Source organism: Erythranthe guttata, chromosome 3 (genome assembly GCF_056151865.1).
Source record: "Erythranthe guttata isolate IM_541 chromosome 3, IM_541, whole genome shotgun sequence".
NCBI lineage: Eukaryota > Viridiplantae > Streptophyta > Magnoliopsida > Lamiales > Phrymaceae > Erythranthe > Erythranthe guttata.
Window position 1 is genome coordinate 517221 of NC_142535.1, and position 60597 is coordinate 577817.

The 60597-nt window shown below is 33.6% G+C and overlaps 4 protein-coding genes and 1 long non-coding RNA gene across 8 annotated transcripts; 2 read left to right on the plus strand and 3 right to left on the minus strand.

Moving 5' to 3' along the window:
* Window positions 1–6721: 6721 nt before the first annotated feature.
* On the plus strand, window positions 6722–9093 carry LOC148771446 (uncharacterized). Of its 3 annotated transcripts, none has more exons than XR_016030171.1 (4): window positions 6722–7002; window positions 7240–7441; window positions 8497–8736; window positions 8808–9093. It is a non-coding gene; the product is annotated as an uncharacterized LOC148771446 (long non-coding RNA). The 3 variants fall into 3 exon arrangements; XR_016030170.1 differs by having other exon boundaries at window positions 6724–7002; window positions 7275–7441; XR_016030172.1 differs by having other exon boundaries at window positions 6729–7002; window positions 7275–7441; window positions 8607–8736.
* Window positions 9094–11973: 2880 nt separating this feature from the next.
* Window positions 11974–13963, minus strand: GALS1 (glycosyltransferase family protein (DUF23)). Its single transcript, XM_012977360.2, has 2 exons — window positions 12629–13963; window positions 11974–12536 (listed from the first exon to the last, which is right to left on the minus strand). Exons 1-2 carry the CDS (start codon window positions 13753–13755, stop codon window positions 12167–12169), a joined length of 1497 nt encoding a protein of 498 aa, XP_012832814.2. The 5' UTR covers window positions 13756–13963; the 3' UTR covers window positions 11974–12166.
* Window positions 13964–23795: 9832 nt separating this feature from the next.
* LOC105953640 (Cysteine/Histidine-rich C1 domain family protein) lies at window positions 23796–24958 on the plus strand. The gene is made up of 2 exons (XM_012977314.2): window positions 23796–24216; window positions 24389–24958. Exons 1-2 carry the CDS (start codon window positions 23886–23888, stop codon window positions 24868–24870), a joined length of 813 nt encoding a protein of 270 aa, XP_012832768.2. The 5' UTR covers window positions 23796–23885; the 3' UTR covers window positions 24871–24958.
* Window positions 24959–25298: 340 nt separating this feature from the next.
* Window positions 25299–31422, minus strand: LOC105953677 (squamosa promoter-binding-like protein 14). 2 transcript variants are annotated; one of them, XM_012977357.2, is made up of 11 exons: window positions 30908–31422; window positions 29821–30531; window positions 29084–29280; window positions 28155–28897; window positions 27999–28073; window positions 27603–27710; window positions 27395–27512; window positions 27164–27299; window positions 26950–27076; window positions 26293–26862; window positions 25299–26055 (listed from the first exon to the last, which is right to left on the minus strand). In XM_012977357.2, exons 2-11 carry the CDS (start codon window positions 30459–30461, stop codon window positions 25621–25623), a joined length of 3150 nt encoding a protein of 1049 aa, XP_012832811.2. In that variant the 5' UTR covers window positions 30462–30531; window positions 30908–31422; the 3' UTR covers window positions 25299–25620. The 2 variants fall into 2 exon arrangements, with proteins under 2 accessions (XP_012832811.2, XP_012832812.2); XM_012977358.2 differs by having other exon boundaries at window positions 29821–30517; window positions 30908–31288.
* A 10478-nt stretch (window positions 31423–41900) lies between these two features.
* Window positions 41901–55335, minus strand: LOC105953674 (uncharacterized). Its single transcript, XM_088815988.1, has 14 exons — window positions 55005–55335; window positions 50697–52974; window positions 50456–50614; window positions 49305–49484; window positions 48970–49164; window positions 47962–48060; window positions 47277–47879; window positions 46827–47190; window positions 45220–45308; window positions 43471–44841; window positions 43218–43370; window positions 42889–42987; window positions 42527–42793; window positions 41901–42452 (listed from the first exon to the last, which is right to left on the minus strand). Exons 2-14 carry the CDS (start codon window positions 52938–52940, stop codon window positions 42099–42101), a joined length of 6177 nt encoding a protein of 2058 aa, XP_088672114.1. The 5' UTR covers window positions 52941–52974; window positions 55005–55335; the 3' UTR covers window positions 41901–42098.
* Window positions 55336–60597: the final 5262 nt, after the last annotated feature.

Genomic DNA, 60597 nt, shown 5'->3' on the forward strand with positions numbered 1-60597 from the left:
AAAAAAAGAGAGAGAGAGAGACGGGATTTTTGTTTATGTGCCGGTTAAATTTGATTTTTGTTGCAACCGGATCTTTTGGGCCTACTACTCACATTTCCACGTTTCGTATGAAGTTTGGCAAAGTCTGTAGCCTTTGTTATTTAATGCTGGATTTGATTTCATTATCCTTTGATTTTCGCATTGCAATTATCGTGTGGTATTGAGTTGTGAGTTTGTGACTTTGTGTGCACGTTATGTATAGTGATTCTTCTCACTTACTTCCAAGATTCTCTCTTCGTTTTGATCTTTTTGTTAAGTGTTTGAACAGCTTGCTTGAATCATCAAGATCATTAGTCCATGTTGAGTTATCTCTGCATGGTGATTGCCCAGAAAGGGGGAGAAAAGAACAGGAGAAAAGAACAGTAACGATGGCATGAACACAGGGGGAGTTCCGACAACTGTTGCGACAGTTGCTGGAACAGTGCAGGAATGCAAGAGGGTTCAGACAACTGTTGAAACAGTGCATGAGACAGTTGCTGGGCAGAAATATAGGACAAATAATAAGCATTGTGAAGAGAAGTTGTTTCTGCTACTGCATATCCTTTTTATCTCGTGCTTATCTGAACGAATTATCTGCTTTTATTTTGGAACTATGGTTTATTTACAGTTTACACTATCTGGTGAACTGTTTGATAAACTGTTGCAACAGTTTATATGTGCAGATGTTATTTTGAATTTGCTAACCCTTGTTCATGCATGTATCATATAGTTAGGGGGAGTAAATGTTCTGACCAATCAATGCCAAAGGGGGAGAGTGTTAGAATCTCGGTGGGATTCTAAGTCCACAACACCAAGTGGAATTCTATGGAGATGTGTATTAATATGAGGAACATATTTTCCTTAGTTATCTCATTAGATAATTTGAGAAGAAATAAATTATCTCTCCATATTAATCACCTGAACGTGTCTATCCAAAATAGAAGGAATTCCATCTTTTTATTATTATTGTGGTAATTGTCATTAATTGGTTTCCTTGTTTTATTTTCAGAGCTTCACAAGAATATAAAAGGAGGAGCTAATGCCGACGTTATTTGCTGAGTCTCTTATCACGTGGATAATTTACCACTTTGTCATCCACCGCCTTCCATGTCTATCAAGCCGAGTAAGCAAAGGGGAAGAATGAATGCATTTACAAGAGGAGCTGCCTAAGGATCATTCACAGAGGGAGATACACATGCAGGGGGAGCTGACTCCGTTGTGAACCACCTGCCAAAGCCACTACTGTGGGAACAGTTGCTGAAACTGTGGCACTTACTGTTGCAGCAGTTGATGCCACTCTTGTTGTTGAAAAGAGTTGATGATGATCTTTCGTTTTATTTGCTTCGGTCTAATCATCTGATTGTTTTATTTTCAGGTTTTTTACTCAGCGGGACAAAATAATTATAATCAATAAACGACAAAGGGGGAGATTGTTAGAATCCTATGGATTCTAATTGTACGAGAATTAATAAAACTTGTGCCACAAGTTTTCATATACCCTGAGCTAAAGAAGGGAAGAGTCCTTGTAGCTTTTAATTCTTTTAATTTGTCATTAATTGATTTATAATAGGAATTATTCTTCTAAAGAGTTTCCTTGTTTTGAAAATATTATTTCCTACGTAATTAAGAGTTTCCTAACCCTAATGGACTCTTTTTTCCTTGTAGGATTCTTATAACATGTAGAAGTATAAATACAGCAATACGGCGCCTCAGATCTCACGTCTTCCTAGAGAGAAAAATTTACGCAGAATATTTTCTTTACTCTCGTTTTTATTGGCGTCGTTTTGGAGAGAAGCCGATCTCTCTTTTCTTGGTTGCTGTAGCACGCCTTTTGTTGGAGAAGAAAAATTATATTTTTCCGCTCTTATTTTTGCTGCTCACGGAGCGTCTTGTTAATCGAGAGAAGATTTCAGAGAAATATTTTTTTCTCTCTCGTTTTTATTGCTCCATCGTGATACGTGATTTTCATAGAAAATATACCGGCTTCAAGGCTTGTGGTGAAGACACAGATTCAAGGAGTATCACCAGTTTGCTTCTTCTATATAAAAAGAAGATCGGTTCTTCGGGAGAGGGGCTCAGAAGATCTCGGGAGGAGATCGATCCGCCGACTGAGGGATTCAGCGTTGAAGGGAGTTCAACCGTGCGGAGCAAGGGACGTGCTGCAAATTGAAGATTTATAATTCAGCGTAGTATACAAGAACGGCGTCAACAAAGAGGGAGTCTTTGTATTTTGATTAAGTCCTATTATTGTATTCGTAAAACTAAAAATTAGTAAATTTTATTTGCAGGTCCCCGTGGATGTAGGGTACAGTTGTATCCGAACCACATTAAATTTGTGTCTCGTTTATTTCTGTTTTTACAAACTGTTTCACGAACTGTTGCAACTCTTCACGCAACAGTAACGAAAAACTGAATCTGACACAAATAATTTATATATGCACGAAATAAATTCTAACAATTTTTATATGTTCATTAATCTGCTGTTGGCTACTTAAATGTCACATATCAACTAGTGGTACATACGAAGATCAAATGTATTTTGTGGGGTGCATTTGAGGAGATATATACTTGATATGTCTAATTGGGCCAGCCCAATGGGCCTACAATCTCTTTACCTATTGGGCCACGAGCCTAATATCTAAAATTATTATCACCGAGACCCAATCACCTTCAAATAAGGTTTGGGCCCAACAATCTCATCTAAGCTATAAATAAAGATTTGAACTCATTCCTCAAGGTACGTCCTATTAACTGAGCAATACTACAATGTATATTCTCTGGACTATTTCTATGATCAGCACGTCTGACTTGAGCGTCGGAGGGGTTTCCGCCGGATCAACCCCCGGCTTAGTTCATGTGTTCTATGATCGCAGGTACCTCAGGATCATCAAGTTGTCAACCTACTGATCTGCTTTGCTCTCCCAGTTCATTTTCTACACTACCCCAGGTGATCTAAGTATTTAGCATCATCATTTTGGCGCCGTCGACTGTGGGAACGATGCAAACCAGATCACGTAGCCAACAAGATCCTCCTGAGGCGTCAGCTCGGAGAGAAAATGACACAGCTAACGACCTCCCATCTCGTGGAGGCTCTGGCTTGCCACCTCCTCCACATCCCATGGATCCGCATCGCGAGGTTCAGGTGATCCCCCACGGGACCCACCACTCGCCGATCCACCACTCCCTGCTCATCGAATGGTTCAAATAACCGAGGATGCGTTCCAACGCATGATAGCAGAAGCTTCAACTCGCGCTGCCACAGAGGCCGTGACCCAATATTATCGCCACGATGGGAGCAAACGCTCCCAACGCGATACCAACACCTGCTCCACATGTGGAGCCACCTATGGCACCACCGCCATCGACTCCCAGGGGGCTTACATCTGCCCCCAAAATATTTCACTCGCCAAGGGTTATCGACTCCCTGGGGGCTTACATCTGCCCCCAAAATATTTCGTTCGCCAAGGGTTATCGACTCCCTGGGGGCTTACATCTGCCCCCAAAATATCTCGCTCGCCAAGGGTTATCGACTACCTGGGGGTATACAGTGCCCCCAAAACATTTCGCTCGCCAAGGGTTATCGACTCCCTGGGGGCTTACATCTGCCCCCAAAATATTTCGTTCGCCAAGGGCTATCGACTCCCTGGGGGTTTATAGTGCCCCCAAAATATTTTGTTCGCCATGGGTCATCGACTCTCAGGGGGCCTACTTCCGCCCCCCCTCGAACGGTTCAGATAACCGAAGAGGACCTTCAGCGTATGATCGCTGAAACTTCAACAATATCAACTTCTATTTGCTCCTCTAACGGTTCTGATAACCGATGAGGACGTGTTCTCACTGAAGCAACGACACAACCGTGTGCATCCACCTCAGACCATAAGTCTCGAGCGCCTCACCCTACAGTGAGTAGTTAACCCATCCCAAGGTTGGGCATCACCCTTACCTTTCAACCCCAAGTGGGTTCACATCACATCTCAAGAGACGAGTATAATCTCCCTACTCAAAAAATAGAACATCCCAAGGGGTGAACATCAACCACCAAAATAAAAAAAGGGGGTAAAATCGCGCACACGAGACCCAAGAAAAAGAAGAAGATGAAGAAAAAAGAAAAAAAGAAAATCAAAGAAGAAGAAAAAAGAAGAAGAAAAAAGAGAAGAAGAAAGAAAAAGAAAAAAGAAGATGAAAAAATACAAGAACAAGAAGAAGAAAAAAGAGAATCAAAGAAGAAGATGAAAAAATAGAAGAAAAAAGAAAGAAGATGAAAAAAAAAAGAGAGAAAAAGAAGAAGACTTAGAAGAAGAAAGAAAAAAGGAAGAAGAAAAACCAAAAACAATAAAAATAAAAATAAAAAAGAGGAGGAGAGGGCACGCGCGCGCTGACGCGCGCAAGTGTCAGCGTCAGAGAAAGCAGAAAAAAAAAAAAGGGCAGAGAGGCGCGCGTAGAGAACACGCGCGCGCGTGCACAGCACGCTCGCGTCAGCAGAAAGAAAGAAAAAAAAAAACACAGAGGCGCGCGTGCACAGCACGCGCGCGTGGCGAACACGCGCCTGCCGCGCGCGCGTGCACAGCACGCGCGCGTCAGAAGAGAAAGACAAAAAAAAATAAAAAAATATGTCACGCGCGCGCGCCTCCCAAGGCCTTTTGGAGCGCGCGCTCCCATCTAATTGGACTCAGCTTTCACCGCCCTCCACCAAATTGCGCGTAGATTTTGACTCGCTTCACCAAATCGCACGAGAATTTCAACGCGCTCCACCAAATTCCGCGAGCTATTTACCGCACCTACCAAATTGCGTTCGCTATCAAATGAAAAATAAAAATAAAAAAATTATTTCTCCACGCCATGCCAACGATTAACGCAAGACTACAGCACCGATCTACTCTCAATACGATCCGGTAGCCCTTTCGACTTGGCTCCCACATCGTCTCGAGAGTGGGGGGCTTGCGAGACAACTTCCACGAGGAGCCAACTCGCTCAATACTACCACCCGCAGCGAGACAACTCCCACGAGGAGCCAACTCCCTCGGGTCTACGAAACGACAGCGAGATAACTCCCACGAGGAGACCACTCGCTCCCTCCTACAACCCGCAGCGAGACAACTCCCACGAGGAGCCAACTCCCTCGGGTCTACGAAACCAAAGCGAGATAACTCCCTCGAGGAGACCACTCGCTCTGTCCTACAACCCGTTGCGAGGCAATTCCCACGAGGAGCCAACTCGCTCGGTACCACAACCCGCAGCGAGATAACTCCCACGATGAGCCAACTCGCTCGGTACCACAACCCGCAGCGAGACAACTCCCACGATGAGCCAACTCGCTCGATACCACAACCCGCAGCGAGGCAACTCCCACGAGGAGACAACTCGCTCGGCACTACGAGCCTAGTGCAAGGCAACTCCCACGAGGAACTACCTCGCTCGGTAATAAGACTCGATGCGAGACAACTCCAACAAGGAGACAACTCTCACAGAGCGACCTGAATCCGCATGCTCCCCAGTCGCGCGTCCAATGCTCCTACAACTTCGCTGCGAGACAACTCCCATGAGGAGACAACTCGCCCGAAATTCACTATCTAATCGCAAGCTCAAGTTAGCACGATTACAACCCTAGAAACACTTAGAGATATTATGAGATATATAGCCTGGCCAGCTTGATTACTCAAATTTATCTACTTGTTTTCGATGGGTCCTTCATTAAAACGTGGCCACGGTCCAAACATACTTACGACCCACGAGGTCTAACAAGGGGCACGATCCCCATAAAAAAAATCTTGAGAGTCTGATCCCCTCTTCAAGTACATCACGCACAAGGCTATATGTAAACACATACAAGCAACGCGTCAAAACATTGACAATGTCGATAAATAACAACTCCCACGAGGAGATAACTCGATCAATTCTATTACCCCAGAGACAACTCCCACGAGGAGATTAATTGATCCGTGCTACTACATTATCGCGAGACAACTCCCACGAGGAGATAACTCGATCAATTCTATTACCCCAGAGACAACTCCCACGAGGAGATCAATTGATCCGTGCTACTACATTATCGCACTAGGCCAAAATGCAAGACTGGCGACGTTTTTTTTAGCGACGGTTTTATGTTCGTAGCATGTTTGCGACGTTTATGAGTTAAAATCGTCGCTTTTCGTGGAAAACCCCGGTTTTGTTAAAAACCCTAGCGACGATTTAAATAATCGTCTCTAGCACGCGACGCAACATATGAAAACGTCGCACGTATTAAAAAAAAAAAAAAAAAAAAAAATTTAGCGACGAAATAGGACTTTCGTCGCAAGGTTTACATATTTTGCAATTTTATATTTGAAAACTCGCGACGAAACAGTATAATACGTCGCCATAGTTCTTTTAAAAAAAGAAAAATAATATACGTTGCGACGGTTATGTTGAAACGTCGCTAGTAATGCCCAATTATTTAATAATAATTAATATATGGCGACGGAATTTGAAAAAACGTCGCCATGATTTTATTAAAAAAAATATTTATATCTTTGTGTGCGACGGATCTGGGAAACCGTCGCAATAGATATTTTCAATTGTGTTTTTTCCTGAATTTGGTGGCGACGTAAACCTGTATACGTCGCTAGGGTTCCTTTTAAAAAAATATTATCGTGCGACTTTAATTTAGAAACGTCGCAAATTTTAGATTAATTATTCTGCACAGACCCTAATTCGTTCACTTTGCTGCTCTCTCTCTTCTCTCTCTAAAATTTCTCTCTCTCTCTCTCTCCTTCTCCGATCAGCCCACCACCGCCTGCTGTCCGCCGCCCGCTGCCCGCCGTTCCCCGTCAGCCCACCGGCGTTAGCCCTCCTCCGTGAACCCTAATCGTCGCCGATCCCGTAAGCCCTCCGCCGCAGAAGTCTCCCGCCAGCCCTTGCCGCCGTCGCCGTCAGCCCTCTCCGTCGCTGCCAGACCTCTACCGCCAGCCGTCCTCCGTCCGCCCTCTTCCGTCCAGAATTATATTGGTAATTTTGTTTGCTGCTAAGTTTATATTGAAGGTTTTTTTTTCTTTTTTTTTTTTTTTTTTTTTTGTCAAAATATATCCTTAATTACCTCAAAGCTAAGTGTGCTTCCTCAGTTGATAAATATATTCGTAAACGAACATTTAGAAAAATCCGTTATTTTTAAGGTTTCGGATTGAGTGGTGGGTATTACTTTCTTCTTCTTCCTCCGAACCCTAATTCCCCTCTTTTTTTCTTCAGGAATAGCGAGTTTGATTCCATTTTCTAATTGGCAGGTGCCTACACTTACGTTTCTGAGCTATGGAAGAAGAAGCAATCCGATGTGATGCGGTTTTTGCTTAGGGTTCGCTGTTGGGAGTACCGTCAGCTTCCCGCTGTTGTACGTGTCACCCACCCCACTCGCCCCGACAAGGCCCGCCGCCTCGGCTACAAGGCCAAGCAGGTACGCAAATCCTTTTTTTTTACCCTTCGCATGATCTTAAATCTATGATGAACCGTTTGTTTAGTCCCTTGAAGAAATGCGTATGTGTTTGTTTATGATCTGGTATATCTGTTGTCTCCAATTTTGGGGTTTGAGAAAGCGGCTTCATCTTTGAGTTTCAAGGTTTGTAGTTGTTGTAACAGATCCTCCCTTGTTCTGTATTTTTTTGTTCCTTCTCCTTATATCCCAATAAAAAGTAGTTTTAATTTCAGTGATGTTGTTTCATATGCAATTATCTTAGTTTCAACCATTGCATAGGATACATACTTTCGAGAATGAAATTTTCCTCAGTGTCTTTGTTGTCTCTGTGAGATAGATATTGCCGTTAGTCTTACTTGACTGGATAATATAATGGTACGTGGTGTTTTAAAAATTCAGGTAGTTTTAGCTCTACTGGTCAAATTTGTAACAATATTTTGTTTTACTGAAATTGTCTTTTTGCTGCTGATACAATCAGTTTATTATTTAGGCAGTATGTAAGAATGGTTTACATGATTTATAAACAAAGATTTTTTAAATCACTGCTGGTGTTGGAATTTCATGATCTTTGGATCATTTAAGCTGTCCACTTACTGATGATAAATATCATTATGATTAAGTATTTAAGTCTCGTTATCATGTCTTTCGAATTCAGGTCCGATGGCCATTATCCCTTGTTATCTCAAGAAAAGCTCTGACAAAATATCAGCTAATATTTCGGTTACTAAAAATTGATGTCAATTAAAAATTGAAAAGCTTTCTCGTTGCCACTACTACCTTAATTTAGTTTTAGTTTATGAATGTAACTTTGACTTGATAGAATAATTGTGATTTTAATAATTGTGACCCTTCCCAATTTCTAGGTATAATTGTTGCCCACACTTGCAGATTAATTCGTCTTATCTATTGCTAATCTTGTGTTATATATGTTCTTGCAGTATATTCTTGATGTTTTATATTGGGTTTAAGTTTTTGTACTCGGACGTATTTCTTTAAGGGTTGCGATTAATTTTTGTGCGAAATTACATGGAAAACAGGGGAATTGATAAATGTATTTTTCTCATTAAGTGGTCTTGGTAAAAAAAAGACTACTTCTTATGGCCTCCCGTCGCCGCTGGGCCCCTTCTTTCTTTCCATTTGTCTCCAGGAATTTTGATGCACATGGGCAGAGGTTACCCTTCAAAGGGTATTGTTAGTCAAGAAAAAAATAGTGGGGGAGAAACTCCCATGGAAGAGAAGAAGAACCAGAGCTTCATTTCAATCAATTTCTAGTTTGGGTAAGTTTCAAAAGTTCAATTGAGTCATTAAGTTTCAATTAAGTTAAATTGAGTCCTTACAACAATTGCAGGAAACCCGAGAAACAATGCAAGAACAAAATAAAGTTAAAGATGAAAAAGTTGATCGATTAGAAGAGCAATTGCAAGAAACCCGAGGTATTTTGAACACCTTGCTCGAGCGTTTTAATAGTGGAGTATGAACACGAGTGAAATTAGTGTGCCTCTTCAACTATTAAATTCATGGTTTCAAGTTTTTATGTAATTTTTGAATTGATGTTTGTGTTGTATTTTGATATTTAATTGGTAATCGTGGTTTTTAATATTTTTGAGTAAATATGGTTTTGGTTTTTATTTTTATTTTTTTTAACAGCTGATTTTATTTTGTAATAGAAAATAATTAAAATAAATAAACTAATTAAAAAAAAAACGTTTGCGACGAAAACAAAATCGTCACAAACAAAAATGAGTACTTGAGACGAAATATATTCCATTAACGTCGCCAAATTAATTAAAGCCGGGCGACGAAAAAACTATTTAGTCGCCAAAAGATTCGGTGAACTTGCGACGAAATATGAAATTTCGTAGCAACAACTTGCGACGAATATGCATTATCCGTCACGAAAAATAAATAAATATTTTTTTTAGAAAATACGGTTTTAGCGACGAAGTGTTTTTTTCGTCGCCACACTTGGCGACGCAATTGTATTTTCGTCGCTGACTTTGCGACGGGGCACTTTGCGTCGATTTTGGACTGATTTGGCGACGAAAATAAAACGTCGCTAAGCGTGATAAAACGTCGCTAGGAGATAAAATTCGTCGCGAATTTTCGTCGCCAGTCTTGCGTTTTGGCCTAGTGTCGCGAGACAACTCCCACGAGGAGATAACTCGATCAATTCTATTACCCCAGAGACAACTCCCACGAGGAGATTAATTGATCCGTACTACTACATTATCGTGAGACAACTCCCACGAGGAGATAACTCGATCAACACTATTACCCCGCGACGAGACAACTCCCACGAGGAGATAATTCGCTACTACATCGTCGCGGGACAAAACCGACGACTCAAAAAACTTACATAGCAACAACTTGGTCGCGCTACGCGCCAACGCGCATTCACGCCCCTCCGACACACGCTCCAACGCGTTTTCGCACACCATCGACTACTACAATTTTTACTCTCGACATGATCTGTCACCCATTCCAATATGGCCCCCACATCGACTCGAGAGTGGTAGGCTTAATGATATGCCTAATTGGGCCAGCCCAATGGACCTACAATCTCTTTACCTATTGGGTCACGAGCCCAATATCTAAGACTATTATCACCGAGGCCCAATCACCTTCAAATAAGGTTTGGGCCCAACAATCTCATCTAAGCTATAAATAAAGGTTTGAACTCATTCCTCAAGGTACGTCCTATTAACTGAGCAATACTACAATGTATATTCTCTGGACTATTTCTATGATCAGCACGTCTGACTTGAGCGTCGAAGGGGTTTCCGCCGGATCAACCCCCGGCTTAGTTCATGTGTTCTATGATTGCAGGTACCTCAGGATCATCAAGTTGTCAAGCTACTGATCTGCTTTGCTCTCCCAGTTCATTTTCTACACTACCCCAGGTGATCTAAGTATTTAGCATCATCAATACTATACTGTGATATGTTGAAAAACATATGTCAATGCACCATATATTGTCGTACGTACTACATTATGCAACGGCTCAAGTTACTAAATATGGTAACAAAGCTTTTTTTTTTTTTAAAAAGCTGTGTTGGTTGCATATTTTATGTTAATGTACATCTAATTTTAATTAGGTGAGATCAATGAGTTTAACGAATGGTACTCACCGCGACTCATTACAGTGAAAAATGAACAACGTAGAACGAAATTTACGAGGAGAAAGAGAACAAAATACCTGTAAAAAATGCAAAAGTTTCAAATTAAATTTCTGAAATTATAATATATAAACCGATAAAAATAGAGAAAGAAAAAAAACCCGATTTTCAGAGATTAAAAAGAAGTTGAACCTGGTAGAGAGGGGTATAGTAGTAGTAGATGAAGTGAATTCCAGGAGCTAGGAATCATCTTCTTCATACGAACAAATGTTGCATAATATTTATTACATTTGCAATAATTAGTTAATCGATCGATGAGAGTTTGTGATTTCATTAATCCAGAGAAGAATAATACATGATCAGGAGCAAGGAAAGAAAGACCACAAAATATAAGAGGAACCATATAGTGCAACTGCAACCTTAATAAAATGAGGATAATTTAATGGAAATCAGCATAATTAAATCAAAATAATTGATTATATTATATATGGTTTAGAAGATAAAAAAAATGATGGATTGTGTTATGACACATGGCAATTAGTTGGATGATGCATAACGTGAGACTACACTGTATCGCTTTCAGAACATGCCAAATGTCATGAGTCTGGAGGGATCTTAAATTTATATACAGTATGATATAATTATAGATGTAGATGAACTCAAAATTTAAAAAAAAAACAAACTAAAATGAAAGAAAATTGGTAACGGCTATTATGGGAAATTTGGAGTTGTTATGATAAAAAGAAAAGAAAAGTGTGATGTAATGATGGATTGATTTTTTACCCAAACAATGAATAAGGCATCATTCCCCCACCATCTTCATCTACCCATCTTCTCACATTAACAACCAATCCCCAATTCTTTATTTATTTATTTATTTAACCACCACTTTTTCATTTTACAATACATACATAAATAAAAACAAGTAATAAAAATAATTAATGGCAGTAGAGAATTCAATCATCGAAATAATATGGAGAGTGGACAAAAGAATCAAAACTAGTAGAGTATATATATATATATATAATGTTGGAGGCAAGGCAAGGGAAGGGGGTTTATACTTAATACTTAATAGTCTTTGACTCTACAGACAAATCCAAGTGGGTGGGGGGGGTGGGGGGTGAGGGCCCCCCAAATATAGTGATTAATTAGCAATTTCCGCCAGGCCAGACAGACAACACCCGTGCCAGCGGTGGTGGGGCCCACCTCCGCCCAAACACTCTAGATACGTCTTCTACCAACAAATACTAGCCACACTCCAATGCCAGAAAGGCACAACTATTCTCTATTCCCCCATTTTCTGCTAAATCAATGCCCAAAACATATGAATATGAATAATTATTGTGTCGGTTCATACTTCATACTACTCCTCCTTTTTCCTTTTTAGAAAAATTAGAATTGGATCATCAATTCTTCATCATCATCATCAATCAAAATTAAACATAAAACATGGGTGGACTAATTTTTTACACATTAACATACAATGGAAAAAAAAGAATTGATCAATTTACTCATATTTATATATAATATATAAAATAATAAAATCAAATAATTAGCTAATAATTTACTCTCTTTTTTTTTTTAATAAAAATCAAGAATGGAAGAGGCGCCGCCGTCGCTGTGAGCCAACTCCGATGGTGTCCCTCTCGAACTTCTTGACCGTGGGTGCGAGTTTCTTCATATTGTCATCGTACACATACGGGATCTTGTCCAGGTATGTTGTGGCCTTCTTGGCCGATATCGGAAGCATATTCCGGCACAGCTCCTCGTGGACGGTGATCGTGCTGTGGTAGTGGTAGTACCTTATTCTGGACTCGGTGTCGTGTAATGTTCCGCCGACAACATTCTCCGACATGTGCACCCCCGTCGCGTACGCGTTCCTCGCCTGTATTGCGTATTTCCGATCTCTCCTTATCTTCGTTCTCGAATCCCTAAACATCATCTTCTCGAAACCCCATTGCCTGTCATCATTCATTTTCATTTCATTATCCCCAAATTATTAGCTTACCCTAATAATATTGCAATTGCAATTGCAATTAATAATTAAGGTTACCTGGAGTAATCCTGGGTTGAATCGTTCAAGCAGAGGACGCTGGATATGGCGTTTTGCTCAATTGTGAACTGCGTGTTGTTGGAGAAGTCGCGGAGGACTGATTCCAGAGAGTCTCCGTCGGGGATGTATATATACTCGTCCACATCGAAATAGAATGTCCAGTTGGCCGAATGCCGGTGCCGGTGGAGGCAATCGTTCACCACCAGAAACTGGTTGTAGTAGTACCCGTCGAACTCCGCCTGACCCCTAATGTCCTGCAGCGTCACCCTCCCACCTCTTATCCACGGCTCCAGCACCGCCTTCACCTCCGCCGACACCCCGCCGGCGTCGTGGAACACGAAGTGTGAGCTCGCACCGAAGAACCACGCGTGGTACGCCACCCACTCCCTCATCCTGGCGGCGCTCAGGTTCCCGTACAGGGAGGAGCCGCAGTAGAGATACTCGTATTTATACGGCGGCGCGTACTTGGACTCGTCGTATGAGCCGGCCGCCTCCTCAAGGGCGGTGAACTTCTCGTACTTGCGCGGGGACTCGCCGTAGTAGGCGTACACCATCAGCTTGCCGCCGCTGTTGTCGGAGTTCGGATTCTCCGTGAAAGTGCAATTGACGACGACGACAGTGTAGACGCGGCCGTAGCCCCAATCGGGGAGAATTTTGTAGGCCTTTGACCTAATTGAGGAATTGCCGTTGTTTGGGATCCATTCGCACTTGTACCACGGGCGGCTGAAAACGTGGAGGGGTTTCGAGGCGAGACCGACCACCGCGAATGTGGTCGGACCGCCGCGGTAGGCCCCCATCTGGACGAAGAGAGCGGCGGCGCTGCCGAATGATTGGAAGATGCGCTTGTTAGGGTCGGCGGGAGGGCTGCTAACCAGCTTCTTCTCTGTAAGAGGGGCGACGCCTCCACCGCCAACAATGCTGCTAGCAGATTTAATGGGGAGAGATTCAACGGCGGAGCAACGGGAGGTGGCGGAGAGGATGGTCTGGTAGTAGGGCTGGAGATTCCAAACCAGAGTAACAAGGGTTAGGGCTAGCAATGTGACGATGAAGGACTTGGTCTCGAAGCAGAGGAAGATCTTTGCGACGGGGTTGGCGGCGGCGGTGGGCGGCGCTCCGTCCTTCCTCATTACACCGACAACGGGAGGTTTTCCAATGACTGACCACTCCTCTGCTTTACAAATTGACCGACACCTTTCTCTCTCTCTCTCTCTCTCTCTCTGTGAGATGGTGAATTTCTGGTATTTATTTATTCCGCTTTTCTCTTTGCCTTTTGCCTCCTACAGTGAGTTATTTATACCTTCTCAACTATGCCCCTTGATCTTTTCTTATTTACACAAATGCTCCTTGCCTGCATGATTGGATCATTTATCTCAATTCTAATTTTGTATTCTCTTTTATATTCACTTTAATATTTAATATGTGTATATCATATAAGCACTTGATATATATTATATATATTTGTACAAGATAGATATATGAATTAAATTAAAGTAAAAGATCCATCCCAACACTATCACCATACCTAGTAAATGCAATTAAACAATTAATTTTATCCTACATTAAACAAATTTAAATTAGTGCATCCAGGTCACACCAAAATAAAATAAAAGAACTTGAGAATAACAGATCAAGTCATAAATGAATTGTCATGATAGTATATAATAAAAGAGGAATTAAATAAATAATAGAGTATGAAAATAAAAATTAGTTATGAAGAAGAAGCAAATCGTGAGAAAAATGAAAAATTATGTTTGAAGAGCAATTTTGCCAAATAAAACATACAAGGTGGCAATCATTAATATAGAGTGTGACATCCCTAAATAGAATCAATAAATTTTGTTATTAACTGTCAATTAGTTGCTATAGTTGATGATTGTAACACATGTTTAAATAACTATTTACATACCAGTGTTCTATGCTTATGTGAAATTGGATAATAAAAGTGTACCTAAGCCACGTAACAGTTGTTTGAATTTGATTGTATAAGCAATTGGTCCAGATCAAATGAACTTTAATTTAACTTGACAAAAATTTGGCTCGAGTAGCTTGATATTTCGTAAAAGAAAAAAAAATGAAATCCTATCAAGCTCGAGCCAAACTTCATAATCGCTGCTTATCGGAAAAAAAATGTGTCTTGTAATAAGGTTCGTTATGTTAACGAATTGAACTCAAACGAGCTTTTTACGAATAATCTCGATAGAGTATTGAATAATTTGATTGGGGAAATATGCAATACACCCCTCATTTGGAAAATATTTTGATTTAAACCCAATTGACTTTAAAGACTTTTTCCATAACCCAAATCCCAATTTAAATTAGTGAGACCCCCCTTATCAGATATGGTAAGACTAAAATACCCCTATGGGTTAGGGTTTTAATTTTACTCCTCATTTTCACACACACTCTCTCACGTTTACTCTCTCTCTCTTCTCTTTCTTCTTCTTTTTTTTTTTCTTTTTTTTTCTTTGCAGAGCTCTCTCTGTTCTCTTTCATCTTCTTTTTTTTTTGTTTTTTTTTCTTTGCAGAGGACAACCGCCGCCGCTATCCATCGAGATTTACACCAGTGCCGCCGTTCTCCTTCGAGATTTCTACCGGCATCGCCGCCATCCTCCCTTCTTTTCGCACCACCGTCATTATCCACTCACCCAACCACCGATCACAGCCGCCGCCTAGGGTTCTACCGTCAAACCTCCCCAAAAACTCATATTGTCGTATACGTATGGATATGTGGGTCTGTGTGTGTGTTTTGTATGTGTGTGTGAAATATTGCAACTAAAAAGTGTGTGTGAAATGTATCCGTGTGTGTGTGTTTTGTATCTCTCTGTGTGTGTGTTTTGTATGTGTGTGTGTGTGTGTTTTGTATATGTGTATGTGTGGAACTATTTCTTCTTAACTTTGTATGTGGGTCTGTGTGTGTGTGTGTGAAATGTATCTGTGTGTGTGTGTGTGTTTTGTATCTGTGTGTGTGTGTTTTGTATATGTGTATGTGTGAAACTATTTCTTCATAACTTTGTATGTGGGTCTCTTTGTATGTGGGTCTCTGTGTGTGTGTGAAATGTATCTGTGTATGTATTTTGTATATGTGTATGTGAAATATTGTTGTGTGTGTGTGTGTTTTTTATTTTTGTATTTTTTGATTTTATTTTTCCAGATCTGTATTACAGTTTCATATTTGAACAACAGCAGTACTATGACTATAGTCATATTCGAATATGACTATTGTTGAATATGATTATAGGTGTGTTTGTTGTGACTGAAATGAATTCACATAATATTATATGAATTGCATTTAAAGAATAGTGCAGATTCATTCAGCAGAATTATTCACATAGTAGTCACATTCTCATGTTTTTTTTAGTGCTGCACATCATGTCGCCAACCTTGATGATTATGTTGAAGTATGGAGGGTCGTTTGGGGTGAAGATATGCCAGGGTGATTTTGTGTATGAAGACCTCGTCAACTCCCATCCCTCTCTCTCGTTATTTTTCTATCTTTATTTATGTATTTTTCGATTTTTTTTTCTAGATCTGAACAGAAGTAGTAACATTACTAGTCATATTCGAATATGACTATAGTCATATTTATGTAATTTCTCGATTTCTCTTTTTTTTTTTTTTTTTTCAAATCTGAAAATTGTATTTTCAGATCTGAACAGTAGCAGTAACATGACTATTGTCATATTCGAATATGACTATAGTCATATTTATGTATTGTTTGAATATGATTGTAGTCATATTCGAATATGACTATTGTTGAATATGACGGTAGTCATATTCGAATATGTTCTATTTTATCGTTTTGAAGTTGACTTCTAATAACTAGATTCAAATTGTGATTTTTTTGTGTGGATGTTGATTGGATTGTTTTCGTAAACAATAAGGAACCTTCGTTGTTTTATATAATTTGGTGAACATGACTATACCACACTATATAATCGGAATTGTTAAGTTGAAAAAGTGAAAAACTGCAATATAAAAAATAATATGACTACAGTTAATATAGTCACATATAGTCATATTCAACTATAGTCATATTCGGCTTTGTAAATCTGTCGAGAAAGGAATTTCAATTTTTTCTTTGAAAAAAATTAAAAAAAAAAAATTAAAAATATATTTTTATTAAAAAAATATTAAAAAAATAAATAAATAAATAATGGATAAATAAAATTCGAAAATAATAAAAAAATAAGAAATAAAAAAATCATTTTTTTATTTGGTAGCAAATTTTTAGGGATTTAGAAGCAGATTTTAAGGAAGGAATTAGATTATTGTTATGGAAAGAGAGAAAAAAAGGAATAATTGAGAATAATTATGTTAATCGACATAAGGGTAGATTTGGGAATAAAATTTCTAGGGGGTTATCACAAAGAAAGATTTAAGGGGTGGACATATCACCATTTCTTATCTATATGGGGGGTGTATTGCTAATCACCCCTATATATAAGTTTCAAACGGCAGGTAATAATGCTTAATCTTGGTGATAAAATTTAGAATTTTTTTTTGGAAGAAATGAAACAAGTATACTTTATTGTCTTAGATTTGTGTATGGTGAATATATTCACGAGTATGTATAATCTATATGATTCCTTCAATTAATGACAATTATATATATCTGTCAAAAATAAATTATGAAAATAATAATTATATGTTAAACAAAATTAAATGATAACAATAATAATGGGACAAATAGGAAGAAAGAAGGACAAAAGAAATAAAAACAATTTGATATGATAATTAATTGACACGGAATGGTAGGTACAAAGGCCAGAAACTTCTTGTTTGTCATTTCTCATATGCTCTTATTATTTCTTTAATTTATCATTTACTTTCTTTAGTCCTAATTATTAGTATTATAATAATTAGTATTGGTAATACAATTAGTATTATGATAATAATTATTATATTTATTTCCAATAATAGTTGGCATCCTCACAAAATTGCTCTGTATATGCACCGCTAATTGTATCTTATGTAGTGGGGGTCATTTCATATGTAAGAAGACATTTATTATTATTTATTATAGAAGAAATAGTATATGTAATATGACCTTTTCTGCAGTTTAAATAGTTACATCATATGTCACACCAAAATTAAAATTTATATATAGTAGCTACAATTTTTATTGTCAATTAAAAAAAAAAAGATTTGAAATATATTTGATCATAGAAGCAAGTGGAAGATCAAAATTAATTATCATTTATTATGTTGACCAACTCCATAATTGGAATGAAGGAAGCAAATCATTGACTCCTACAATTCAATCCAATACTAGTTTAGTTAGTCTACAACAAAATGAATTCTTTTTTTTTTTTGATAAGATACAACAAAATGAATTCAATAAGGTAAATTAGGTACGATATTTACTATATTGCCGTTATACATACATACATACATACCTTTTCATTAATAATTGAACATTTGTAATTATATTAAATTAATTGGCACAGTGGATAGGGCTTTCAAATTGATAAGCACAACTTAGCAAAGCCCAAAAGGCCCATTTCGTAGTGTTTTATTAACAATTATGGGGATGTTTGGTTATGTTTCTAATGAGAATTTCTAGTTTTTAAAATTTCTGATGGAAAAAGTAGATTATTAGATTTTGTGTAGAAAATGGGAATATTTTTGGATGAATGGATATTTTTAGTTTTATGTAGGTGTAGAAATAGGAATATGTTTTGTTGTAGTGAATTTTCTCTACGAAAGTACGTGCAAAAGTAGAATATAGTGATTGAGGATTATTATTATTATTTTTGTTTGCAAAAGTGAATTTTTTCAGGATTATTATTTTTGTTATTATTATTATTATTGTTTATATTCTTATATCATTATAATTATTATTATTTTATTATTTTAAAGTATTATTATTACTATTACCATTATTATTATTGTTGTTGTTGTTAGTATTACCACACTAGGCTAACCATGTGTGACAAACTCGACCTAGCGACCGTTGGCAAGGGGATTCGAACTTGGGTCAATTGACCCAAGCTCTCTTGCTCCAACCGCTAGGCCACCCTTGCGTAGGGGTGGTAAACGAGCCGAGCCGGCTCGTGAGCTCGACGAACCGGCTCGTAAAAAGCTCGAACTCGGACTCGAGGTTTTCAAGCTCGAGCTCGAGCTCGCGAGCTCGAGCTTTCTGACGAGCCGAGCTCGAGCCCGATTTTAGTTGTTCATCAGCTCGCGAGCCGGCTCGCGAGCCGGATTTATTAATATTTTTTTATTTTTTTTATTTTTTTTATTTTTTATATGTTATTTTTATTTAAAAATGTATAATAATATAAAATATTATAGAAATAAATACAAATATTAAAAAAATATATAATCACAATTTTGTGTTTATTTTGTAATTTTTAAAATATTTTTTAATAATAAAATAATAATAAAATAATAATAAAATAATATTTAAAAAAAGAAAAAAAAAAAAAAAAAGGGATTGGGCTCGAGCTCGAGCTCGAGCTCGACAAAATTAACACGAGCTCGAGCTCGAGCCAGAAAAAGAAGAACTTGACGAGCTCGAGCTCGACAAAATAAACTCGAGCTCGAGCTCGAGCCAGCCAAAAGAGGCGAGCTCGGCTCGAGCTCGGCTCGTTCACACCCCTACCCTTGCGGGTTGTTATTATTATTATTATTATTAGAAGAAGAAGAAGAAGAAGAAAGAGAATTTGGGAGGAGAGAGTGTAGATATTAATGAGGAGAGAGAAATGAGTTGGTGGAATAAAATATGTAGGTTATTTAGTAGGTTTTAGTAGGTTTGAAAATTGAAAAAAATATGACTAGTTATTTTCAATAGAAATTTGATAAGAAAAAATGGAATTTTCTGGATAAAATTATCAAACAAACATGATCTCGATTTTATGAATAGTATAAAACTGGAAATGAGTTGTTCATACAATATTACTAACTGAAATGCTAAATCCTACACTATATTTACTAAATCATGCACACAACTCAAAAAAAAAATTCTTTAAAATCTTCTCTTCTTCTTCTCCACCCTTCTTTTCCCCTAACTTTTTCACAAAATCACACACTAAAAATTCTTAGCATTCCAAGTTCGAATTTGAGAACAACTTCACGTGTTCAAAAGTTGGAATTCGAGGAAAAAAATCGAATTGATGTGAATTTGAATAATTAAAAAGGCTTAATGAAATTGAATAAATATTAAATAAAATTGAACTCATTTTTTATTATAATTCACGTAAAAAATTAATGAATTTTGAGTGAGTTGGATAAAATTATCTTAGAGAGAAGTTAGACAGAATATGAGTAGAATTTTTTTTTTTTATTTATGTGTGCGATTTAGTAAAATTTAGTGTGCGATTTAGCACGCCCCTATTACTAAAATCTTTTTAAAAATTTACCTTAACTGAGAAGCCCATTTATTTGATAAGATCATAATAAATCTTAATCCATTTTTGATTTATAGTAATAGAACTCGAAATAAAATAAAGGGTCTATTAGATATAAACCCCTTAGACATTCAAATAATAGGGGTAGACCCAAACTTAAATTTGCCATTTTGATAAAAACTCAAACTTTTCTAAATTACATAAGTACCCTCAATCAAATCCCACAAATCCCGTTACTTTACCTTTTGAAATAATATCAAATCCCACCCTATTTTCCCGTTAAAACACTATCCCCACAAACTCACTACCAAAAAATCTGCAAACCTCTCAAAACCAGAAATTTATACGGATCTCGCGGACGGTGCCGGGGGAATTAGATGAGGAAAGTACTTGCTCCTCGCCGGAGTCCGATGGAGACACCGTCCGCTGTGGTGCAGCGTCGTAGCAATTTTCCGGCGCTGGATTTCGCACAACAGCCTTTTCTCGTCTTTTCGAAAGTATTCATTGGAGAACTCTCACCGATCAGGCATAACCTTCCCAAATCCCTAAAAATTCATCAGATAAGCAACTCAATCAATAACCGAAAAAAAAAAACCAAAATTCCTCGTTACAGATCGAAGGATTCGATTAGCAAAAGCTCACGTAAGTATTCAGTTGCCGAACGAAACTGGAGAAATTGTTGTGCTTGAAATACTTGGGCAGCAAATCTCTGGCAAACTCACGTAATTTGGCCCAACGAAACCGACAATATACTAATAAACTATCCCACTGATATAATTTGACTATGGATCTCGTTAATCGACTATGGGCCGCCGTCACTGCTCTAATCTAGGGTTACTCAAATCTAGGATTACTCAGATCTAGGGTTTTGATAATTCTTCGGCCCATAGTTGATTAACGAGATGCATAGTCGAATTACATGTGTGTTAATATACTATCCCATATCATTTAATATACTATCCCACTAGTATAATTTTACTATGGATCTCGTTAATCGACTATGGGCCGAAGAATCATCAAAACCATAGAATAATAATAATAATAATAATAATAATAATAATAATAATAATAATAATATATATGGAAACTGAATAATATGTTTGTTTGAAATACTAATCAATTAGGGTAATTTTCCTTATTATATGAAAACGATTAGGGTAAATAATAAATATATATGAAAAAATAATAATATAAATGGAAACTGAATAATATGTTTGTTTGAAATACTAATCAATTAGGGTAATTTTCCTTATATCATGTAATAGACTATCTCATTGATCTAATTCGACTATGGATCTCGTTAATCGACTATGGATCCCGTATTATTCAACCACATAGTATATTAATAATTTCAATATAGTACATTAATCTGCTATGATAGTATATTACGGTTATAGTAGTGATATGAAATTGTGTTACAAACAATACACCACTGAAATGACAAGAACATTGAGAACAAAACCAACGTAAAGTATTCCAACATAACCAATAAAATAGTACATTAATAATCTCATAATTTCAATCTAGGGTTTTGATAGAATACTTAAAACACATCATAACACAATCAAACCAATATGTCGAGTTAAAAAACTCTAGTACATTAATAATCTCATAATAGTATAATAAAATGATAATGGTAGTATCATATGGTATTCATAATAGTATACTACTGTATTACAACGGTTTAGCACTTAACCGACGTTACCGAGCCATTACATCGTAAACACCTCTTTATAGCAACCAACCCACCAAACCTCGAAATCATGTCCTCATCGTCAGCCAAGATACATTCACCAACGCCTTCCAGCCTATATGTCATGCTTATATCCCACCCATCGAGTTGTGGCCACTTTGAAATAACAAATGCAACCAATGAACCGCGAGTAAACCCATTCGAACATCTCTTTATAGCAACCAACCCACCAAATCTCAACAAAATCCGTACAAAATTCGACATCGATAAAAACCTTGAATCATGATACGACATTAAAAATACAAAATACTAAAAAATATATTAATATGATAAAAAATAAACTTAAAATGCAAAATTCATACGATAACTTAAAAAAGACTACACAGTATATTTTAATGTACTACCCAGCGTCCTAAAATCCGCTGTTATAAACAAATAAATCAACTATCGACCGGGATCAGACACATGAACTCCACGACCGCGGACAGTTATTTCAATTACTACGTAAACCAACTACGATGTTCATATAAAATAACTCTGGTCCAATCTGCGTGAACAATCCTTATCTAACTCTGTCAATCCTCTTTCAAACAAACATCATCCGCCAAAATTAACGATGTATATATGACGGAATAATTTTGTTAGAAAATGTTCTACATAATATAATCAAGTATCAACACAACTCTTAAAATTTCTAACCACCGTACACGACGATCCTAGCCATTGAACGAAAAATAAATCGAAAAACGCATTCATACCCGGTTAACAACGTCCAACAGATGAGCGCTCAATTCGATCCTATTTCCACGACGGTGCAGAAATCTTCAAAGATAAAAAAACCCTTGGAACGCTGAAAGAGAACATCCGAAAATATTATACACGATTTGGTATAACGGCCAATGATGTCACGTAATATTATTCCGTAATTTTAGGCAACGTATCAGCAAATCTCAAATCACGTATTAAAGGAATTAAATGCCGTTTAAAAATAAACAGGGGTATTAAAGGAAAATTATATAATATATTTTGCCAAGTTGGCAAAATTGGGTCTATCTCAAAAAGTGGAAAAAAAATTGGATCTACCTCATTAGAAAATATGAAAAAGGGGGTTATCTCTAATAAACCCTAAAATAAAATAAAAAGAATAAAAATAAAAATAAAAAAATAAATGAAGGTTAAGTGGAGAATAACTTATGAAGTAAAATTTCAAAGATGGAATAGTAAACAAAATCAATTATCTACATAAAATCTCCACTTTAAACACAAAACAAAGCCTGCCAACATTTTTCTTTCAAATCGAATAAGAACCCTTCTCGCTGGCTTTTTTATTCCTTTTTTTTTTTTTCATCCTTAGTTAAAAATATATATATTTTATATTTTAAAGAATAAATTTTCACTGATCCTCATTGGTTACATTCCAATTTAAATAAAAATAAAAAAATCAATCTTGACTTTGGAGCATATGTTTGTGCATAATTTTCATAAATTGCATGTGCTTTTTGGACTCCAGCTTCTCTTATATTCAAATGTAGGCATCTTTGGACCCCATTATTACTTTACATTGTTTTGCATGTAATGCAAGACATCGATATATTAATGAATTAATGATGGTCTAATCAAAGTGGTGTATAATTACAAACCTTCGATCAATAACTAATGTTTTATATAATATGATATACTTAATTTGGATTAATGAATTCTACATTTATGAGTATACGTGCCAACAATGTATTTGGTTGCTCAAAATTAATTTCGGCTGAATGAGAAATTAAAATTTCAAAATATGACTATTAAGAGTAGGGTTTAAACCGCTTTTGATCCGAACCAATGTTATTAGGGTCAAACACATTCAGGTTATGGAGTTGTAGTATTTTCAGGCCTCGTCTGGTTCCTATGATAAGATTTAGCCAATATAAAATTAAATATATGAAAGATCAAATAAATTGTGGGACCGGAGGATGGCCAAATTAGCCAAGATAATATATATTAAAGCCATTGTTTTTAACAATTCCAATCCAAAAAACATAATTATGCTAAACAAAGTCCAATTATTTAATTAGTCGTGGTTAATTTTACGAACCAAACAAAACCTCAGTATAATCTCTCATGCGGGTGCTGAAAAAGGTGAGCAGCCACTTTATGGCAAACATAAATAATATTCCCCAATGCCAAATTTAAGCCATCGCTTTGAGAAATTGTGAATAGAGAAGAAGAAATGAGAATGAGAAGATCATCTTCAACTGCAGCATCATCATCATCACTTTCTCACATACAATTTCCAACCTCAGCTGCTCAGCCTTCTACTAATGGAGGACAAAATCATGAAATCACACACTACACACACTCAAATCACCCACTCACACAATTAAATCTCTCTCAACTCTTCACTTGCGATGGTTGTAAAGAGTACGGTGCCGGAACCAGATTCTCTTGCCAACACTGCGACTTTCAGCTCCACGACTTCTGTGCTGCCACCCCTCCCCTCTTAAACAACCATCCTCTTCACGGTCAACATCAACTCGTTTTCCACTCCAAACCCAAATCAGGTATTAAAAAAATATATTTTTGTGTGTGCATGGATGATAAAGATCTAATCTTTACCGTCAATTACTCACACCAGCATGGATTTATGTGTTTTTGTGTAATATTGTGTGTGCATAAATGATAAAGATTTGCTCGAAGTATTTCACTAAACGGGCGTTTCTTAATGAGCAAAAGGTGGAATGTCGTGGCCAACATGTGACGTTTGTGGCAAATCAACAAAAGGGTTCACCTTCCGATGCAGAGCGTGCAACTTCCAGATGCACCCTTGTTGTGCAATGCTGTCAACCGAGGTCAACTTTCCGATCCATCCCCACCCGTTGAGAGTGCTGCCGCCATTGAACGGGGCGGCCATGGATTGTGGTGAGTGCAAGAAGAGACGATCCAAGGGTAGAATATACCGTTGCACGGTGTGCAGCGATTACCATCTTCACGCACTCTGTGCTAAGCCCTTTGTTAACGGCCTCCAAGCTAACGGGATACCCACACCTGGGAAGCCGACTAGTGCACTTGGGACCGCAGCCCGATTAGCATCTCAAGTGGTGATTGAGTTCATCGGAGGGCTCATTGAGGGTATCGGAGAAGGCATGGGAGAAGCTCTCGTCCAGAACATGGTTAGAGGTAGGTGCATCAGCAGACGCACACGAGTGCGCGAATAATCTTGAGCACAACTTTCTTTTCTTTTTTCCTAAAATAATTCATTCATATTTGAGATATAAATATTAAATAATGAAATTTCACTAACAATGTGTGTGTGTTTGTGTGTGTGTGTGTGTGTGAGAGAGAGAGAGAGAGAGAGGGAGGGGGGGTTCTTTTGGATTAGGAAAAAAAAAAAAAAAAATAATATATCACAACTCAAATTATAAAGTAAGAAACAGTGTAAGTCTGAAATGATATACAAGATGAACTTATGGAACAACTTAATTAATAATATCAAAGATCCATGGCCAAGAGAAAGACCTTCCATCCAACAAAACGAGAGCCGCACACGAGGATATTTCACTTCGCATTAGCAAAAAACAAAGTGTGCATCAAACGAAGCCAATCAACCAAAAGCCACGAAATACTAAATAAGATACTCGACCGATAAAAACGAGAAAAATCAAAATTAACAACCCTAAATTCCTCTTATTGCAGTACACTATGTTCACGAGAAACGAAAAAAAAAAAAACATTTATCTTCTACTATCTAATACTGTACTATTGCACACCTATTTCTTTACAGTAATTAATAAACTTACAGTGAGTAACTCCTTAGGTCCAGTTACCACGACGAGATTTTACAACGGCTGCAATAATTAGCTTAATAAGTTAAAACCACAAACTCCAGTTACCCTTGGAAACTGCTAATCGAAACTTTGCTGACTATTGCGAATTTGCCAAAATAGCCTCGTGAGTATTAAATTAAATTAAATTGCACCATAGCCCAAATTCTCCCATGCAAACGGAGAAACACAGCCAACATAAGGATGCCCTCTTAGGAACACACAGACACAAACACACACGGCAGCTACAACGAGCATTGAATGGATATATGGACGCTGAAGCAATCCTTTAGAACCCGAAAACTTCTTTTTGCTGTTGTGTACGCGTACTGCAAGGGCACATTTGGAACAAGATTTCTGCGTTTGATTGAATGTGGAGATTGTTTTGTCTCTCTTGTCCACTTCTGATTGAGACTGAACGATCTCGTTTTCGATTGATAGAGAGACTTGACCGTTTTCTTTATCTGCAATTTTACGGGCAACAAGGGCATTATAGGAATGATTATTCGTCATCAGTGCATATGCGTATGGAGAAAGCCCGTTTGCATCGAGGGCGGTATTCCAACTCTGCAATCCGATCTGCGTAAAATAAATCAAGATCTTGAGTGAAGAGATATATTAAAAAATGTAACTGCAGCAAGCAAGCCAATTTGCAAATCCCATCATAAAACAAATCAGACCGAACCGACGTTGAAATTCTCTTTTAGGCTCTGTTTTGGTTCATTGATTTTGAAACGAGGAAAATGAAAATAAAAAATTTGAAAATCTCTTAGTATGTTTGGTTCCTGAGGAAAATGGTGATGAAAAAAACTGTACCTTCTGTGGATCACTCGTGAGAGCATCAACCATATCATCTGAAGACGGTGTACATGCAGCCAAATGTAGAGGCGTGATACCACCAGGTCCAGCCATATCGGGTGTAAAAAAGAACTTTCCAGAAGCTTCCGAAGAGTCAATAACAGAATAACGAACAAGCAAATCAACCATGCTCAAACACCTCCTTTTGACTGCTCTGTTCAATAAGTGAATTTCTGATAGCAACTCCAAAGACTCCTTTTCCAATAACCCTTTCCTACCCAAGTTCAGTTCTAGCAGAATGTCCAATAGGGTTTTCACCAAAGCACAAAAATCGTGCTCAACGGAAAATATAAGAAGAAATTTGAACCGATTTATTCTATAATCAGGTATTCCAAATAAGAAAGAGTTCTGTTTTCTTTGGAAAAGCCATCCAAGTTCGTCCAGGAATCCAAGGGCTTTTTCCCTGTAAATACCATCAGATACTCCAGCAGTTCCATTTATCTCAGGCTCAAGAAGTCTCAATTCTTGGCAGATGGTATTATTTGCTATAATTACTGGAAATGAGGTACCTTTAAAATTATTTTCAACCTGTAAACAAAGAAATATATATTTCCTTGATTAAAAAAAAAAAAATCAATATTGTTTTCGAAAATTGATAGTATGATGAAGTACTACCTCAATGAAGCAGCGTCCAAGTGTGCCATTGACCTTGAAGCAAGCCAAGGTAACCTCATCAAATGGAGTGTCTTGTGATAATGGGACTTCATTAATATTATATCCAGTTGCATGAGTGCAATGAATCCTGCATAATAAATAAAATAAAACATTTTTCATGAAAAAACGAACAAGGGTTTTTTTAACTATTTTATAATATCAATTAATTACATACATAGTGCCTGGAGCAGTCAAACTTCTACCCCTCAATAGAAGAGATGTCTCTTGTCCACCAACAACAGCCAAAGGTGAGACTGCGATCAGTTCTGGTGTATTCCAAGTTCTCCAAGATTTGCAGAGACGAATCTTTCCTGAAGATGAATTACACAAAATCAGGATAAGAAAAAGTAAAAATAGGGTATACAATAAAGAAAGTATTTATAACCATAATAACAGCAATCGTTACCCTCTTTGTGGGACACCCTTTGACGGTCCGTGTGAACTAAGAATCTTCCGTTTCCCCAAAAGTCAATGTCGACATCTTTGACCAACGACTTCACGTAATTAAGAAGATTTTCGTCGATCTGCGAAGACAGCAAAAAAAGGCACACAAGATGGTCAATAAAAATATGCACATTAGCAAACACATATATAATTCACAGGAGAGCACTCACTTGATCCCACGTAAAAGATGGCATCGATAAATACAGAGATAGAACTATGCAACCAGGTCTGATGTAGCTTTCCATTTCAGATGGACTGTTAGAAAGCCAGCTGTATATCTGGAAATAGATACAACAGCAACAGGTCTCGGATATTAGCCAAGCAAAAGTAGAAAAAACTAATGTTCAATCAGACAGAATAGCCGAACAATTTTATTAAGAATAGAGAGACATAATAGAGACAGATACATTATTGAATGAACCCGCAGAAAGACTTATTCCCTTAGACAAGAAAGAAATCACTAACATAGATAGAAAAGAATTACGTAATAGAATAGATTCATATTCTCACATAAATTCATAATTATATTATAACAAAGATAAAGTCAAAAAAGCATAAACACTAACCTGAGTCTGTAGCGATCCAGGCAAATGGCTGGGATCCTTGTCAAACAATTTGAAAATAATTCTACCCGTACGATCCTATGAGGAAAATCATGTCAAAACAAGAATTACAAAGAAAAAAAAAACTCAAATAAAACAGGAAAATGATGAATATAATACCTGTGCGTCAGAATTGAGGCTCGATGGTGAATGATCAGACCCAGAAGAAGCATACCCAGCTCGATAAGGAGAACTCTGAATCGAACCATTTTCAGTAGCTAACTTTGAGCTTCCAAAAAGCTGAAGAGAAGTACTGCACCCATTACTCATCGTTGCTTTCACATACGCAATTTCACCTACATTGTTCGATAAACAATCATCCTTCATCGTCCTCATCGGAAATAAATCGTACACAACAGGTGGCGAAGAGAGAGGTGTTCTGTCTACAGAAGGATTACTGCTACCAGACGAAAGAAAATTCCCATCAGAAGGCAGTTTCATCGACCTATAATCTTCGGGCGAGGGACTGAACAGCTCTAGAGGCACACACGGGGAGGTCTCTTGTACTTCTTCCATGGGAGAATGGTAGCTTGTGCTACTTCTCTCTCCTCCAACAGTGGGGAATACGATGATAGTATCTCTATTGTTGTCAACACATGGTGACTTACTTTTTTCGGAGTCGCTTCCTTGAGAGCTTGTGTGAGCTGAAAGAGCAACGAGCAAGTTCTTGGTTGATGTTGAAGAATTGTTTTTTCCATTTATTTGGTTTTGATTTTCGGAGGGTACATTATTGAGAACAGTGCCATTCGGTTTCGATGGCATGTTTGTTTGAGCTGGCAATGAATGTATTTTGCTGAGAATTTGTATGAGCTGATCTTTGTCGGGTATTGCTGGGATTTTACCGCTCCTCTCCTCGGTGTTCCCTATGATAAACCGAAAAATAGCATTTAGCAGAATTATTGGATGTTTAAAATTGTTAAAAATATATATATATATTAATTTTACAAACTCCTAACTTCTAAAAAGTTAAGATTAGCAAAGATATTTGGTTTGAACAATTTCCATTTGTAATTGTTTAGGGTTGAAACATTTGTTAGCTGATTTGATACCTTGTGCGCGACTTAGCACAGCCAATAAGTTAACGATGTCACTATCATTGACAGTGTTGTCACGGGCACAAGGAACTAATGACTGTGGAGCATTGACAGTATCTTCTGGCTGCGTTTTCCTTCTCCTTCTGTTATGCCCAGCGAGTCTGCGCCTACAACTTCTTTTTCCCTCGTCAAATTCTGAAAGTGGATGGAATCTGGCAAGATTGAATACGCACATTAGAAAATTATACACACACACACACACACGCACACACACACACACACACACACACACACACACACACACACACCAATGTCTCATATGGTTCTAAATTTCTTACTTCTTGAAGACACAAGTAGGGATTTAATTAGTATGTGAGAATTGTTAACAAGCACTAAGCAGTTGTGAGAATTGTTAACAAGTACTAAGCAATTGTGAGAATTGTATAACTTCCTCAAAATAAATGCTTTTATGACTTGTACTACAAGTAACACATCATGTTGCACACGAAAATTCACTCGAATACAAAGAGTGTAAATATTGGTTAAAAATCTGTTTATGGTGCAAGTTCTCGGATGTAAATTTCTGGATTGCAACTTCGACTCGAAACCAAAGCAATAGAGTCTGAGAGAAAGGACAAAAGTGTATACTTCATTTAATGCGATTTAAATATCCGAAGAACTCCAAAGAATTAAAAATATGTTTCAAACAGTTTACAAAGCAAGCAAATGTGTGAAACTTTGAATACACGAACCTGCTGCACTGCTGGCAAAACCTCTGCATCTGTTTCCCCACTAATGCATTACCAGCTTTGCTGTGAAACTCACACACCTTGTGCCGCCTATGATAGTCCTTTGCGGCAGACAAATCTTTAACACAATTATCGACTTGGCAAACTGGATAATTAGCGCCACCTGGCGATCCAGATCTCACTCTCTTGCTAGGCCTCAATTGCATCTCCACTGTATTGTTATTATTATTATTAGTATTATTAGTATTATTATTATTCACACCACCTCCATTTTCACCTCCAAGCTTCAATCGAAGATTTTCATCATCTCCTCCAGTTCGATCGGGCTTTCTAGGAATCGGAGCACCGTTTAGTACCTCTTTCCTAGCTGGCAAGCTTGTCTGAATCTGAATTTGTGGGGCCCCTCCTCCCACATCGAATCCATTATCACATTGCACTGGCTTAGCTACAAATCTTGCACTGTCCCAATTCCATGATTTGGGGTTCCAGTTATCAGAAGGAGACTTGTTATGAACAGAATTCGAAGAGTGGAAAGGCGGGCCCCGTTTCTTGGATGTTGGATTATACGAATCGTGAAATCTTCCGACCATTGATTGGTGGATGACTGTAGGAGAAACCACTTGCGCGGCGCCCAAGTCTTCCATTTCTCCCAAGATGACAGCGATCTTTGTATAAATCGAAACAATCGAAAGAAAAACACCTGCACACAGGAAACTGAGGAATCTTTGGAATCAGAAGACTTTTCAGAACAAAATAATCAGAGCAAAAAATACTAATTATTTTCTTCTCAATAGTCCTAGATTTGTAATATACATCCAGTAAGTAAAAGATTAGTAGTTGTAAATATCACCCAAAAAACAATATATGTATATATATATATAAAACAAACCCTAAAGAAACATAAAATTAAATCCATCTCAGACTGTGTTTGTGTTTCAACAGGTTCAGCTAATTATCTTTTTAAGGAGAAACCCTTTGTTGGGTTTAACTACCACCACACGAATCAACAGATCAACAAACAATGAATTTCAACAAATAAAATAAAAAGAAAAAGAAAAACGAAATCGAAATCAAAAGCGAAAGAAGGTACCTTTCTACGGGTAGAGAGATTTCATCTCCAACAAAGGTCAACGTTGATTCATATCATGTTCAATCAACAAACGTTTGAACTCATAAAACAGCAACCCCCACTTTTTCTTCTTCTGATTAACAACTAACTAAGTAAAACTAGGGCAGATTCATTCTCTCAACGGAAGAAGAAGAAGAAGAAGATGACTCGGTTGACTGATTCCAGAAATCGGAGGAGGAGAAATGAAATGAAATGAAATTGAATAGATTAGAGTACGGAGAGATCTGCACGAAAACAGGAGAAATGAGATGAAAGGACCCAAAAGCACTCTCTCTCTCCTCCTCTCTCTCTCTCTAGATATATATATAAATATATAAATATGCAGTACACAGCACAGCTATAAGTATCCTTTGTTTACTTTGTTTCACATAATTCACATTTTCTTTCCTTCTTTACTTTTTTTTTTTATTTATCTGTTATTATTGCCTCCACAGTCAATGGTAGCTTTCTTAGTGGCAACAAATTAAAGTACACACAGTAAAATGTAAATTGAAGAAGAGGTAAATAAATGTAAATAGTGGCCGCCGGTGTGGACCACCACCACCACCACCACCACCACCACCACCCTTCCCTTTTCTTTTCTCATCTTCTGCCACTTATTATTATTTAATGTTTTATTTATGATTCGTCTGCCTAATTATCCTATTTGTACGCGCGAGCCAATTTTTTTTCTTTTTTAATTATAAATAAATAAATAGTTACTAATAAAAATTGTTATGAATAAAGAAAATATATTCAAGACTTGACGATTTAATTTTATTTTAATAGATATAAAATTAGAATTTTTTTTAATAATTATAATTATTGAACAAAATATAATTATTTTTTTATACATTTAAACTATAACTAAAATTATTAATTATTTAAAGTCAAAAAAATGGTAAAATTCATTTCATAAACAATTGCGCTGTGTCCTATAATTATATTAAATTTATGTATCTATAATTTTCCAAAAATCGTTACTTAAATTTGCATTAAATATCGTTATAAATTTCTTATCTTCCTTTTGGGGGAATTATTATCATTTTTATTATTTATCTATATATAATATAAAAAGAGGATCTATGCCCTCAATGATTGACATGTGGCAAATGATGATGTCATTTATCAAAATTGCTTAGTTGGAGTTCAATTGATGAGGTGGATTCTTCAATTGGTGAGTTGTAAATTTTATTTTGGTATGTATTTAAGTTATTTCCTATTTAACATTTATACACTCATTTAAACAATTACCACGTGTATATATATTATTTCCAAATATTTTATAAATTCAAAATAAAAAAATCTTATTTACATTTCCAGTATTTCAAAATAAATTTATTGGTAGTCTTTTTAAAAACATTCATACACTCAATATTTTTACGATTATTCGAATAATTTTCAGATTTTTTTTTAATATTCAAATATTAAAATAAAGGAATACAGTTGTTTTTTTTTAATCTTCAATATTTTGGAATATTCGTATATCCATTCAATAAAATAATTATTAAAAAAATTATATTAATATTGTTTAATAATGCATTAAAATTCGATTTCAAATTAACATATTAATAATATATTATGAAATTTATAATCTATATATAATATAAAAAGAGGATCTATGCCCTCAATGATTGACATGTGGCAAATCATGATGTCATTTATCAAAATTGCTTAGTTGGAGTTCACTTGATGAGGTGGATTCTTCAATTGGTGAGTTGTCATTTTTAATTTGGGATGTATTTAAGTTATTTCCTATTTAACTTTTGTACACTCATTTAAACAATTACCACATGTATATATATTATTTCCAAATTTAATATTTTATAAATTCAAAATAAAAAAATCTTTTTTTATATTTTCAGTATTTCAAAATATATTTATTGAAAAAAATCATGAAACTCAATTTTTTTACGAATATTCAAATAATTTTCAGAAAAAAAACATATTTTTAAATATTAAAATATTAAAATAAAGGAATACATTGTTTTTTTTTTTTCAATATTTTGGAATATTAGAATATCCATTCCATTAAAAATAATTATAAAAAAATTTTTCTTTTTTAATTTAACTATTTTATAAATATACAATTTTTTTGTATATACAAATATTCAAATATTTTTCATAAAAAAAACATTTTTTTTAATATTAAAATATTAAAATAAAGGAATACGTTATTTATTATTTTTTTTATTTTCAATATTTTGGAATATTCGAATATCCATTCCATTAAAAATAATAATAAAGAAATGTTTTATTTTTTAATTGAACTATTTAATAAATATACAATATTTTTTGTATATAATTTTTATTGTATCATGTTTCAAATTAAAAATAATTATACTATTTAATAAATATACAATATTTTTCATTATTAATTCCTTGAAATGTATTATATTTTATTTCCGATTTTTTTATATTACGTATATATTTTTGTATTTTTTCAGTATTAATTCCTTGAAATATATTATATTTATAGAATTAGAAGTTTAAAATTTTGAATTAAAATTAATATATCAATTTCAATATATTATCAAAATTTATATTTTTTATTATTAGAAAAAGTGTGTATATTTCATTTATTTTAATTTGAATGTATTATGAATTTATATATACATTTTTTTATAAATGTAAAATTTATCTATATAATATATTTTCTTCCATTAATTTCGGAAATTAATTTTAAATTAAGTCAATCAATTACGATCCATTAGTTAGTGATAAATATCATGTTTTTATGTAATGATGTGATTTTATTTAAAATCCGATAGTATATACATTTTGATTTCAAATATTTTGAATTGTAACTAATTTCTAAATATAGATAAATTTTAATATATTAATTTTGGTCAAGATATCGTGTTTTTATTTTTTGATTTGATAAATGTGAAGGATTTAATATGGGAGTGTAATAATATCAAAAATCTTGATTTTGTTTACCATTTTTGATATCCAATTTTGAATCTAATTTCACTAATTGACTAAAATTATTGCTATTAATATTTATTTCCTCATTAACAAAATTTACCTTATTAACAAAATTTGAATTCTTAATATTTCCTAAACACGATATATCATAATCAAAACTATATATACTTTCATTTATTTCATTCATCGTACCCTAACCCTCTTCTGCACATATAACAATGTACATTACATTGAGTGTGATTTTCAATTTTTTTTTTTTTAATTTTGTGTATGGCTTTTTGTGCATTTCTCTTCTTTTATTTTGTGTTGGTATTATATATTTATGTATTCATAATTGTTTTATATGTTTCAACTCCATTTTATATTTGTATTTAGTTAAATGATAACATGCATGTCATATGCTTTATGTATTTCTTGCAGATTATTTTCACGAATCCAACTTCGATCATACATAATTCATCAACACGGTTTGCTTACATTTTTTCTTTACAATTATTTACTTTATTACTCAATATTTTTTTATGATATGAATATTTTATAATGTAGTTTTTTTTAGTTTGTTTTGATTTTTTTCCCTTACATATTTGCATCATTAACACAATTTGATATATTATTTTTTTTTTTTTGTTATGCAGAAGTGAGAGAAATGGGATCCAAGGAAAGTTTTACTGCAAAATTATTGTAGTGAAATTGTTGTAGTTTTACTACTAGGCTTATTTTCCCTTCTTTTTAATAGGTTACAAAAATATGTGAAACTATTTATCGCACTAATTATTGATATTAAATAGTTTTAAGATGATATGTTATTGCAATCAATTAATAAAAGTCTTTCGCATATACATCAAGTTGTTTGTCTGCTAATTCAATTTAAAAGAATCTATTACATTAAATGCCATATTATAAAATTGGGGTTTTTGTGATAAATTCCCCAACCATACACCTTTATTATTCTAGGTTTAGGGGCTATATCTCTTTTACCAATAAGCTCATCTCTTTAATATTTATTATAAATAAAGGAAACATTCATGTATATATCCCAATATTATCCTCAACCCTTTATACCCAATTTTTAATATGATCTAATTTCATACTTAACTTTATTTAACCTCAATTTGACCACAAATTTCACAAATTATTCAATTTTGACCCCAAATAAAAAAAAAATCAATTTTTTTTTTCCGGCCAGATTCCGGCGTTGATTTTTTTTTTTTTTTTCTTTTCTTTTTTTTTCTTCTTCCGGATTTTTTCGCCGGTCTCCGGCGTTGACTTTTTCGTTTTTTTTTTCCTTTTCTTTTTTCTTCTCTTTTCTTCCGGATTTTTTCGCCGGTTTCCGGCGTTGACCGGCGGTCTCCGTCGTTGACTTTTTTTTAGAGTTTTTTAAGTTTTTTTTTTGTTTGGTTGTTTTTTTTTTACGTCCGTCGCTAAACGTTGACCGTAATTGTGCTGTCACTGACAGTAAATTAACGTAATTATACTGTCAATGATAGTTAATTAACGTAATTATACTGCCGTTGACAATACATTTATGTAATTGTTCTGCCGTTGACAGTAAATTAACGTAATATTATTATTTTTTATTTTTTGTTATTTTTTTTTATTTTGTTTGATTTGTTGACAAGTCAATGTAATTATATTTCTGTCGTTGACAGTAAAATAACTGTAAACACAATAATATTACTGTCAACAACATCAATATTATTATTTTTTTGGGGTTTTTGTTTTGTTTGAGTTATTCACGGAGTAACGTAATAATATTATTGTCTATTATTGTAATATTACTGTAAACACAATAATATTACTGTGGTTGACGGTAATATTACTGTTGTTATAGTAATATTGCTGTCAACCACACCAATATTATTATTTTGTTTGAATTTTTTGTTTGTTTGAGTTATTCACGGAGTAACGTAATAATATTACTGTCTATTATTGTAATATTACTGTGGTTGACGGTAATATTACTGTTGTTATAGTAATATTACTGTCACTCACAGTAATATTAATTCTTTTGGTTTTTTTTATTATGTTTACATTTGTTGAACGGTCAACATAGTAATATTACTTTATTACACAATAATAATGAGTTTTGTTGTGTTAATATTAATGTGCTAGAGATTAATATAGCAATATTACTGTGTTAAACTATAGTTTAGTTAATTTTACTGTGTTTAACAGTAATATAGTTAATATTACTGTCAATCACAGCAATATTGCTGTTTAAACGGAAAAAAAAAAGTTACAGAAAAAAAGAAAAAAAAAAGAAGAAAAAAAAAAAAAAAAAGTCAACGCCGGAAACCGGCGAAAAAATCCGGAAGGAAAAAAAAATTGAAAAGTCAACGCTGGAATCCGGCGGGAAAAAAAAAATTTTTGAAAATTTTTTTTTTTTGAAAAAAAAAAAAATTTTGGGTCAAAATTGAATAATTTGTGAAATTTGGGGTCAAATTGAGATTAAATAAAGTTAAGGATGAAATTGGAGCATATTAAAGTATGAAGGGTTATTTTAGTCCTTTACAAAAATCTAGACCACGTGTGGACTTATTGGTAAAAAAGTTTTTTGTCTTGATCTCTTTATAAATAAGTACCCAATGATGAGCTTATTTGTAAAGTCCCCTATAAAATTTATTTTGTATCTTTATTCACTTGATAATGTTTCAATGAGAATTAGGATTTTCTTACATTCTCTCGACATTCAACCATCATCTACTTTCTTTTTCTTTTATTTTTGTCATATTTGGTGTATTATTAATTCATAATCTTTGTTTGATGTATTATTATTTTTTATTTATTTGTTTCGTTTTGCAAATATAGATAATGTTTTGACACACAAATGGGTATTGTGCACATATAATCTATGTGAATAAATTATATATGAATAATTTATAAATTAATTTTTTTTTTATTATTACATTATTATGTTACAGAATCACACAATGTTTTCAACCCACAAATTTCGTCTTTTGTTATGTTGTAAATAGTAATACAAACATGTGTTTTTTATAAGGGGAATCTGAATCTATATAATATATGAAGACAAAAGCCATAATTAAGGATTGTCATCTCTAATTTTTACTCCACAATTTTCATTTAATTTTAATTTGGCATCATAATTTCTTTTAATTATTATGTATATACCTTTTTGTCGAAGTTTTCATTTTATATTTGCAGTTTCTTTAAATATATGCATATCCACGTATACGCTATACCTAAATAAATAAATAAATTATTTTCTATTTCATTTTAACATTTTAATTTATGACTTAAAAAAGAAAGTTTTCAAAATTTTTTATCTATACACAATTGATTCCTATAGCCAATAACCAAAAAATCACTTTCTATAGCCAATAATTTATATTCGGTTTTTAAAATTAAGAATTTGAATTATTATGTTAATAACCAACATTTCCAATATAATATACCAATCACGATTTTTGATTGATTTTTTACTACAATCAATCATCAATCAGTCCATAAATTTGAGCTGTTAATTCCCTAATTATGTTAAATTGTTAATATTAATATATAATTTAATTCGCCTAACATGTATAAACCTAAAAAGATCTTTTTACAGCACATCTAAAAAACACTATAAATACTCGATTATTTTCACTCATATTTTTATATCGCCGGCTCATAACCCATCGATTTTTTTTGTTTGCTTCGTTTTCATGATTTATTCCCCTATTTTTTTTCTCAATCGAATTTTTATTTGTTCATCCTAAGAACATTAATTGGAGTTCGATGTTATTTCTTTTTTCTTGATATTAATTTTCATTATTTGTTGTTATTTTTTTTTCATTTCATTATGTCTTTCTTATTTTTCGTAAAATACGTATTGTGTAGGGATGGCAATTTGACCCGCCCCGATGGATCCCCACCCCGCCCCGCCCCGAAAAAAATGGGGCGGGTATGGGGATTGAAGTTTTTTATTTTACCGTGTACGGATACGGGGATGGGGTTTACCTATACCCACCCCGTAGACCCGCCCCGTACCCGTCACCGTACACGCCCTGCATTATTTATATATATAATATATATTTATTAATTATTATATTAAATATAAATAATTAAATAATAGTAATATATTAAATATTAACTAGAAATGAGGATTTTTAGGTTTCGATTATATAATTAAATATTAGTATTATAATTAAATATTAGTTTATTTATTGAAATAAGCCTTTAAATTATAAGTAGATTGCATATTTATTTATTAATAAAAAGAAAAAAAAATGACGGGGATTTTTACCCGCCCCCGTGGGGATTTTATGGGGCGGGTATGGGAATTCTTTTAATACCCGTGGGGATTTTTGACGGGGATGGGGATGGGGATTTCCAAAGCGGGACGGGATGAGGATTGTAAAACCCGCCCCATACCCGCCCCATTGCCCTGCCTACTATTGTGGTTTGTAAATATTATAATATTCCGTTATTATTTTTATTGTTATTTATTGTGATTAGTTATTATTTTTATTCTTATGTTATTATTGTTATTTTTTCTTCATTGTTATATTATTTTTATTATTGTTGATGTTCATTTTTCATTGTTAATCTTTGTTATTCTTTTTCAATTTCTTCTTTTGTTTTTCATAATCTCGACAAGGTGTGTAATATACCACAAAGCTAATCATTAATAACTCGACAATGAGTTGGTTTACATCGACAATGCTATATCCAGACAAGAAGATTATTCAATTGAAAAATGTGGTAGGATTCAAAATGTGTATGCATTATATTGAGCTTTGTAGTGGGTTTTTCACATAGGTCGGGTTTAGGTAATTTCAAATGTTTATACTTATATCAAGCATTGTAATTTAAACCTTTTATGTCGTATGCAAATTTCTCTTTTGGCGATGCAAGATGCATCGTAAACATGCAATTTTGTATAAGTTTCCAACTCTATTATTATATAAATTTTTCGGTTAAGAATAATCAATTATCGTAAAGTTTTGGACATGATTTCAAAAAATATTATATTTTTCGTCAATTATTATTTAAATATATTATTTTATTTATTTGTTCCATATTTGTATTTGTTAATGATTAACTAATAATCTAATATCGACACTTATCAAATTTCTTTATTCATTCAAAATGTCGGATTTGGTTATCATTTTTGGTTTGGTTAAAAGTTTAACGATCGAATGTATATTAAATGATTATTTTCTTATCAACATGTAATTTACTTAATTATCATGTACACCTCAAATATAAAACTCTTATCCCTCAATCACGATTTGAGATAATTCTATCATTTATAAAATTAAATGCATGTGCGTTGCATGTATGGTGAGGTTAGTTTTAATGCATGCGCATTGCATGAGTGGCGGTATGAGTATCATTACAATTAGTATTTGTATCATTATCAGTATATGTGTTCATATGAGTATATGTATCAGAATTTGCATCGGTATTTGCATTAGTATATTATTATTATTATTATTATTATTATTATTATTATTATTATTATTATTATTATTATTATTATTATTATTATTATTATTATTATTATTATTATTATTATTATTATTATTATTATTATTATTATTATTATTATTATTATTATTATTATTATTATTATTATTATTATTATTATTATTATTATTATTATTATTATTATTATTATTATTATTATTATTATTATTATTATTATTATTATTATTATTATTATTATTATTATTATTATTATTATTATTATTATTATTATTATTATTATTATTATTATTATTATTATTATTATTATTATTATTATTATTATTATTATTATTATTATTATTATTATTATTATTATTATTATTATTATTATTATTATTATTATTATTATTATTATTATTATTATTATTATTATTATTATTATTATTATTATTATTATTATTATTATTATTATTATTATTATTATTATTATTATTATTATTATTATTATTATTATTATTATTATTATTATTATTATTATTATTATTATTATTATTATTATTATTATTATTATTATTATTATTATTATTATTATTATTATTATTATTATTATTATTATTATTATTATTATTATTATTATTATTATTATTATTATTATTATTATTATTATTATTATTATTATTATTATTATTATTATTATTATTATTATTATTATTATTATTATTATTATTATTATTATTATTATTATTATTATTATTATTATTATTATTATTATTATTATTATTATTATTATTATTATTATTATTATTATTATTATTATTATTATTATTATTATTATTATTATTATTATTATTATTATTATTATTATTATTATTATTATTATTATTATTATTATTATTATTATTATTATTATTATTATTATTATTATTATTATTATTATTATTATTATTATTATTATTATTATTATTATTATTACTATTATTATTATTATTATTATTATTATTACTATTACTATTATTATTACTATTACTATTACTATTAGTATTACTATTATTATTACTATTATTATTACTATTATTATTATTATTATTATTACTATTATTATTATTATTATTATTATTATTATTATTATTATTATTATTATTATTATTATTATTATTATTATTATTATTATTATTATTATTATTATTATTATTATTATTATTATTATTATTATTATTATTATTATTATTATTATTATTATTATTATTATTATTATTATTATTATTATTATTATTATTATTATTATTATTATTATTATTATTATTATTATTATTATTATTATTGGTATTGGTATCGGTATTGGTATCGGTACTGGTATTGATATTGGTGTTGATATTGGTGTTGATAATTGGTGTTGGTATAAGTATTGGTATTGGTATTGGTATTGGTAAATATATTGGTATTGGTATTGGTATTGATATTAGTATTGATATAGGTATTAGTATTAGTATTAGTATTAGAATTGGTATTGGTATAAGTATTGGTATTGGTATTGGTATTGGTATTGGTATTGATATTGATATTGGTATAAGTATTAGTATTAATATTGGTATTGGTATTGACATTGGTATTGACAATATTAGTATTAGCATTAGTAGTAGCATTAATATTAATATTAATATTAGTATTAGTAATTAACATTAGTAATTAGTATTAGTATTAGTATTAAAAATTAGTATTAGTATTAGTATTAGTATTAGTATTAGTATTAGTGTTAGTGTTTGTGTTAAAATTAGTATTAGTAGTAGTATTAGTATTGGTATTGGTATTAATATTAGTATAAGTATTAGTATCATTATTAGTATGTGTATAAGTATGTGTATTAGTATTAGTATTAGTATTGGTATTAGTAGTAGTGTTAGTATTATTATTGGTATTAGTATTAGTGTTAGTAATGCGTTAATATTATTGTTAGTATTATTGTTAGTATTAGTATCAGCATTAATTTTAGTATTAGTATTAGTATTAGTATGATTAATAGCATTAGCATTAGTATTAGTATTAGTATTAGTATGTATTGTGAAACACTACTTTGATAATTAAGTTTATGTTAAAGATTCGAGTGTATTGGATGAGGTAGTTGTACCATTTGGATCAGATAATATATCCTATTTTTTATATCACAATTTTTGCATTTTACATTTTTTTTTATATCGTTACTTAAATCAAATGAATTGCTATTGTTTTTTTAAAAATTAGATCATATCATATTATAATATATCAACTATTCAAAGTTTTTACTCGATTATTTTATTTAAAACATATTTTTCATTTTTTATATTACCCTTATGCATCGCATTAACATCCTTTTTTATTTTATTTTAAAAGGTGTTTGATTTATCTCATGAGCGTGTTTTAGTCATTAAAAATTTGTACTTAGAATTAATCTCCGTGCATCGCACGGGTGAATTACTAGTTTGTAAATAATACATAATGTTGAGATAAAATAATTGAAGAAATATCTTTTGCTTTTCATAAATATTCCACCTTCAAAATATCTGCAAATGAAACCATATATACACACGGATACTATCATACTACCAACAAACATAGAGCCCAAACTAATCAACTTTGTACTGTTCAAATTGCAATCAAATAACAAATACTGCTTATATGATTAGTTGACTTAAAAAATATAATAATTATTCATCATTAACTATAGTACCAATAATATTTACACATCTAATCACTAGAAACAAACCTTATTAGGAATCAAAGTGTTTTTCTAAAACAAATCCACCAGATCCAAGAGTCTACTCATGCAAAGCCAAATCGACGAAAAAGGGGACGAAAATCACCATTTATTAATATTTAAATTAGGAAATTCACCTCCGTTTACCAGCCATAACACAAGTAGAATAACAACGATCACGATAACCGCCCACGTCAATTGCAGCATTTTTTTCTTGTTTCTGTTGCCAAATGTTGGGGGTACAGACTCTGCTTTGCTCGGATTTATCAGCAACGAAGATTTCTGAGGCTTTTCCGGTGCCACTGAAGAGTTGTCCTCGACTTGTATTTCGTCGCTAATTATTACCAATGAGCTGTCGGATGTTCCGACATCATTCATATCTATTGGAGCAGCAGAAGCAGCAGCCTTTTTCCTTTCCCTATTTCGTTCCTTCTTTCTCAACCTCTTCTCCCTCACCTGCATTATTTATATTCTTGAAGTAACATAATGTTTTATGTAATGCGAAAAAAATTAAAAAATAAAAACTGTACCTTGTTCGCCTTGGCTAGCTCATCCAACCGATATTGCTCTTTCAACTCAGCATAATTTTTTTCGCTCTCTGATATCCTATTTTCAATAGTTGTTTCTTGCTTAGCTGTCACATCAACATGATCGGGTAGGACAGGTGGCACTTCGTCAGGGCCTAATGAACGTCCATCTAAAGTCTCCAATCTAGTAATAGTACTCCTTCCATTGAATCTGACGTACTCTCTACGAAATTCGTCATCTTTGTTCCATAGTTTCATAAAACTTTCGACCTAAACATACAATCGAGACAAATTAATTAATTTAAAGAGTTCGTTCAACTTAAACATCAAAAATCTCACAAAGATATATCAAACATACAACTTACATTATCCATGCACACGCGGGAAAGCCCCTTTGTATTCCGGGCGGATGCATACTTACGGGCAAAAGCTTTATCCTCTATGCAGTCGAAGCAGTGTTTGCTCTGCGATTTCAGTCATTCAATTAAACTATAGTCACAATTCCGTAACACAATTTTTTTGCGATTCCACAATTTTAATAATTTGCATCGTCATTCTAGAGCATCAAGCAAATTCAACTCATTTATAGGATTAATAACTGCATTACTATTGCATCTAGTACACTGAATAAATATATCTATATATCGCCTTTCTCACAGTAAAATAAATTAGCTAGTGTGTATTTAGAGATTACCTTCTCATAAAGTTTTTCTGACAAACTCTGCCACTTAGCATATGCCACTTGGTGAACATCATTAGCAGCTCTGTACAGAGCTTGGAGTTGATTTATTTGTTTTATTGCATCATCGTATTTCTTGCTGTTTTCCTTATGAACCCGACTGTTGACCTGCGAATAAAATAATACAATAACATTTGTGTTTTTTCCCCCACACTATAATATTTTCTTTTTTTTAAAAGACAAAGTAACATATAGATAGACGCCTTACCGTTTTCTCTTGGACTTGTAACAGAATAGCATGCAAGTCGTTTGCCTTTTCATCGCGTTGTAGCTTAGCAAGTCTGACTTGTTCTTCAAGACTTCCATCATAACGAATTGGGACGCTAACCAAAAAGTTGAACAGCTTTGTGGCAGCCTCAACGTTCATGCTGTCATCTCCGTTGACCACAATCCGATCAGCTGTTATTTTCCCTTTACAAACTTCAATTGATGGTTTCGATGGACCCTCTGCAACATGTTTCACTTTCGTGGGCAATGGATTACGTGGGACTACTGGTGTAGGTGGACCCTTGGCAACGCTCACATTTACAGCTCCCAGTTTCTCAGTTCTAGCATCTAAGTGATTAGGGAGTGCAGGTTTCACGTTCATCGGCATTGGCTTACGTGGGAATAACGGTGTAGATGGACCCTCTGCAACTCTCACATTTACAGCTCCATTTACAGTTCCTAATTTCTCATCTAAATAATTTCGGAGTGCAGGTTTCACTTTCACGGGCAATGGCTTAGGTGGGATCTTTACAACTGCCACCCAACTTTTAGTTTTATAAGAACTACTCTCTATCTTTATCCTATCTCCCTTTACCAAGGGAGGAAACTCGTCAATCTCCTCCACTTTGCCTGCACAATTGGAATCAACCCCAATTCCAGTCCCATCTTCGGAATCAACCCCAGTTCCAATTCCAATCCCATCTTCCGATTGAACACCAGTTACAATCTCATCTTCCGATTCAACCCCAGTTCCAGTCCCATCTTCGGAATCAACCACAGTTCCAGTCCCATCTTCCGATTCAACCCCAATTCCAATCCCATCTTCCGATTCAACCCCAGTTCGAATCCCATCTTCCGATTGAACACCAGTTCCAATCTCATCTTCCGATTCAACCCCAGTTCTAGTCCCATCTTCGGAATCAACTCCAATTCCAGTCACATCTTCCGATTCAACCCCAATTCCAATCCCATCTTCCGATTCAACCCCTGTTCCAGTCCCATCTTCGGAATCAACTCCAATTCCAGTCCCATCTTCGGAATCAACCCCAATTCTTATCCCATCTTCAACTACACAGGAACTAGTGGAATCATTGGAATCATCACCAATTTCAATCCCATGTACAACAACAGAAGAACCATTAAAATCACTGGAATCCTCACCAGTTTCACACTCGGCTACAACTGCGCACAAATCATTAAGACCATTTAAATAATCGTAACAGCTAATCCCGTTGCAATCAGCCTCCGTAAGATTGTCGGAATCATTGTGATGGTTAACCCCATTGGGATCAGGCTTGCTTGAATCCTGTTTAGAGGTGAAGCCCATCAACTCACATAACTCCTCAACACCCATCTTTTTTTTCTTCTTCTTCTGCAAAATTCATTCACAATTGCAGATCAAAATCATTTAACAAGACAATTTATTGCTGGACATACAGAAAATTAGCAACACTGAAATAAACATATAATAACCGTCAAACTTGTAATCATTAAGAACACTGGAATTATAATTTTTTTTTTTAAATTGAGGATGAATCCCGAAAACTGAATTCAATGAACTGATCAGCTAATATATAATACTTGGAGAAATATTCACGTATGAGTGATTAGTGCCCTAATATTTTCAATTTGATGCATGCAAAGGATCTGAAACTAGAGTGAACAAATTTGAATATTCGTAAAAACATTGTATTATTCGCAAAAACAAACCTCAATTACGAAATTTACAAACAAAAATCCCGTTAATTACCTGTTCGTGTTCAAAGAGAGAGAGAACTGTAAACGGCGAAGCGACGATGAGAGTTGGAATATTTATATTATAAAAGGATTGGGGTTTATCTATTAAGTATTTCAAACATACTTGAATTCTACAATTACAATAACACCACTAACATTAAACCCTCACAAGCCCATTGATTAAATTGATCTAAAAAAAAAACTTGTATTTTTCTGTCATCTTATCTTATATATAAAAGAAAATCATAGGAAACCCTAAAAACCGTAATGGTATTTTTGTAATTATTTATTTTTAATATTCTTTTTCTACTAATTTCTTTCTAACTATAATTTTTAACAGTTATCAAAATTAAATCTAACCCATGAAGAATTCTACCTTACTGCTACTTATGTAATTATTTATTTTTAATATTTTTTATGTACTAAATTTTTAACTATAATTTTCAACGATTATTAATCTCCTATTTTTCATCAATATATCTCAAATCTTAAGAGATAAAGTTATAAATTTGATTTGTTAAATCTTAGTCTATTTATTTGGATTATATAGCTTAATATGTAAGATTTAAAAAAACTAATGTTATATAAAATATGAATAATACTACATTATTAAATTTAACTATATTTTCTTATTATGTATTAAATTGATTATTATTTTTTCACTATTTAAATAATATCCGTGCATCGCACGAGTAAATGCTAGTTATTAAACAAAAAAGTATTATGTTATTTTTAGAGTTTATTTCATTTAGTATCTATGTAATTCAATTTGTCTATAGTAAATATTTATTTATTTTTAAATAAAATAATATTGAACAAATTTTTACATATGATTCGTATTATTGAATATAAAATATACAACAATTTTGAAATTGTAATATTTATTTCATGCAATAGTGACTAGGAAAATGAATATTCATATACTAACCAATCCTAAATTGTAGGAAATATTTAAAAAAAAAAAAAAAAAAAACTAATTTGCCTAAAAATGAGCAAATTTGGCCTTTGGTTTTGGATGTTAGTTTTGGATACATGTTGACTACTAATTAAGGTTATTTCAATTTGTTTTAGACTAGTCTTGGGGTAAATTTCGGCAACCCTTGACATAAGATTAAATTACGAAAACCCCTCATGTTTGGATAATTAAAGATATTCATCAATTATGAATCTTCTCGGTATCTAGAAGAATCTATTGTATTTGACACCATTAAGATCAATTATGAATCTTCTTGGTATCTAGAAGAATCTATTGTATTTGACACCATTAAGGATAAGGATTACGTTACCAAAAAAACATTGATATATGATTATATTAAGAAGACAACTCATATTATAACAATGAAATACAAAGCCAATGAAAATAGAGTATATTCAAACACCATTGTTGAAAGTTTTTTACTCCTCAAACCATATCCATCAATGCAAAAAACAAAAAGAGTTCTATATCAATCATGTATATGAACTAAAGCCATTAAAGAACTCTATACTAATCTAAAACATTGACCAAATAATCTTAGTAAGGAACCAAAGTAGTATACCACCCTATATTATCTATATATCCGTCTGTAGAACAAAACCCGCCGAATTAATCCGAGTCTAACATGCAAAAAGGGCGAAATCAGATAACAGGGCTTCGTCGCTTGTAATGTATGCTTGAAAAAACACCGATATTTCCCAGCCAGAACAGAAGTAGAATAACCAGGCTTGTGACACCCACCCACATCCACTGCTGCAATCTTTTCTTGTTTCTGTTGCGTAGAGCTGGCGGCACAACTGATTTTGCCTTGCTCTGCTTTGCGAATAACCACGATTTCTGCGCCTTTTTAGGTACTGCTGAAGAAGAAGTAGTTGTAGTAGTAGTGTCCTTCGCTTCGGTGTCGATGCTAATTACCGAAGCGGTTTCAGAGCTTGGAGCTGTGTCTATGTCGTTGACGTCTGAAGCAGCCTTCTTTCTTTCCTTCTTTCTCTGCCTCTTCTCCCTCTCCTGCATTGTTTCGATTCTTAATTTAATGTAACCATTTACGCAATTAAAGAAAATAAAGGAAAAAAATTAAAACATTGTAGTTTCACCTTTTCTTTCAGTTCTGCTTCCTTCTGTGTCTTGAGTTCTGCTCTCATCTGTAACTTTTCCGCTTGTCGTTTCTTCCTCTCACGTGCCTCGTTAGCCTTGGCTAGTGCCTCCAACCTTCGTTCTTCTTTCAACATAGCTTCAACCTCCTCCTTTCTCCTTTCCTCTACTTTCCTTATCGACTCAATCTCCTCCTTCGATTTCTTTGGCTCCTCTTGCACCTCATCAGGAATCTCCTTAACAGAAACGGTGTCCAAGCCATTCGAGTGTATATGTATAGCAAGTCCCTTATTCGTCACTTCTTGATTCTTAAGTTCCGTCATTTTCTTCACAGTTTTAACCTCTGAGGTCACATTTTCGACCATTGGTTCTTGCTTTAGCTCTAGAGTTGGAGTTTGTGATGTAAGAACATCAACCTTGACTGGAGTCGGGACCATCTTAACTCTGTCATTAACATAACTCGGTAGTATAGGAGGCTCCTCATCGGGGCCAAGTGCGCGCCCGTCTAAAGTACCGAATCTCCTTACGTAACTCCTTGCATTGAATTTAACGTAATCTGTGCGAAACTCCTTGCTTGTGTTCCACAGTTCCATGAAATTTTCCACCTATGGAAGTGAGATAAATTCGTTAAGCTAAAGAGGTTTGACTTAACCATCAAAAACCAGAAAGACCAAATATAAAACTTACATTATTAAAGCACAGACGGTAAAGAGCCTCCCTATCCCTGGTAAATGCATAATTATTTGCAAGAGCTGCACTGTCCTTGTACTTGAAAAAGTGTTTGGTCTGCCATATCAGTCATTCAAATTAAGCTAGTCACTTTATCACAGTTCACAAATCAAGAGAAATGTTTTTATGCTATCAAGGGCATGTGATAATTGGTACGGTAACATCACGAAGAAAATAAATATTAACAAAAAAAAAAACACCCGAGAATGATGATAATTACATAGGCTCTTAGCACGGATTATAAGAGATTTACCATTTCTCAATTTTCAAGGACTACAAATGAACACCATTAAGAAGTTTAAACCCTAGGGCAAAATGAGCTAGTAAAACTGAAACTGTAGTATTTCGAGGTTATAGACAAAATCAAGCTTTGAATTAACATAAGCTTGATTAAAGTCAACTAAATGGATATTCATTTGTGAGACCTAAACCCATCAAATATGCAGATATTTCTCGATCTCCATAAACCAGGCTACAGATTGATCCCGTATTTTACATTTTTTCACATGCTAAAAATTAAATAAGAGATTCAAATGTGCTTCTGGTTTTATTTCTCTTCTACACGCCTACTTGAACTTTTACTGCTCCTTCGTTTCATCTTTAGGGCCATTAAGTTGTATAGTTCTATCATCTGTCTATTTCCCAGAGTTCACTTTAACAATTATATGCTATTCCAATTTTTTAAAGGTAAATATGACGGACCAATTTTTTCCCTTTTCTCCCAACCAGACCGAATTTTTCAAACATAATTTCTTTTTACATGAGCTGGTCTTTCATAATTTTAATAACTTTGCAAAAAAAAAAAAAAAACCAAAAAAGAAATTTCAGCTCATCTGTAAGTATATTAACTGGATTACTATTGCATCTAGTATATTGGAATTTATACCCTTATTGCATATGATCAATGCACACGAGCCTTTCTCGTAATAAAATAAGTAAGCAAGGGTACATTGAAAAATACATTACCTTCTCCGAAAGTTCTTTTCTCAAATCTTGCCACTGAGCGTATGCTTCTTGGCGCACATCATTTGCAGCTCTAAACTGAGTCTGAAGTTCCCTAACCTTTTTATTTTCATCGTCATATTTCTTTTCCGCTTCCGTAGCAACCGCCTCAGATTTTAAGACTCTTCCTTTAAGCACATCAAGCTCCTTCCTTAGAATCTGCACATGCCAAGCCCACGTTAACAACTCGAACAAATTATGTGTTTCACTGTGAGCAGCTTTTTCACCATATTATATTTTCATTCTAATATAACTTTACATAAACCTTAACAGTTTCATAAGTAATGAGGTTTGCACACCTTTAAACGCTCTTCAACCTCCTCTCTCTGTTCAAGTGCCTGGTTGATTTCATCTTGGCTACCAATATTAGAAGACAATTGTTCGCGAATTTGCTTCAGTTGCTTGATTTCACGAATGAGCTGCTTTTCTTCTTTCAAGGGAAGAGTCTCATGCTGAATCATACGTTCCATATTGTACATCTGCGAGAGGGACGATTTAATCATTTAAGAGAACAAATATTTTGTACTGCAAGAGAAAATAGAAAACCACATGCTCAGACATGCATGCAGTGGCGTATCTACCATAGTCCTAGGGTGTGCAGTTGCACACCCTTGGATTTAAAAAAAAAAAAAAAAAAAAATTATATATAATATTTTGGGGTTTTTTTTTATATTTATAACTAATGAGGGGTTAAATTGAAATTTAGTAAAAATTAATACAGCCTTACCAGAGTCAGAGACCCCTAATATGTTGTTTTTTTTTTTTTTTTCTATTTTTTATGTATATACTCCTTTTTAAATTCCAAATCTTCTGTAAATAAATTGGCTTGTAGTTAATTGGTAGAAAGTTTTTAAAAGGAACAAGATTTAATTTTCATTACATACAATATTTCAATTGTTTTCAATTTTTTGAATATGTGGGTATTTTTAAATATTTTATATAATCTAAATTATTCAAAAATTCTTAATGTTATATATATATATATATATATATATATATATATATATATATATATATATATATATATATATATATATATATATATATATATTATTTCAATTATTTTCTAAATTTACAACTATGTGGGCATTTTTTTTTATATTTTAAAAATTCAAAATCTGCTAATGAATTACATATTTTGTTACTTGCAACTTTAATATGTTTACCACTCCTTCAATATTTTCACCAATTTTATGTCTAAATATTTCTTAAATTAGTCCAAAATTTGTAAAACAATCCCTTTAAATTTGAAAATATTACATATTTTTATTATTTAATGTTTATAGTATTAAAAAAAAATCGGGGGCGCTGCCCCCGAACCCCCGTAAACTTTTACCCAACCATCATATTTTCTACTATATTTAATCCGAACACCATTGGCAAAAATCCTGGATTCGCCACTGCATGCATGTCAAGTGTATATACACAGAGAGGGCAGGGGAATGCTTACCTGGCTATCAATATCCTCAATAGATAACGCATTCTTGGCTTTGTTAATGACAGCCTGAAGAGAATCTATTTCCACGCGTTTTGATCTCACCAACTTCCGTGCACTTCTAGCTTCACCCTTGGCATATTCATAATCGATCCCATGAATCTGAGTGTTGGCCTGCAAAGTGGTAAAGACCAATGAAGTTTCTGCTTTATCCTTCAAATCAAACAAAGAATAGTTAAATAGTTCAGTTTCTTACTCTTTTTTCCTGTATTTGGACTTGTACAGCTTCCCTCAGTTTTGTCTTTTCATCAACATGTAGCTTTGCAAGCCTGATTTGTTCTCGAAGGCTTTCATCATCAAATCTTGGTACCCTGACCAAAAAGTTGAATGGCTTCGGCTTCGTCTTAATAATTGCTGCTTCTCCGTCGATCGAGGAACCACCTATTGAAGCGACGGATATGTTGTTGCTGGAAGAATTTTCACTTTCCTCATTTTCTTGCAAGGACAAGTTATCATTACTATTTCCTACAGCACCATCCAATTGATCTACCATGTCTTCAACGTCTCTTTTGTCTGACACAATGTTAGCTGCACCTTCCTCAACATCAAATTTATCTGAAACCTCTGTTCTGCATGCGAGAGTCACACTACCATTCGTTTCTACGCTGCTTATGGTAGAAACGTTATGAACATGATCTCCAGGTTTCGATTTCACATCTAAAGTTTCAGGTGGGCTGCACGATTTCACATCAAAATTTTCAGGTGGGCTGCAGGATTTCACATCAAAAGTTTCAGGTGGGCTATCTGCAGCTTTGGCTTTCTCACTTGAAACTCTAGTTTCAGCATGGGGTTCACCCAATTGAGAAGTTGGTTCTTTCTCTGCAAGAACAGCTGTGTCAAGTGTAGAGTCAGATCCTAAGCTTGCCTCTTTGGAGTAACTCCTCATCGAACTGTCATGAACAGGAAGTGCTTCTTCAACTTCTTCTGATTTTGGACCATCAGCAAGTGAAGAAGAAACCGCTCCAATAGTTTCAGCATCAGAGATTACATTTTCAATCTCAGGTTCATAATCATTCGAAGTTGGAAAGCTTTGAGTCGGCGCAAAAGCCTCAGTCTTGGTTTCAGATAGACTAGTTGCACCAGACACCTCACTGCCGTCAAGGTGTATCTCAGGTTCTTCGTGATACTGAACACCATTATCAACATTAACATGACATACAGAGAAATCTTCCTTACCTTTTTCTTCTAAAACAAGGTCTCCAACAGTTTCCACATGACCATCAGTATTAATCGGGCTAGTTTTTGCTTCGTCCGTCGGTTCCAGTATACCAGGAACATTGTTGTCAAGTGTATCACACTGTTGACTTTGAAGTACAGATGAACTCAAAGTTGTCGTCGCCTCCTCCTCAACTTTCTCTTCCTTGTTATTAATTGGATGCGGCTCCAATTCCAAATCCGATGATGTTGATGCTGGAATTTCATGTGCTGCAGTTTCCACCACTTCTCTCTCCGATTTTATCTCATCATTGGTCTCCTTGCTCACATCTTGCAAATCACAGTCAGCTACATTTACAACCACGTCTTTAGATCCCCGACTTGCTTCTGATGCTTCAGTTACGCTCAAGTTAATCTGATCTGCACATTCATCGTTTGCATTACCAGAATCATTGGTGTTGGACGAAACAATATTCAATTCGACATTCTCTCTTGATATCTCCATAAGTGTCTCTTCCTCGTTTTTTATTGGACACGTCTTCAAATCCAAATCCAAGAAAGTCGATGTAGGAACTTCAACTTCCAAAGTTTTCACAACTTCTCTCTCTAACTTCACCTCATCGTTAGCCTCCACACTCACATCTCGCGAGTCAGAGGCAACTACATTTTGGTCCACCACAGCTTCTGCAATCTCTCCATCTGGATCCTTCACCACTTCAACTTCAGCTTCTACCACAATTTCAGTTTCCCCAATATTATCCTCAACAGAATCAGCAAGAGAAACTTCCCCTCCGTCCCCTTGCTCAAGCGAACTCTCAAGCTTTGAGGTACTAACATTTACTACTGTAAGATCCCCATTTCTCAACTCGACATTTCCGTTTTCCCTTTCATTCAAGGGTTCACTAACTTCCGTACTAACTGTATCCAATTTCTCACTTTCAGGATCCAATTTTTCACTGTAAGGTTTCTCACTTTCATGATCCAATTTCGCATTCTCAGGATCCAATTTCTCATTTCCAGCATCCAATTTCTCCCCACGTTCCTCAACGGTAACAGCCTTCGATTCGGGCAGAATACTCAAACCCTCACCCCCCGCATCCTTATCACCGACAGTATCATCGGAGAGGCCATCATCACCAGACACAAAAACATAAGAATTCTCAAGATCGCTGGTCCCATTGCTATCAGGCTTGGGTAGATCCTTGCAAGAGCTCATTTCCGACAGACATTTCTCCTCAATTCCGACCACATTTGACACCTCCGTTGAAACCTCAGTTTCTGCCATGATTTATCGCCAATGGCAGATCAGGAGCACCTACCTGTTGTTACAGCGGACAATCGATCAACATACAGATTTACAACCACATACGAATATATACGAATATTCAAAATTCTAACTCAGATTCAAATAAGTCCAATCGGAAACCAACCACGCGAGAAATAAACTGCCACAATTTCTTTCTCTTTTCCTCAAAGTATATTTTTTTCTCCTCTCAAAATTTTACGAAATGTCTCCGTTTAGGGATTTTCACTTTTTACTTCATATTTTCTCTTTTTTCTTTTTTCTTTTTTCTTTTTTCTTTTTTCTTTTTTCTTTCACCATCAGTCACAGTGAGAAAGGTAAAAGATAAGAAAACTACTATCCTCAAAGATATTTTAGTATCAGAAATTTACTAATTCTGCCCGACAATAAAGGACATAAATCTTTCCTATTTAAAATAAAAAAGATATGTTCAACTAAACCTAATGCTCTGTAATTAATAGATGTCTATTAAACTTGTCTCCTTCTAACCATTCAATTAACCGACTCGATCTAGCTAATGGCATGAGTACTTTCAGATTTTAAGATCAAATGACATGTTTAATTAGAGATAACTAACAAACACCCGTCTCATTTGAATGATAACAAGTACTCCTATTATTACTAATTAAACACGTGCAAAATGTTTCAAACTAAAATCCACCTCAATTTTATTTTTTTTGTCCATTTTAATTTTCTTTTTATTGATTTTGGGGGATATATAGAGTATATTTATTTCTTGATTGAGAGACACTACATATGCATAGAGCTTGTAATATAAACATAGAAATCAGTAGTTGGGATTGGGATAAGCATGAGTAATGGTGACGTAATAATCAATATATACTTGAAAATGACTCAATAGCCCCGCGAATTGGGTGGACTTTTCTGCTAATTTCTGTTCCGACTTTACAAAAAATAATAAATAAAAAAAAAAAAGGGGAAAAGGAAATATCTTTTAGACTTTAGAGGATTATGTTAGGATATACTCACTAAAAATTAAATAAATAATTTTGGATTTATAAATATTAAAATTATTATCCATCATTCAGAATCAGAACAATATATTTGTATACAGTACTTGGATTTAAAAAATAAAAAAATCACGGCACGTAAGCATGGTCAAGATCCATTATTTTCCATTGTCAAATTAAATAAAATAAGCCACAAAAAAAGTCGTCCTATTTAATTAATACCATTATCTCTTAAAAATAGTCATATTTCCGTTATTGCCCCTCCTCTTCGTCGGGGGAGAACATAAAAATACATGTGAAGACCCAAGAGACAGGGGAAATGGGCCCCATCACTTTCACGAGATTTTTCTTTCTCTTTTAAAATATAAAATATAAATATAAATATAAAACTAAAATTGAAGTTAAAAAAGGTGCTTTTTAAAAAAATAATTAATTAATTTAATTTAAATAAAAAGGTATAGAAATAGTAAACGCGTGGTTTGGATGAAATGGGCTGGTCATACCCCAATCTATTCTACCGGTCGGTTATTTAGGTCAGCCCTTTTAACGGAAAGGCCCACCCAATTTATTTATTTATTAATTAATTAATTAATTAATATTCTCCCCCACGTTTCATCACCGTCACTGAGGGCTACGCCCATCGCCGTAGGCGATGCCAAATTTAGCAGAAGGAGAAGAAAACAGGATGACAAAGACTCACACGGAATCAAAAATTCCTAAATTGCCCTCTGAAATTTAGCTATGATTACGGTTACCCCTCTTTTAGTGAGCTGGATACATAGATAGATACATGCATTTATACACACAGACTTATATATGCAAACACCTCCATTTTGAGCAACAAAAATTGACATCGATTGTCACTGGATGCAAGATCATTCGAAAAAAACACACAATTGAAACATTCAACTCGCAATTAAAAATCAGATCAGCCGAACGGAACAAAGAGATTTGTAGAAAGATGGATACATAAATAATTGAATTGAGATTGCATGAATCAGAGGCGCGGATTAAACAGAGAAGACATATTTAAAAAAAAAATAAAAAAAAAAGGAAAGGAAATGAGTAAACTCACGAGGAAATGTACGATCCCTGCACGAGGAATCTAGATCCGAGAGAGAATTTGAATCCGCAGATCAGGATCAGCAAATCGACACCGCCAATGGAGACTGAATTTTGATCTCGATTCAGTGTAATTAACGTATAATTAAATGTTTAATCTCTGTTTTCTGCTCTCCAGAAACACACACACACACACACATACCAGAGAGAGAGATGAAGAGAGAGAGAGAGAGATGAGAGAAGAGAGAGAGAGAGATGGTGGTGTGAATGTGTGAAATTTGTGATGGCTGTGTTTGGAGTAGGAGGTGTCCGAAACTAGATCTGTGACAGTTATATATAGACGCGGACGGATTTGCTCGCTGGCTGCCCTTTTTACTTTTTTTTTTTTTCTTTTTTTTTTTTTTTAATTGTTTTTGGGAACATTCAATTCACTAATTTCACTATTTTCTTCTTTGAAGAAAGAAATAAAAAATTAAAAAATGCAATAGTACCCCTTCCCCATCATTGATTAATAATGTTATTTTCTCTATTTAGTAATGATAATTAAATAATTGGATCAAGATCTAAATGAAAAATTAAATGTTATGCTCGAGTGTTTAGAATATATGTAATGATCGATACGAGCTTTGTTAGAATATGTCGTTACAGACAAAGCTACATCAGTGTTCTCGGTTTAGTATTTATAGTAAATACTTTACGTCGATTGTCGTGTTCACCGCGTGTCTCTCGATCCGATAGATCTACAAGTTTCAATTAAGATAACAACATATCAAATTCGATTAATATTGTTATCTCTCTGTTTCGTAACGAATACATGACTAATTGGATCGAGATCTATGCTTAAGGGTTAGAAATGATCCACACGAACTTGTTAGAATGTATCGTTGCAGTAAACGACAAAGCTACATCAATCATCTGGGGTTCGTATATATAGTAAGTATTTTCCGTTAATTGTCGTGTGTAGCACGTGTCTCTCGCTACGAAAGATCACTAACTTTCAATCAATATAACATAAACTCGAACCCGAGTTGTTACATCGAAAATTACAATTTGCATGATAGTTATTTATTCTTGGGTAAATTACAACATCATGAGGTGTGATCAAATTACGAAAATACCCCTCTTGTACGGGTAATTACAATCACCCCCTCAACTATAAATCTTCTTACACGTCCACGCTTGCGGTGTCAAATTTAGTGGAATATTCTAGATTATATGGAATATTCTCAATTTTGTACCAATTGTATCCCATTCGAACTCCACATTTTGAAGTAAGATGATCGTAAGATGTGTTTTTTGGCTTGTATATATCAGGTTGTGATGCATCAAAAACTGCACTTTTGCACAAAACGAGTACAAACTAGAGAACATTCCACAGAATCTAGAAGATTATGTTGAATTTGACCCCATAAGAATGTACGTGTAAGAAGATTTATAATTAAGAGGGGTAATTGTTATTATCCAAACATAAGAATTTTTATTTTTTTTTAATTTGACCATACCTCAAGGGGTGGTTGTAGTTTACCCTTTATTTTTGTTTATAGATTATTTTTTTCATTCAAGTTTAATTTTGGAAATATAGATAGTAACAAATTATATCACAAGTATCTATAAAAGTCAATGTTTTTGTTCTAGTAATAAGTATTTTACGTCGGTTGCTGTATTTAGTAAGCGATGCAACTTTAAATCCAGAAAGCAGAAAACAAAATCCGTAAAATGGTTGATACATCAAAATTTACAATTTGCATTTTAGTTATTTTATTCTTGTTTTTAGATTATTTTTATCATTCTAGTTTATTTTGGTTTGATATATGATATATCCAATCGAGATATATAAATCTAATTAATTTTAACACATTCTGAAAAATGCGAGGATCAAATTCCAAAAACAGATGGACAAAAATGTAAATGTTGCAAACCTTAGGGACCAAATTGTGAATTTTGAAATATTGACGACCCAATCGCAAATTTTGAATACTTAAATGACCCAACTAAAAATTATGAAATATAGACGGGATTGAAGATTCTGAAGGCACATGCTTTAGTGAAAAATGTTGAAAGTTTTCGGACTGAACTGTAAAATTTTCAAATTTGAGAGACTAAACTGAAAATTCTAAAAAATAGAAGGACTGTGAATTCTGAAAAAACAGGATATGCGGCAGATTTTGAATTTTAACGAGAAAACAAGATCTCTTTTCTTTTTATTTGGTCAGAAATTTCATTTCCACATAATCAATTTGATGATTTTAAAGATGGATCAGCCGATGTAGTTGAAGTATGATGAGTTGAAAGAGGAAAGTGGACCCTGAGATACCTGCGATTAAAGAACAAGTAAACTAAGTCGGAGGTTGATCTGGTGGAAACCCCTCCAACGCTCGAGTCAGACGTGTGGATTACAATTGTCGTAGAGAGAATACGAGGAGTTGTATTGTTCGAGTATTGAACGTACCTTAACAAATAAGTTAAAATCTTTATTTAAACCTCGTTGATTGGACTGGAGATAATTAATTGAGATTGCCGGACCAAACCTTATCTGAAGGTGATTGGGCCTTCGTTGTAGTGATCTTCAGAGTTGGGCTCGTGACCCAGTAAATTAAAAAATTGTAAGCCCATTGGCCTGGCCCACTTAAACATATCATTACAGTTCTATGCAACATTCAAGTATATACCTCCAATGAATATGAACTTTAAATAAAATTGGCATCGTTAAACTCTTGTGAGTTAAAATCTTTAATTGAATGGATAAAATCGTAACTCCAAAATTCGCCTCAAATTCTTTTTCTTTTTTATTGGTATTCGATAAAGCTTATCAAAATGATTCATCGTAAAATGGTTAGATCCAAAACATTACTATTGATTAAGCATTTCAAGTCACATAAATTCGAAATATTTTCTATTACATTTTTCCATTATATGTATCTTGAAAACACATATATCAATATAAAACATTTAACTTCGAAGAAAAGCAGCATCAAAAAACCAAAAAAAAAAAAAGGTAAACTAAGGGGATGGGTTGAACCATGTTGGACCGGGATCAATTCTTGTAATGCTTCGGAGATCAGTCTGATAGTAGCACGGGGAGAAAGTCTTATTTTATGATTGGTGTTTGGATTAAGTAGGTAGGGATGGGCATTCGAGATCGAGATTCCGAAACTCGTTTCGTACTGATCGGATTTTGTAAATTGACAAAGGAAATTAGGAATTTCAAATTTTTGGAATTTACCAAAATCTCAGTATTGAAAAATAAATATAATTTTGAATGATTCATATGACTACGAGTATGTTGAATACATCGTCACATTGAACAACATAAATTGTAAATTTTCTCGATTATGTACTTATAACTAGGGTTGAACATGAGTCGATTTTCCAACCGACTAACTTTTGACCCACTTTTAATGGTTGATAAACGATAATTAACCGACTCATATAGGCATACCGATAATTTTAACAGAGTGTATAAATGAGTCGGTCGGTGGTTTGCAGTTTACTCAAACGTCTTTTGGGCTGGTTGAAAGAAGTTTTGGTGCATTACACTTTTGCCCCTAAAGGGACCGTTTTTGAAATATACATAATTAAGAAGCAAGGAGTGCTGGGCTGGGCCGTTTCTGCAATTTACAGAAGAAAGCTGGGCTGTTCTGCAGATTCGGCTAAATTGCATTTTCACCCCCACCTTGGGGCCTTTCTGCAATTATCGAGATTTACTCTACTTAGGAATAGTAGTCTTTGTTTTTTCTCTTTTAGCCCTATTTTTGGGCGTTTTTGCAATAGATCATAATAGGACTATGCCCGTCCCCTTTTTTATTCCTTTCGTTTGTAGGGGTATCATTTTCCTTGTGTATGCCACAAGATTTTTAACGAGACCTCCTTGTACTTTGATAAGTATTTAATGGAATAAAAAAAATTGATCTAAGAAAAAGTTTACTCAAAAGCCAATTTGCATATAATTATCCGACCAATTATCTTTTTTATCATTACAAAAGTATTGTAAATATTTATTGATAATTAATTAATAAAATAATGATAATAAATTTTAGCGAAAAAACAAAGTTTAAAACATAAAATAATATATTAAAAAAGTCAAAACTCAAAAACTCAAAATACAAAGTTATAAGCATCTAAATTCTAAATACTTATTTTACAATTCCTATTTCCTATTCTTCTTTATGTATTTACTTATTTCCTATTCTTCTTTAGTTAAAAAACTCTTGAAAGGTTAGTTTTTTTTTAACATCAATTTTCCCAAAAATTTGAATTTTTACTTTTAAGTTGATAAAATAATATTATTATTGTAAAAAAATATTAACAATTAGATGGCAGATAATTTCGAACCAACAGATTCATTTTTTTTTCCGAACAAAATCAATTCCCAACCATTATTCGACCCACAATGATCGGGCCGGTAATGCTTTTCAATTTTCAACATAAATGATTGGTCGGGCAAACATATAATTGATCGATGATTACCCGACTCAACTCATGCCCAATCCTATTTATAACAATCTTCTCGTTTAAGTATTTATAACAAGTATTGTAACTTGAAAGATCTACAATTTCAATCAAGATAACATAAAAACAAAATCCTAATCTAAAAAACTCTAATGGTATTTCTTTAATTATTTATTTTTAATATTTTTTTCTCTACTAATTTTCAACAATTATCAATCTCCTAATTTTCATCAAATATATCTCAAATCTTAAGAGATAAAGATAGAAATTTAATTTGTTAAATCTAAACATATATATTTGGATTATAAATCTTAATATGTAAAATTTAAACAAACTAATGTTATACAAAATATGAATAATAATACATTATTAAATTGGGTTAATCACAAAAAGGCCCATGACAAGGGCACTTAATTAAAAGAGGGACATCCAAGTTTTTTGTTTTTCAAATAAATCCAGCTCATTCAAAATTATTTGCAAATAAGGAAAATCCTTTTATATATACCAAGATTACCCCCAATTCGTTGAAACCCAATTCAACTCCAATTTCATGATTTACACCCCAATTTAGCCAAATTTCATCAATTAACCAATTTTAACCATAATTTCAATTTTGACCCGCCTCCATCGGAGACCGCCGGTCTCAAGCGTTGACTTTTTTTTTTTTTTTTTTTTTATAATTTTGTTTTTTCTAAAAAAAAATATTTTAATTAATATTACTGTCTTGGCTGCTAGATTATTGTCTCCAGCAGTTATTTAACTGTTAATTGACTTTTTTTTTCTTTAAAAATATTTTAATTAATATTACTGTCTTTGCTGCTAAATTACTGTCTCCAACAATTATTTAACTGTCGGAGACGGTAATTTAACTATTAATTGAATTTTTTTTTTTCAAATATTTTAATTAATATTACTATATTCGTTGCTAAATTACTGTCTCCAGCAGTTATTTAACTGTCGGAGACAGTAATTTAACTGTTAATTGACTTTTTTATTCTAAAACACAATTTAATTAATATTACTGTATTCGTTGCTAAATTACTGTTTCCACCAGTTATTTAACTGTCGGAGACAGAACTTTTTTTTAAAATTTTTTTTTCTTATAAAAAATTATTTTAATTAATATTACTGTCGTGGCTGCTAAATTACTGTCTCCA

Bases quoted from the DNA above. Each gene is read 5' to 3' on its own strand.
- LOC105953674 (XM_088815988.1), bottom strand. From the start codon at position 52,940: ATGGCAGAAACTGAGGTTTCAACGGAGGTGTCAAATGTGGTCGGAATT. The intron at 49,485-50,455 runs GTAAGCATTCCC...TCCCTCTCGCAG, and splicing joins TTGAGGATATTGATAGCCAG to ATGTACAATATGGAACGTAT. The intron at 43,371-43,470 runs GTAAGGCGTCTA...TTTTATTCGCAG, and splicing joins TACAAGTCCAAGAGAAAACG to GTCAACAGTCGGGTTCATAA.
- GALS1 (XM_012977360.2), bottom strand. From the start codon at position 13,755: ATGAGGAAGGACGGAGCGCCGCCCACCGCCGCCGCCAACCCCGTCGCA. The intron at 12,537-12,628 runs GTAACCTTAATT...GAATGATGACAG, and splicing joins TCAACCCAGGATTACTCCAG to GCAATGGGGTTTCGAGAAGA.
- LOC105953677 (XM_012977357.2), bottom strand. From the start codon at position 30,461: ATGGAAGACTTGGGCGCCGCGCAAGTGGTTTCTCCTACAGTCATCCAC. The intron at 28,898-29,083 runs GTATCAAATCAG...GGTTTATCATAG, and splicing joins TGTGCTAAGTCGCGCACAAG to GGAACACCGAGGAGAGGAGC. The intron at 27,300-27,394 runs GTAACGATTGCT...ATTCATCTTCAG, and splicing joins AAGGGTGTCCCACAAAGAGG to GAAAGATTCGTCTCTGCAAA.
- LOC105953640 (XM_012977314.2), top strand. From the start codon at position 23,886: ATGAGAATGAGAAGATCATCTTCAACTGCAGCATCATCATCATCACTT. The intron at 24,217-24,388 runs GTATTAAAAAAA...AATGAGCAAAAG, and splicing joins CCACTCCAAACCCAAATCAG to GTGGAATGTCGTGGCCAACA.